Below are 72,089 nucleotides of genomic sequence, written 5' to 3'. Positions count from 1 at the left end.
TGTCACGTGGGTATTGATTTTTTTGCACTCATTTCTAGCGCGTCAAAAAATGGTTGCATATATCTGTTTGCAATCCACTTTAGTTAGTTTGTTGCCAGCTGCTTATCTCAGATCTGCCGGCGTGATATCTGCTTGTTTAGAAATAAGGAAAGGTCAGCGAGCTGTGGACTGCAAGGTACAAAATAAATGGGTAGAATCTCGGGCAGAGATCCAGGCCAAGGTCAGGAGCGGAGATACAGGCCGAGGTCAGGAGCGGAGATACAGGCCGAGGTCAGGAGCAGAGATACAGGCCGAGGTCAGGAGCGGAGATACATGCCGAGGTCAGGAGCGGAGGCCGAGGTCAGGAGCGGAGATACATGCCGAGGTCAGGAGCGGAGATACAGGCCGAGGTCAGGAGCGGAGATACATGCCAAGGTCAGGAGCGGAGGCCGAGGTCAGGAACGGAGATACATGCCGAGGTCAGGAGCGGAGATACATGCCGAGGTCAGGAGTGGAGATACAGGCCGAGGTCAGGAGTGGAGGCCGAGGTCAGGAGTGGAGATACATGCCGAGGTCAGGAGCGGAGATACATGCCGAGGTCAGGAGCGGAGATACATGCCGAGGTCAGGAGCGGAGGCCGAGGTCAGGAGTGGAGATACAGGCCGAGGTCAGGAGCGGAGGCCGAGGTCAGGAGCGGAGATACATGCCGAGGTCAGGAGCGGAGATACATGCCGAGGTCAGGAGTGGAGATACAGGCCGAGGTCAGGAGCGGAGGCCGAGGTCAGGAGTGGAGATACATGCCGAGGTCAGGAGCGGAGATACAGGCCAAGGTCAGGAGCGGAGGCCGAGGTCAGGAGCGGAGATACATGCCGAGGTCAGGAGCGGAGATACAGGCCGAGGTCAGGAGCGGAGGCCGAGGTCAGGAGCGGAGATACAGGTCGAGGTCAGGAGCGGAGATACAGGCCAAGGTCAGGGGCAGAGGCCGAAGTCAGGAGTGGAGATACAGGCCGAGGTCAGGAGCGGAGATACATGCCGAGGTCAGGAGCGGAGGCCGAGGTCAGGAGCGGAGATACATGCCGAGGTCAGGAGCGGAGATACATGCCGAGGTCAGGAGTGGAGATACAGGCCGAGGTCAGGAGCGGAGGCCGAGGTCAGGAGTGGAGATACATGCCGAGGTCAGGAGCGGAGATACAGGCCAAGGTCAGGAGCGGAGGCCGAGGTCAGGAGCGGAGATACATGCCGAGGTCAGGAGCGGAGATACAGGTCGAGGTCAGGAGCGGAGATACAGGCCAAGGTCAGGGGCAGAGGCCGAGGTCAGGAGTGGAGATACAGGCCGAGGTCAGGAGTGGAAATACATGCCGAGGTCAAGAGCGGAGATACAGGCCGAGGTCAGGAGCGGAGATACAGGTCGAGGTCAGGAGCGGAGATACAGGCCAAGGTCAGGGGCAGAGGCCGAGGTCAGGAGTGGAGATACAGGCCGAGGTCAGGAGTGGAGATACATGCCGAGGTCAGGAGCGGAGATACAGGCCGAGGTCAGGAGCGGAGATACATGCCGAGGTCAGGAGCGGAGATACAGGCTGAGGTCAGGAGCGGAGATACAGGCCAAGGTCAGGAGCGGAGATACAGGCCAAGGTCAGGAGCGGAGATACAGGCCGAGGTCAGGAGTGGAGATACATGCCGAGGTCAGGAGTGGAGATACAGGCCGAGGTCAGGAGCGGAGATACATGCCGAGGTCAGGAGCGGAGATACAGGCTGAGGTCAGGAGCGGAGATACAGGCCGAGGTCAGGAGTGGAGATACATGCCGAGGTCAGGAGCGGAGATACAGGCCGAGGTCAGGAGCGGAGATACAGGCCAAGGTCAGGGGCAGAGACCGAGGTCAGGAGTGGAGATACAGGCCGAGGTCAGGAGCGGAGATACATGCCGAGGTCAGGAGCGGAGATACAGGCTGAGGTCAGGAGCGGAGATACAGGCCAAGGTCAGGAGCGGAGGCCGAGGTCAGGAGCGGAGATACATGCCGAGGTCAGGAGCGGAGATACATGCCGAGGTCAGGAGCGGAGATACAGGCTGAGGTCAGGAGCGGAGATACAGGCCAAGGTCAGGAGCGGAGATACATGCCGAGGTCAGGAGCGGAGATACATGCCGAGGTCAGGAGTGGAGATACATGCCGAGGTCAGGAGCGGAGATACAGGCTGAGGTCAGGAGTGGAGATACAGGCCAAGGTCAGGAGCGGAGATACATGCCGAGGTCAGGAGCGGAGATACATGCCGAGGTCAGGAGCGGAGATACAGGCTGAGGTCAGGAGCGGAGATACAGGCCAAGGTCAGGAGCGGAGATACAGGCCAAGGTCAGGAGCGGAGATACAGGCCGAGGTCAGGAGTGGAGATACATGCCGAGGTCAGGAGCGGAGATACAGGCCGAGGTCAGGAGCGGAGATACATGCCGAGGTCAGGAGCGGAGATACAGGCTGAGGTCAGGAGCGGAGATACAGGCCGAGGTCAGGAGTGGAGATACATGCCGAGGTCAGGAGCGGAGATACAGGCCGAGGTCAGGAGCGGAGATACAGGCCAAGGTCAGGGGCAGAGGCCGAGGTCAGGAGTGGAGATACAGGCCGAGGTCAGGAGCGGAGATACATGCCGAGGTCAGGAGCGGAGATACAGGCTGAGGTCAGGAGCGGAGATACAGGCCAAGGTCAGGAGCGGAGGCCGAGGTCAGGAGCGGAGATACATGCCGAGGTCAGGAGCGGAGATACATGCCGAGGTCAGGAGTGGAGATACAGGCTGAGGTCAGGAGCGGAGATACAGGCCAAGGTCAGGAGCGGAGATACATGCCGAGGTCAGGAGCGGAGATACATGCCGAGGTCAGGAGCGGAGATACATGCCGAGGTCAGGAGCGGAGATACAGGCTGAGGTCAGGAGTGGAGATACAGGCCAAGGTCAGGAGCGGAGATACATGCCGAGGTCAGGAGCGGAGATACATGCCGAGGTCAGGAGCGGAGATACAGGCTGAGGTCAGGAGCGGAGATACAGGCCGTGGTCAGGAGCGGAGATACAGGCCGAGGTCAGGGGCAGAGGCCAAGGCCAGGAGCGGAGATAAGCAGCACACATAAGCTGACAAGGGTCACCCAAACCAGGTCGGGTGGAAGCGCGGTCAATAACAATGTCAGAATACGTAGGAACGCGGGAGCAAGACTGAAGCACATTCAGCAACGATCTTGTTCAGGGTTCAGCTTTGGACAGCCCCCTTAGCGGCATCGGACATGGCTGCACGTGCACGTATGTGTGCGCAAATCTTGCATTCAGGCTTCTGCACTGATCAGTCATAACTTTATGACCACTGACAGACTAAGCAAATAACATTGATCATCTCAGTACAGTGGCATCTGAAAGTCGGTGGGGTATATTGGGCAGCAAATAAACATTTTGTCCCTTAAAGCAAATCAGAAGACAGAATGTGGAAAGGCCAAACACCACGGCCCAGCCACTGCCCAGACAGCCTGAGCTCCTCCTGACTCCACCCCAATGCCGCGTACACACAAGTGTTTTTTCCGCCTGTATAAACTCTGAAGGTTTCTCCGATGGAATTCCGCTCAAGCTGTCTTGCATACACACGGTCACACCAAAGTCCGACCGCCAAGAACGCGGCGACGTACAACACGTACGACGGGAGTAGAAGAAGGAAGTGCAATAGCCAGTAGCCAATAGCTGCCGTCTCGTACTTGCTTCAGAGCGTGCGTCGTTTTTGGCCCGTCAGAACAGCGCACAGACGAGCGGTTTTTCCCAATAGGAATTGGTTCAGTCGGAAAAAATTTAGAACATGTTCTCTTTCTAGGTCCGTCAGAATTTTCGGCGTAAAAAGTCCGATAGGGCATACACGCGATGGGAATATACGATGAAAAGCTCCCGTTGGACTTTTTCTGTCGGAAATTTACGCTCGTGTGTACGCGGCGTAAGAGGGGTGCAGAGTTTCCACCTTCTGTCTTCTGTTGCTTCTGCTAGCCTGGATGAGCTTGTTTGAATGCCAGAACCCATTTTGTGCCGTGGACTGCAAGGTAGGTGGGTGGGGGGGGGGGGGGTTAGTTGTCTCTGAAGTTGATGCATTGAAAGTAGAAAAAGTTGACAGCGCAGTTTGTTGTGTATGGGGGTTGTGTAGATGCAGACCGGTCAGGATGTCCATGCTGACCAAAAGTGCCTACAATGGGCACGTGAGCCTCAGAACTGGAGCACGGAGCAATGGAAGAGGGTGGCCTTGTCTGAGGTTTCCGTGAATGGTCGGGGGTGTCACTTACCTGGGGAAGAGGTGGCACCAGGATGCAGTATGGGAGGAAAGCAGGGCAGGACTTAGGGTGGTGCGGGCCCCTGGGCTTGAGTCCCTTTTGGGCTCTACCTTCTATACATTACCGTATTTATTGGCGTATAACACGCACCCCAAGTTTAGGAGGGAATTTTAAGGAAAAAACTTTTAGGAGGGAAGTTTAAGGAAAAATTTACATTTAAATGCCCATCAATGCAGCCTTGTCAGTGTCCATCTGCAGCCTTGCCCGTCCATCTGCAGTCTTGTCCAGTGTCATTGCAGCCTTGTCATTTGTAGGCTTGTCATTGCAGTCTTGAAGTTTAAAAATGGCGCTGCCGAGATACAGAGTCCTGTGTATCTTGGAGGCTCTCGGGTCCTCTCGCAGTCCTGAACGGAGCCGAGAGTAGTCGAGTGTACTCGGCTCGGCTCACAGTCACGCCCAGTAACTGTGAGCTGAGCCGAGCCGGGTACACTCGGCTATGTATCTTGGTGGGGCCCCCTATTGGGTGGGGCCCATGGGCTTGAGCCCAGTCAAGCCCAATGGTAAGTCCTGCCCTGGAAGGAAGGCAAGCTGTGGAGGCAGTGAGATGCTTTGGGCAATGTTCTGCTGGGGAACCTTGGCTCCCGCCATTCATGTGGATGTTACTTTGACAAGTACTGCCCAACTGAACAACGTTGGTGACCAAGTTCACCCCTTCATGGAAACGGGATTCCCCCGATGGCAGTGGCCTCTTTCAGCAGGATAATGCGCCCTGCCACACTGCGAAAAAGGGTTTAAGAATGGTTTGGGTTACACAACAACGAGTTTGAGGTATAACATTGTCTTCCAGACTTAAATTCTCCAGATCTCAATCCATCAAGGATCTTTGGGATGTTCTAGAAAGTAAGATCCATGGAGCCCCCACCTCACAACTTACAGGACTTAAAGGATCTGCCACTGATGGCTTGGTGCCAGAAGATACCACAGCATACCTTCAGTGGTCTAGAGGAGTCCATGGCTTGATGGGTCCAGGGCCGTCTTTAAGGCAGGGCAAAAGGGGCAGCTGCCCTGGGCCCTGTCATTGTTGTGGGGCCCAAAGCAGCTGCCTCATACTTGCCAACTATCCCGGATTAAATTCCCTCGTCCCTTGAGGTTTTAGTCCTGTGCTGTGTCCCGATATCTCAGTGTGAAGTGCTGCTACTAATGCTGCCCAGCTCTGCCCTATTGTTGTGTGCAGATGACTCGCCTGCAGACCCTGTGTTTACATGTGAATAACCGGCATTCATATGTAAATAGCTGCGGCCGTCGGCATTGATATGTAAATAAAGGTGGCATTCATATGTGTATCATGCTCCCCTTGCAGCGAGGAGATGATGTGCTGTAACCTCTAGCAACCAATCAGTGAGCAGTGTTACTGTACAGTAATCTCTAGCAACCAATTAACAAGCAGAAATCATTTGATGTAACCTCTAGCAACTAATCAGTGAGCCGTAATGTGTGCTGTAACTTCTAGCAACCAGTCAGTGAGCAGTGTTACTGTACAGTAATCTCTAGCAACCAATTAACAAGCAGAAATCAATTAATGTAACCTCTAGCAACTAATCAGTGAGCCGTAATGTGTGCTGTAACCTCTAGCAACCAATCAGTGAGCAGTGTTACTGTACAGTAATCTCTAGCAACCAATTAACAAGCAGAAATCAATTGATGTAACCTCTAGCAACTAATCAGTGAGCCGTAATGTGTGCTGTAACCTCTAGCAACCAATCAGTGAGCAGTGTTACTGTACAGTAATCTCTAGCAACCAATTAACAAGCAGAAATCAATTGATGTAACCTCTAGCAACTAATCAGTGAGCCGTAATGTGTGCTGTAACCTCTAGCAACCAGTCAGTGAGCAGTGTTACTGTACAGTAATCTCTAGCAACCAATTAACAAGCAGAAATCATTTGATGTAACCTCTAGCAACTAATCAGTGAGCCGTAATGTGTGCTGTAACCTCTAGCAACCAATCAGTGAGCAGTGTTACTGTACAGTAATCTCTAGCAACCAATTAACAAGCAGAAATCAATTGATGTAACCTCTAGCAACTAATCAGTGAGCCGTAATGTGTGCTGTAACCTCTAGCAACCAATCAGTGAGCAGTGTTACTGTACAGTAATCTCTAGCAACCAATTAACAAGCAGAAATCATTTGATGTAACCTCTAGCAACTAATCAGTGAGCCGTAATGTGTGCTGTAACCTCTAGCAACCAATCAGTGAGCAGTGTTACTGTACAGTAATCTCTAGCAACCAATTAACAAGCAGAAATCAATTGATGTAACCTCTAGCAACTAATCAGTGAGCCGTAATGTGTGCTGTAACCTCTAGCAACCAATCAGTGAGCAGTGTTACTGTACAGTAATCTCTAGCAACCAATTAACAAGCAGAAATCAATTGATGTAACCTCTAGCAACTAATCAGTGAGCCGTAATGTGTGCTGTAACCTCTAGCAACCAATCAGTGAGCAGTGTTACTGTACAGTAATCTCTAGCAACCAATTAACAAGCAGAAATCAATTGATGTAACCTCTAGCAACTAATCAGTGAGCCGTAATGAGTGCTGTAACCTCTAGCAACCAGTCTGTAAGCAGTAATAATATACTGTAACCACTGGTAACCAATCGCAATTGCTGCCTGATCTGATATAGTAAACTGATTTTTAAGTCTAGCTGCTATTTATTGTATGTCTCAGAGCAGATATGGAGAGAGAACTTGTATTGGGGGGGGGGGGGGGCAAGAAAATTTTTGCCCAGGGTCCAATCAATATTAAAAAGACGGCCCTGGATGGGTCAGGGCTGTTTTGGTGGACCTACTCAATATTAGGTGGGTGGCCATAAAGTTATGGCTGATCTGTGTATACCCCTAAGTCTGTGTACATTTGCACTCAGTAGTGTGACCTCTAGCATGGCATTAGTGACACTTCTTCTGGTCCTAGGCTGCTAACTTCTGATGGCAACAAGGGATCACCCAACAGATGGTAGATTCATGAATATGTACCAAGGAGCGCCCCCTCTCTCTTATGTCTTGGTACAGAAAGTGATGGCAAATCCAAAAATGTTCAGTTCTTACCTGAACGGGAGGTGAGAGTAAATCTCCTAATAGGATTTGGGGACAATCGTCTAAGCAGGGAATACCCCCGTCTTTGGAGAGCGTCAATCTCACTTCCTGTTGTGTCTCCGTATGGTAAATTCCAGGATGTGCACAGAGCAGCGCCTGCTACCAAGTTAAAGGTCATTTAAAAGTATTTTTTTTTTTTTATGTAATGGGTAAGTGCATCATGTACATCCAACGTGTTTTGGGGGGCAATCCTCCCTCTTATTTAGGGCCAATGTGCAAAAAAAAAAGTAAAACATATTGTAGGTATCCCTTGTAAACAATATACCAGACAGGTGCTAATGATCATCAGTTTCATATGTAGGTTGAAACACAGTTATTAACTGAAACGGATGTGTAGCAGGCTTAAAACTGGGTGAGGAACAGCCAAACTCTCCTACTAGGGTGAGGTTGTGGAAGACAGTTTCGTGTCACAGGTCATACACCATGGACAGACTGAGCTTAACAACAAGACACAAGGGAATTATACTGCATCAGAAAGGTCTCTCCCAGGAAAAGATTTCACACCAGACTGTGGGGGGGGTTCAAGATGTGCTGTTCAAGTTATTTTGAAAAAGCACAAAGAAATGGGTAACATTGCACAGACGCAGTGGTCAGCAGGGGCGGACTGACAACTGATGGGGCCCCCGGGCAATAGAAGATCATGGGGCCCCCTGCGTCCCAAGCCACACCTGGACAGGGGGACATTTGGGGGGAGCACACAGGGGGACACTGGGGGGAGCACACAGGGAGACCCTGGGAGGGGGAGAGTGCACAGGGGAACACTGGCGGAGGGGGAGAGCACACGGTGGACCCTGTGGGGTTGGAGAGCACATGGGGGACACTGTGGGGGGGGAAAAGCACATAGAGGGACACTGGGGAGGGGGGGAACCACACAGGGGCACACTGGAGGGAGCACACAGGGAGACCCTGGGAAGGGGAGAGGGCACAGGGGGGCACTGGGGGAGGGGGAAAGCACACGGGGGACACTGTAGGGTTGGGGAGATAACGGGGTCACTGGGGGAGAGCACACAGAGGGACACTGTGGGGGGAGAGCATACAGGGAGACCCTGGGGAGGGGGGAAATCACATGGGGGACACTGGGGGAGCACACAGGAAGACACTGTGGGGTGTGGGGAGCACACAGGAAGACACTGTGGGGGGTGGGGAGCACACAGGAAGACACTGTGGGGGTGGGGAGTACACAGGAGGACACTGTGGGGGGAGGGGAGCACACAGGAGGACACTGTGGGGGGGAGAACACAGAAGGACACTGTGGGGGGAGGGGAGCACACAGGAGGACACTGTGAGGGGGGGGAGCACACAGGAGGACACTGTGAGGGGGGGAGCACACAGGAGGACACTGTGGGGGGGGGGAGCACACAGGAGGACACTGTGGGGGGGGAGCACACAGGAGGACACTGTGGGGGGGGGGAGCACACAGGAGGACACTGTGGGGGGAGCACACAGGAAGACACTGTGGAGGGGGAGCACACAGGAAGACACTGTGGGGGGAGCACACAGGGGAACACTGGGGGGAGCACACAGGGGAACACTGGGGGGAGCACACAGGGGAACACTGGGGGGGAGCACAGTGGGACACTTTGGGGGGGAGAGCACACAAGGGAACACTGGGGGGGGGAGCACATAGTGGGACACTGCGGGGGAGCACACAGGGAACACTGGGGGGAGCACACAGGGGAATACTGGGGGGAGCACACAGGGGACCCTGTGGGGGGAGCACACAGGGAACACTGGGGGGAGCACACAGGGGAATACTGGGGGGAGCACACAGGGGACACTGGGGGGAGCACACACAGGGGGACACTGGGGGGAGCACACACAGGTGGGGACACACAGGGGAACACACAGGGGAATACTGGGGAGGGGACACACAGGGGGACACTGGGGAGGGGACACTGGGGAGGGGACACACAGGGGGACACTGGGGAGGGGACACACACATGGGAATACTGGGGAGGGGACACACACAGGGGAATACTGGGGAGGGGACACACACAGGGGAATACTGGGGAGGGGACACACACCGGGGAATACTGGGGAGGGGACACACAGGGGGACACACACAGGGGAATACTGGGGGGGACACTGGGGAGGGGACACACACTGGGGGACATTGGGGGGGACACATTTGGACACTGGGGAGGGGGACACACAGGGCAACACTGTGGGGGGAGAGCATACAGGAGGTTAGTGTGGAGAGGGGAGAGAGCACACTGAAGACTGGCCCGGGCTCCATACATCTGTACTGGTCACCCCCTCCCTCCGATGGCGGCCCTGTAGTAAAAAAAGTTTCACTCACCCCGGCCATGCCTGTAATCAATACCGCTAACCGCGCGCTGCTCCTCGCCGGCCCCTCCTCCCTTCTCGTCCGTCCTAGGTGATGTAGTGTACAGTGCAAGCACCGGCGACGGACGGGAGGGAAGGAGGAGCCGGCGGGGAGCAGCGCGCTGTTAACAGTATTATTACAGCCGCTTCAAGGGGCCTCTCGTTGGGACGGCCACGGGCCCCTAATTGCTCCGGGCCCTCGGGCGGCGACCGAATGACCGATGGGTCAGTCCGCCCCTGGTGGTCAGACACTAAATGCAGCATATGGAAGATGTCCAGCAGTGCCATCAGCACAGAACTGGAGTAAACCAGTGGGATCCAGGTACCCCCCATCTACTGTCTGGGGAAGTCTGGTGGGACCCAGGTACAACCATCTATTGTCCAAAGAAGTCTGGTGGAAACCAGTGGGACCCAGGTACACCCATCTACTGTCCGGAGAAGTCTGGTGGAAACCAGTGGGACCCAGGTACACCCATCTACTGTCTGGAGAAGTCTGGTGGAAACCAGTAGGACCCAGGTACACCCATCTACTGTCCGGAGAAGTCTGGTGGAAACCAGTAGGACCCAGGTACACCCATCTACTGTCCGGAGAAGTCTGGTGGAAACCAGTAGGACCCAGGTACACCCATCTACTGTCCGGGGAAGTCTGGTGGAAACCAGTAGGACCCAGGAACACCCATCTACTGTCCGGAGAAGTCTGGTGGAAATCAGTGGGACCCAGGTACACCCATCTACTGTCTGGAGAAGTCTGGTGGAAACCAGTGGGACCCAGGTACACCCATCTACTGTCTGGAGAAGTCTGGTGGAAACCAGTGGGACCCAGGTACACCCATCTACTGTCCGGAGAAGTCTGGTGGAAACCAGTGGGACCCAGGTACCCCATCTACTGTCTGGAGAAGTCTGGTGGAAACCAGTGGGACCCAGGTACACCCATCTACTGTCCGGAGAAGTCTGGTGGAAACCAGTGGGACCCAGGTACATACATCTACTGTCTGGAGAAGTCTGGTGGAAACCAGTAGGACCCAGGTACCCCCATCTACTGTCTGGAGAAGTCTGGTGGAAACCAGTAGGACCCAGGTACACCCATCTACTGTCCGGAGAAGCCTAGTGGAAACCAGTAGGACCCAGGTACACCCATCTACTGTCTGGAGAAGTCTGGTGGAAACCACTGGGACCCAGGTACACCCATCTACTGTCCGGAGAAGTCTGGTGGAAACCAGTAGGAACCAGGTACACCCATCTACTGTCCGGAGAAGTCTCGTGGAAACCAGTAGGACCCAGATACACCCATCTACTGTCTGGAGAAGTCTGGTGAAAACCAGTAGGACCCAGGTACACCCATCTACTGTCCGGAGAAGCCTAGTGGAAACCAGTAGGACCCAGGTACACCCATCTACTGTCTGGAGAAGTCTGGTGGAAACCAGTAGGACCCAGGTACACCCATCTACTGTCCGAGGAAGTCTGGTGGAAACCAGTAGGACCCAGGTACCCCCATCTACTGTCCGGAGAAGTCTGGTGGAAACCAGTAGGACCCAGGTACACCCATCTACTGTCCGGAGAAGTCTGGTGGAAACCAGTAGGACCCAGGTACACCCATCTACTGTCTGGAGAAGTCTGGTGGAAACCAGTGGGACCCAGGTACACCCATCTACTGTCTGGAGAAGTCTGGTGGAAACCACTGGGACCCAGGTACACCCATCTACTGTCTGGAGAAGTCTGGTGGAAACCAGTAGGATCCAGGTACCCCCATCTACTGTCTGGAGAAGTCTGGTGGAAACCAGTAGGACCCAGGTACACCCATCTACTGTCTGGAGAAGTCTGGTGGAAACCAGTAGGATCCAGGTACCCCCATCTACTGTCTGGAGAAGTCTGGTGGAAACCAGTAGGACCCAGGTACACCCATCTACTGTCCGGGGAAATCTGGTGGAAACCAGTAGGACCCAGGTACACCCATCTACTGTCCGGAGAAGTCTGGTGGAAACAAGTGGGACCCAGGTACACCCATCTACTGTCCGGAGAAATCTGGTGGAAACCAGTAGGACCCAGGTACACCCATCTACTGTCTGGAGAAGTCCGGTGGAAACCAGTAGGAACCAGGTACACCCATCTACTGTCTGGAGAAGTCTGGTGGTGGGACCCAGGTACACCCATCTACTGTCCGGAGAAGTCTGGTGGAAACCAGTGGGACCCAGGTACACCCATCTACTGTCCGGAGAAGTCTGGTGGAAACCAGTGGGACCCAGGTACACCCATCTACTGTCTGGAGAAGTCTGGTGGTGGGACCCAGGTACACCCATCTACTGTCTGGAGAAGTCTGGTGGTGGGACCCAGGTACACCTATCTACTGTCCGGAGAAGTCTGGTGGAAACCAGTGGGACCCAGGTACACCCATCTACTGTCCGGAGAAGTCTAGTGGAAACCAGTGGGACCCAGGTACACCCATCTACTGTCTGGAGAAGTCTGGTGGAAACCAGTAGGACCCAGGTACACCCATCTACTGTCTGGAGAAGTCTGGTGGAAACCAGTAGGACCCAGGTACACCCATCTACTGTCTGGAGAAGTCCGGTGGAAACCAGTAGGAACCAGGTACACCCATCTACTGTCTGGAGAAGTCTGGTGGTGGGACCCAGGTACACCCATCTACTGTCCGGAGAAGTCTGGTGGAAACCAGTGGGACCCAGGTACACCCATCTACTGTCCGGAGAAGTCTGGTGGAAACCAGTGGGACCCAGGTACACCCATCTACTGTCTGGAGAAGTCTGGTGGTGGGACCCAGGTACACCCATCTACTGTCTGGAGAAGTCTGATGGTGGGACCCAGGTACACCCATCTACTGTCTGGAGAAGTCTGGTGGTGGGACCCAGGTACACCCATCTACTGTCTGGAGAAGTCTGGTGGTGGGACCCAGGTACACCCATCTACTGTCTGGAGAAGTCTGGTGGTGGGACCCAGGTACACCTATCTACTGTCCGGAGAAGTCTGGTGGAAACCAGTGGGACCCAGGTACCCCATCTACTGTCTGGAGAAGTCTGGTGGAAACCAGTGGGACCCAGGTACACCCATCTACTGTCCGGAGAAGTCTGGTGGAAACCAGTGGGACCCAGGTACACCCATCTACTGTCCGGAGAAGTCTGGTGGAAACCAGTAGGAACCAGGTACACCCATCTACTGTCCGGAGAAGTCTCGTGGAAACCAGTAGGACCCAGATACACCCATCTACTGTCTGGAGAAGTCTGGTGAAAACCAGTAGGACCCAGGTACACCCATCTACTGTCCGGAGAAGCCTAGTGGAAACCAGTAGGACCCAGGTACACCCATCTACTGTCTGGAGAAGTCTGGTGGAAACCAGTAGGACCCAGGTACACCCATCTACTGTCCGAGGAAGTCTGGTGGAAACCAGTAGGACCCAGGTACCCCCATCTACTGTCCGGAGAAGTCTGGTGGAAACCAGTAGGACCCAGGTACACCCATCTACTGTCCGGAGAAGTCTGGTGGAAACCAGTAGGACCCAGGTACACCCATCTACTGTCTGGAGAAGTCTGGTGGAAACCAGTGGGACCCAGGTACACCCATCTACTGTCTGGAGAAGTCTGGTGGAAACCACTGGGACCCAGGTACACCCATCTACTGTCTGGAGAAGTCTGGTGGAAACCAGTAGGATCCAGGTACCCCCATCTACTGTCTGGAGAAGTCTGGTGGAAACCAGTAGGACCCAGGTACACCCATCTACTGTCTGGAGAAGTCTGGTGGAAACCAGTAGGATCCAGGTACCCCCATCTACTGTCTGGAGAAGTCTGGTGGAAACCAGTAGGACCCAGGTACACCCATCTACTGTCCGGGGAAATCTGGTGGAAACCAGTAGGACCCAGGTACACCCATCTACTGTCCGGAGAAGTCTGGTGGAAACAAGTGGGACCCAGGTACACCCATCTACTGTCCGGAGAAATCTGGTGGAAACCAGTAGGACCCAGGTACACCCATCTACTGTCTGGAGAAGTCCGGTGGAAACCAGTAGGAACCAGGTACACCCATCTACTGTCTGGAGAAGTCTGGTGGTGGGACCCAGGTACACCCATCTACTGTCCGGAGAAGTCTGGTGGAAACCAGTGGGACCCAGGTACACCCATCTACTGTCCGGAGAAGTCTGGTGGAAACCAGTGGGACCCAGGTACACCCATCTACTGTCTGGAGAAGTCTGGTGGTGGGACCCAGGTACACCTATCTACTGTCCGGAGAAGTCTGGTGGAAACCAGTGGGACCCAGGTACACCCATCTACTGTCTGGAGAAGTCTGGTGGAAACCAGTAGGACCCAGGTACACCCATCTACTGTCTGGAGAAGTCTGGTGGAAACCAGTAGGACCCAGGTACACCCATCTACTGTCTGGAGAAGTCCGGTGGAAACCAGTAGGAACCAGGTACACCCATCTACTGTCTGGAGAAGTCTGGTGGTGGGACCCAGGTACACCCATCTACTGTCCGGAGAAGTCTGGTGGAAACCAGTGGGACCCAGGTACACCCATCTACTGTCCGGAGAAGTCTGGTGGAAACCAGTGGGACCCAGGTACACCCATCTACTGTCTGGAGAAGTCTGGTGGTGGGACCCAGGTACACCCATCTACTGTCTGGAGAAGTCTGATGGTGGGACCCAGGTACACCCATCTACTGTCTGGAGAAGTCTGGTGGTGGGACCCAGGTACACCCATCTACTGTCTGGAGAAGTCTGGTGGTGGGACCCAGGTACACCCATCTACTGTCCGGAGAAGTCTGGTGGAAACCAGTGGGACCCAGGTACACCCATCTACTGTCCGGAGAAGTCTAGTGGAAACCAGTGGGACCCAGGTGTAATGCCTTGTACACACGTTCGAACATTCCGACCACAAAATCCATCGGATTTTTTCCTGATGGATTTTGTGCCAAACCTATCTTGCATACACACGGTCGGACAAAGTCGTCGGAGAATCCGATCGATTCGAACGCGGCGCCGTTCGTTGCGTACAACGGGACTACGTAGAGTTCAGTAGCAAATAGCTCTGGTCTCATAATTTAATCTGAGCATGCGAGGCACTTTGTCCGTCGGAATTCTCTATAAACAAAAAAGTCCGATCAGATTTTGTTGTCGGAAAATTTTAGATCCAGAAAGTCAGAGAAAGAGCCCACACACGATCGGATTTTCCGACAACATAATCCGATGGGACCTTTTCCGTCAGAAAATCCGACCGTGTGTTTTATGTAGGACAAAACTATTAAACTATTGATCTGGGCAGGATTTTTTTATTTTTTATTAGTATCAGTGTGTTTTATGTAAGACAAAAAATATATATATATATATGAGAATTAGTTTTGGGTCGGTGGTGGGTTATGGTAGTAACAAGAAATACTCTGCTAAACTTAAAATAAAATGTATTTTTTTTTTAATTATTATTTTATTTCTTTACTATTTTGCCAGTTTTCCTTTGATAATAAAAAAGCAAAACAAAAATCAGGAGATCTCCAATATCAGGAATATTTACCACTAATTTGTCCTGATAAAAACGCAATATAATCCACCTTCATGCACAAAGTAGAAGTGATGATGACAGTTTTTTTTTTTTTTTTTTTTTTTTTTTATAAAGTATTTTTTATAAAATTTTATAATACACAACATCAGCCGCAGATTGCGGAAATCGGTCACTGGTTACAGTAGAATTACCGGTGTGCCGCAACAAAAATAAATAAAAATAAATAAAAACATTAAAACACTTGCCCAGACAGAACTGCACATTGTGGAACCTACCACCTGAGGTAGGTACACGGTGATTTGGCACATAGACACTGCAGGATGGTGAACCTACCACCTGAGGTAGGTATGTGGTGATTTGGCACATAGACACTGCAGGATGGTGAACCTACCCCTTGAGGTAGGTACGTGGTGATTTGGCTCATAGACACTGCAGGATGGTGAACCTACCACCCGAGGTAGGTACACAGTGATTTGGCACAGAGGCACTGCAGGATGGTGAACCTACCGCCTGAGGTAGGTACACGGTGATTTGGCACAGAGACACTGGAGGATGGTGAACCTACCGCCTGAGGTAGGTACACAGTGATTTGGCTCATAGACACTGCAGGATGGTGAACCTACCACCTGAGGTAGGTACGTGGTGATTTGGCACAGAGACACTGCAGGATGGTGAACCTACCACCTGAGGTAGGTACGTGGTAATTTGGCACATAGACACTGCAGGATGGTGAACCTACCACCTGAGGTAGGTACGTGGTGATTTGGCACATAGACACTGCAGGATGGTGAACCTACCACCCGAGGTAGGTACACAGTGATTTGGCTCATAGACACTGCAGGATGGTGAACCTACCACCTGAGGTAGGTACGTGGTGATTTGGCACATAGACACTGCAGGATGGTGAACCTACCACTTGAGGTAGGTACGTGGTGATTTGGCTCATAGACACTGCAGGATGGTGAACCTACCACCCGAGGTAGGTACACAGTGATTTGGCACAGAGGCACTGCAGGATGGTGAACCTACCACCTGAGGTAGGTACGTGGTGATTTGGCTCATAGACACTGCAGGATGGTGAACCTACCACCCGAGGTAGGTACACAGTGATTTGGCACAGAGGCACTGCAGGATGGTGAACCTACCGCCTGAGGTAGGTACGTGGTGATTTGGCACAGAGACACTGGAGGATGGTGAACCTACCGCCTGAGGTAGGTACACAGTGATTTGGCTCATAGACACTGCAGGATGGTGAACCTACCACCTGAGGTAGGTACGTGGTGATTTGGCTCATAGACACTGCAGGATGGTGAACCTACCACCCGAGGTAGGTACACAGTGATTTGGCTCATAGACACTGCAGGATGGTGAACCTACCACCTGAGGTAGGTACGTGGTGATTTGGCACAGAGACACTGCAGGATGGTGAACCTACCACCTGAGGTAGGTACGTGGTGATTTGGCTCATAGACACTGCAGGATGGTGAACCTACCACTTGAGGTAGGTACGTGGTGATTTGGCACATAGACACTGCAGGATGGTGAACCTACCACCTGAGGTAGGTACACAGTGATTTGGCACAGAGGCACTGCAGGATGGTGAACCTACCACCTGAGGTAGGTACGTGGTGATTTGGCTCATAGACACTGCAGGATGGTGAACCTACCGCCTGAGGTAGGTACACAGTGATTTGGCACATAGACACTGCAGGATGGTGAACCTACCACCTGAGGTAGGTACACAGTGATTTGGCACAGAGGCACTGCAGGATGGTGAACCTACCACCTGAGGTAGGTACGTGGTGATTTGGCTCATAGACACTGCAGGATGGTGAACCTACCACCCGAGGTAGGTACACAGTGATTTGGCTCATAGACACTGCAGGATGATGAACCTACCGCCTGAGGTAGGTACGCGGTGATTTGGCACAGAGACACTGGAGGATGGTGAACCTACCGCCTGAGGTAGGTACACAGTGATTTGGCTCATAGACACTGCAGGATGGTGAACCTACCACCTGAGGTAGGTACGTGGTGATTTGGCTCATAGACACTGCAGGATGGTGAACCTACCACCTGAGGTAGGTACGTGGTGATTTGGCTCATAGACACTGCAGGATGGTGAACCTACCACCCGAGGTAGGTACACAGTGATTTGGCACAGAGGCACTGCAGGATGGTGAACCTACCACCTGAGGTAGGTACGCGGTGATTTGGCACAGAGACACTGGAGGATGGTGAACCTACCGCCTGAGGTAGGTACACAGTGATTTGGCTCATAGACACTGCAGGATGGTGAACCTACCGCCTGAGGTAGGTACACAGTGATTTGGCTCATAGACACTGCAGGATGGTGAACCTACCACCCGAGGTAGGTACGTGGTGATTTGGCACATAGACACTGCAGGATGGTGAACCTACCACCCGAGGTAGGTACGTGGTGATTTGGCACATAGACACTGCAGGATGGTGAACCTACCGCCTGAGGTAGGTACGTGGTGATTTGGCACATAGACACTGCAGGATGGTGAACCTACCACCTGAGGTAGGTACGTGGTGATTTGGCACATAGACACTGCAGGATGGTGAACCTACCACCTGAGGTAGGTACACAGTGATTTGGCACAGAGACACTGCAGAATGGTGAACCTACCGCCTGAGGTAGGTACGTGGTGATTTGGCACAGAGACACTGCAGGATGGTGAACCTACCACCTGAGGTAGGTACGTGGTGATTTGGCTCATAGACACCGCAGGATGGTGAACCTACCACCTGAGGTAGGTACGTGGTGATTTGGCTCATAGACACTGCAGGATGGTGAACCTACCACCCGAGGTAGGTACACGGTGATTTGGCTCATAGACACTGCAGGATGGTGAACCTACCGCCTGAGGTAGGTACACAGTGATTTGGCACAGAGGCACTGCAGGATGGTGAACCTACCACCTGAGGTAGGTACGCGGTGATTTGGCACAGAGACACTGCAGGATGGTGAACCTACCGCCTGAGGTAGGTACACAGTGATTTGGCTCATAGACACTGCAGGATGGTGAACCTACCACCTGAGGTAGGTACGTGGTGATTTGGCACAGAGACACTGGAGGATGGTGAACCTACCGCCTGAGGTAGGTACACAGTGATTTGGCTCATAGACACTGCAGGATGGTGAACCTACCACCTGAGGTAGGTACGTGGTGATTTGGCACATAGACACTGCAGGATGGTGAACCTACCACCTGAGGTAGGTACACAGTGATTTGGCACAGAGACACTGCAGGATGGTGAACCTACCACCTGAGGTAGGTACGTGGTGATTTGGCTCATAGACACTGCAGGATGGTGAACCTACCACCTGAGGTAGGTACGTGGTGATTTGGCACAGAGACACTGCAGGATGGTGAACCTACCGCCTGAGGTAGGTATGTGGTGATTTGGCTCATAGACACTGCAGGATGGTGAACCTACCACCTGAGGTAGGTACGTGGTGATTTGGCTCATAGACACCGCAGGATGGTGAACCTACCACCTGAGGTAGGTACGTGGTGATTTGGCACAGAGACACTGCAGGATGGTGAACCTACCGCCTGAGGTAGGTACACAGTGATTTGGCACAGAGACACTGCAGGATGGTGAACCTACCACCTGAGGTAGGTACGCGGTGATTTGGCTCATAGACACCGCAGGATGGTGAACCTACCACCTGAGGTAGGTACGTGGTGATTTGGCACAGAGACACTGCAGGATGGTGAACCTACCACCTGAGGTAGGTACGTGGTGATTTGGCACAGAGACACTGCAGGATGGTGAACCTACCGCCTGAGGTAGGTATGTGGTGATTTGGCTCATAGACACTGCAGGATGGTGAACCTACCACCTGAGGTAGGTACGTGGTGATTTGGCTCATAGACACCGCAGGATGGTGAACCTACCGCCTGAGGTAGGTATGTGGTGATTTGGCTCATAGACACTGCAGGATGGTGAACCTACCACCTGAGGTAGGTACGTGGTGATTTGGCACAGAGACACTGCAGGATGGTGAACCTACCGCCTGAGGTAGGTATGTGGTGATTTGGCTCATAGACACTGCAGGATGGTGAACCTACCACCTGAGGTAGGTACACAGTGATTTGGCACAGAGACACTGCAGGATGGTGAACCTACCGCCTGAGGTAGGTATGTGGTGATTTGGCTCATAGACACCGCAGGATGGTGAACCTACCACCTGAGGTAGGTACGTGGTGATTTGGCACAGAGACACTGCAGGATGGTGAACCTACCGCCTGAGGTAGGTATGTGGTGATTTGGCTCATAGACACTGCAGGATGGTGAACCTACCACCTGAGGTAGGTACACAGTGATTTGGCACAGAGACACTGCAGGATGGTGAACCTACCGCCTGAGGTAGGTATGTGGTGATTTGGCTCATAGACACTGCAGGATGGTGAACCTACCACCTGAGGTAGGTACGTGGTGATTTGGCACAGAGACACTGCAGGATGGTGAACCTACCGCCTGAGGTAGGTATGTGGTGATTTGGCTCATAGACACTGCAGGATGGTGAACCTACCACCTGAGGTAGGTACGTGGTGATTTGGCTCATAGACACCGCAGGATGGTGAACCTACCACCTGAGGTAGGTACGTGGTGATTTGGCACAGAGACACTGCAGGATGGTGAACCTACCGCCTGAGGTAGGTACACAGTGATTTGGCACAGAGACACTGCAGGATGGTGAACCTACCACCTGAGGTAGGTACGCGGTGATTTGGCTCATAGACACCGCAGGATGGTGAACCTACCACCTGAGGTAGGTACGTGGTGATTTGGCACAGAGACACTGCAGGATGGTGAACCTACCACCTGAGGTAGGTACGTGGTGATTTGGCACAGAGACACTGCAGGATGGTGAACCTACCGCCTGAGGTAGGTATGTGGTGATTTGGCTCATAGACACTGCAGGATGGTGAACCTACCACCTGAGGTAGGTACGTGGTGATTTGGCTCATAGACACCGCAGGATGGTGAACCTACCGCCTGAGGTAGGTATGTGGTGATTTGGCTCATAGACACTGCAGGATGGTGAACCTACCACCTGAGGTAGGTACGTGGTGATTTGGCACAGAGACACTGCAGGATGGTGAACCTACCGCCTGAGGTAGGTATGTGGTGATTTGGCTCATAGACACTGCAGGATGGTGAACCTACCACCTGAGGTAGGTACACAGTGATTTGGCACAGAGACACTGCAGGATGGTGAACCTACCGCCTGAGGTAGGTATGTGGTGATTTGGCTCATAGACACTGCAGGATGGTGAACCTACCACCTGAGGTAGGTACGTGGTGATTTGGCACAGAGACACTGCAGGATGGTGAACCTACCGCCTGAGGTAGGTATGTGGTGATTTGGCTCATAGACACTGCAGGATGGTGAACCTACCACCTGAGGTAGGTACACAGTGATTTGGCACAGAGACACTGCAGGATGGTGAACCTACCGCCTGAGGTAGGTATGTGGTGATTTGGCTCATAGACACTGCAGGATGGTGAACCTACCACCTGAGGTAGGTACGTGGTGATTTGGCACAGAGACACTGCAGGATGGTGAACCTACCACCTGAGGTAGGTACACAGTGATTTGGCACAGAGACACTGCAGGATGGTGAACCTACCGCCTGAGGTAGGTATGTGGTGATTTGGCTCATAGACACTGCAGGATGGTGAACCTACCACCTGGGGTAGGTACGTGGTGATTTGGCACAGAGACACTGCAGGATGGTGAACCTACCGCCTGAGGTAGGTACACAGTGATTTGGCACAGAGACACTGCAGGATGGTGAACCTACCGCCTGAGGTAGGTATGTGGTGATTTGGCTCATAGACACTGCAGGATGGTGAACCTACCACCTGGGGTAGGTACGTGGTGATTTGGCACAGAGACACTGCAGGATGGTGAACCTACCGCCTGAGGTAGGTACACAGTGATTTGGCACAGAGACACTGCAGGATGGTGAACCTACCACCTGAGGTAGGTACGCGGTGATTTGGCTCATAGACACCGCAGGAGGGCGATGTTTCAGAATGATGCTCAGGCATTTGGACTTGTTTTGCCCTTAGGAGGGGAAGGGGTTAAACACTTGTAGAGGGGACGTCCCTCCCGCTTAGACGGTTGTCGGTCGATCCCTCCGGCGGATCGATTCTCTCACCTCCCAGGTTCAGGTGAAGCAGAGGAAGTGAAACGTTTTGGATTCCCATCGAGAAGGCGAATCCCGCGAAGTTATAACAGAAGATCCGGTTGTGTTGATGATGGCGGCGCTCCTCCGCAGTCTGACTCCCGCCGCCGCCGCCCCCCAACCAATCCCTTCATTTCCCTGAAGGATAATTAAGAGAAAATGATACCCGTCTCCTAAGTAAAGTTCTGTGCTCCTTTCCATCGCACTTCGAGCGTTCCCTCCGACTCGTTTCGAGAGAGAGGAAAAAAAAAAAAAGCAAAAGAAGGTTACAAGTAGCGGCTAATTTTAGTTTATGTGAGCCGCTCGCCAGCGCTGAATGGGCCCTTTTTATATCGGCGCCGCCGGTGAATGAATAGAAGGCAGGTACGTGAGCGCGGCGGCGTAGACCGCCCTCCCCCTCACTGGCCGGGTGGTCTTTCTTCCTCCCTTGATGCACATCAAGCGAGAACTTTTCAGCTTGTGGCTTTTTTTATTTTTTTTTTCAGCTTGTTTTCAGTTATTTCTATTCAGCCGTTTTCCGCGCGGCTACCTACCCGCCGCTCGGAGAATAACGAGACTTCCCTTCCACCGGGGCTGGCTGTTTGCAGCCGTGCTGTAAAGAGAAAAAAAATAAAATAAAATAAAACAGGCCGCAGGCAAAACACAAAGCGAGCGTTTAATGTGTATTTATAGCCAAAAACGGTTTCCATTAGCTGAGAAGCCGCTGTTTGTTTTCTGTCCCATCGGGGAGATGCTCCGTCTAGACGTGGGGGGGAGGGGTTTGGGGAAAATTTATTTTCGCAGTGAAAATAACCGCAATGCTTTTTTGGACTGCTTAGAAAAAATGTGAATTTTTTTTATTTTTGTTGATCTTTAATTTAGTGTTATTTGTATTTTTTGTGTATTTATGTTTGTTTATTTCATTTGGTGTCCTTTGTATTTTTTACTGTTTTTTGAGAATTTGTGGTTGTTACATAGTTACATAGTTAGTCGGGTTGAAAAAAGACACAAGTCCATCCAGTTCAACCTCAAAAAATAAATAAAAATAAAATACAAAAAATAAAATAAAAATAATAATAATATCATACAATCCCATATAACCAATTCTATACCCACAGTTGATCCAGAGGAAGGCAAAAAAAAAAAAAACCAGCAGAGCCATGATCCAGTTTGCTAAAGCAGTTGTTATTTGTTTCTGGGGTTTTTTTTGTGTGTGTTTTTGCTTGTTGATTTAATTTAGTGTTTTGTATTTTTTTCCTGTTTTTTTTTTTCAGCTTTTATGTTTATGTACTTATTTATTTTTAAATTTTTATTTTTTTTTGTATTTAAGATTATTTATTTTAATGGTTGTAAGGCTAAAAGTTTTACACCTTAATGTGTTCTATGCAATAAGGGTAAAAAATAATAATAATAATAATAATTTAGATGCAATCTTTTATGTTTATTTATGTATTTATTTTTTTACAATTTTCTTTTTTCTTTTTTTTGTTTTGTGTATTTAAGATTATTTATTTTAATGGTTGTAAGGCTAAAGGTTTTTCACCTTAATGTGTTCTATGCAATAAGGGTAAAAAAAATAATAATAATAATTTAGATGCAATATTTTATGTTTATTTATGTATTTATTTTTTTACAATTTTCTTTTTTGTTTTTTTTTGTCTTGTGTATTTAAGATTATTTATTTTAATGGTTGTAAGGCTAAAGGTTTTTCACCTTAATGTGTTCTATGCAATAAGGGTAAAAAAAATAATAATAATAATTTAGATGCAATATTTTATGTTTATTTATGTATTTATTTTTTTACAATTTTCTTTTTTGTTTTTTTTGTCTTGTGTATTTAAGATTATTTATTTTAATGGTTGTAAGGCTAAAGGTTTTTCACCTTAATGTGTTCTATGCAATAAGGGTAAAAAATAATAATAATAATAATAATAATTTAGATGCAATATTTTATGTTTATTTATGTATTTATTTTTTTACAATTTTCTTTTTTGTTTTTTTTGTCTTGTGTATTTAAGATTATTTATTTTAATGGTTGTAAGGCTAAAGGTTTTTCACCTTAATGTGTTCTATGCAATAAGGGTAAAAAATAATAATAATAATAATAATTTAGATGCAATCTTTTATGTTTATTTATGTATTTATTTTTTTACAATTTTCTTTTTTCTTTTTTTTGTTTTGTGTATTTAAGATCATTTATTTTAATGGTTGTAAGGCTAAAGGTTTTTCACCTTAATGTGTTCTATGCAATAAGGGTAAAAAAAATAATAATAATAATTTAGATGCAATCTTTTATGTTTATTTATGTATTTATTTTTTTTACAATTTTCTTTTTTGTTTTTTTTGTTTTGTGTATTTAAAATTATTTATTTTAATGGTTGTAAGGCTAAAGGTTTTTCACCTCAATGTGTTCTATGCAATAAGGGTAAAAATAATAATAATAATAATTTAGATGCAATCTTTTATGTTTATTTATGTATTTATTTTTTTACAATTTTCTTTTTTCTTTTTTTTGCTTTGTGTATTTAAGATTATTTATTTTAATGGTTGTAAGGCTAAAGGTTTTTAACCTTAATGTGTTCTATGCAATAAGGGTAAAAAAATAATAATAATTTAGATGAAATCTTTTATGTTTATTTATGTATTTATTTTTTTACAATTTTCTTTTGTTTGTTTTTTTGTGTATTTAAGATTATTTATTTTGTAAGGCTAAAGGTTTTCACCTTAATGCATTCTTTGCAATAAGGGTAAAAAAACAAAACAAAACAAAAACTTTTAGATGCAATCCACCCCCATCCCCCACCCCCCCATACTTACCTGAGCCTGATGAAGGCACTGCTCTCTTTCTTACCTCAATGGGCTCCGTGAGAGCAGTGGCAGACATTGGCTCCTGCTGCCATCAATCAAATCCAGTGATAAGAGAGCAGGACCAAGCTGCACTGTGTGTGTCAATAGATGTACATAGTGCAGCTTGGTCATGAACCCACATGAGTAACCCCCCCCCCCCCCAGCCACACTTTGTTGTTTATTTTAGTGTATTTATGGTTGTTTATTTCAATTACTGTTCTTTGTATTTTTTATTTTTAAACTATTCGCAATTTTTTTTTTTTTATTTACTGTACATAGTATTTTTTCTGTATTTTGTGTATTTATGGTTGTTTTAATGTAGTGTTTTTTGTATCTTTTTATATATATATATATATATATATATATATATATATATATATATATATTTATATATTTTTTGTGTATTTAACATTTTTTTGTTTAGTTTACTGTAGTTAATATTTTTTCTGTCATTCGTGTATTTATGGTTGTTTATTTTTAATATTGTTTGAATTTTTTTTTTATATATATATTTATGGTTGTTTATCTAGTTTACTGTTCTCTGTTGTTTTTACCCCTTGCCTACCGGGCACTTAGACCCCCTTCCTGCCCAGGCCATTTTTCAGCTTTCAGCGCTGTCGCAATTTGAAAGACAATTGCGCGGTCATGCTACACTGTACACAAACACATTTTTTTTTTCATTTTCTTCACAAAAATAGAGATTTCTTTTGGTGGTATTTAATCACATCTATATTTTTTTAATTTTTTACTAAAATAATTTTTTTTTAAAAAAGACAGAAAATTTTGAAAAAACATTTTTTTTACTTTGTTTCTGTCAGTAAATTTTGTAACTAAGTAATTTTTCTGCTTCACTGAAGTGCGCTGATGAGGCGGCACTGATGGGAACTGATAGGCTGAACTGGTGGGCACTGATGAGGCGGCACTTATGGGCACTGATTAGGTGGAACTGATGAGGAGGCACTAATATGCTGCACTTATGGGTACTGATAGGTGGCACTGATGAGCACTGATGGACACTGTTAGGTGGCACTGATGAGCACTGATGGACACTGTTGGTAGGCACTGATGGGAACTAATAGGAGGTACTGATGGGCACTGATAGACAGCACTGATGGGCACTAATAGGCAATACTGGTGGGCACTGATTGGCATTGATGGGCACTGTTAGGTGGCACTGATGGGTACTAATAGGTGGTACTGGTGGGCACTGATAGGCATTGATGTGCAATGTTAGGTGGCACTGATGGGTACTAATAGGTGGTACTGGTGGGCACTGATAGGCGGCACTGATGGACACTGATAGGCAGCACAGATAGGCGGTACTGATGGGTACAGATGGGCATTGATGGGTGGCACTGATGGACAACACTGATGGGCATTGATAGACAGCAGTGATGGGCATTGATGGGCAGCACTAATATGCTGCACTTATGGGCACTGATAGGTGGCACTGATGAGCACTGATGGGCACTGCTAGGTGGCACTGATAGGCACTGTTAGGTGGCACTGATGGGCACTAATAGGAGGTACTGATGGGCACTGATAGACAGCACTGATGGGCACTGTTAGGTGGCACTGATGGGCACTAATAGGAGGTACTGATGGGCACTGATAGACAGCACTGATGGGCACTGTTAGGTGGCACTGATGGGCACTAATAGGAGGTACTGATGGGCACTGATAGACAGCACTGATGGGCACTAATAGGCAGTACTGGTGGGCACTGATAGGCGGCATTGATGGGCACTGTTAGGTGGCACTGATTGGTACTAATAGGTGGTACTGGTGGGCACTGATAGGTGGCACTGGTGGGCACTGATAGGCAGCACGGATAGGCGGTACTGATGGGCATTGATGGGTGGCACTGATGGACAACACTGATGGGCATTGATAGACAGCAGTGATGGGCACTGATAGCCACCACTGATAGCCATCACTGACTGTCATCGTTAATGGGCACTGATTGCTGGCACTGGTGGGCAATGGTGGGCACTTATTGGCGACACTGTTGGTGCTATATTGTAATCAGTGCCCCGATTATATTCCTAGAGGTCCCCCTGTGTGGAGATGCTGCTGATCGGCTCTCCTTGCCACACACACTATGTCAGTGTGAGGCGATGAGCGCTGATTACAGGCATCTCCGTGTTTACATGTGACCAGCTGTGATTGGACACTCACATGGTTAAAAAGCCGCGGACGCGGCACTTTACAGAGATCGGGGGGTCGCGTCGCGTTGCTGGGACATGGCGCGGCTGAGATCGCAGAGAACGGCCATCCGTCACAGAACAACTGGTTTATTACCATGTATGGTTGTTTAGTGTTCTTTGAATTATTTTCTGTACTCATGGTTGTTTATTTCATTTGGTGTACTTTGTAATTTTTTTGTGTATTTAAGAATTTTTTTAATGTACTTTTCTTTGTATTTTTCATGCGCATTTATAATTGTTTATTTGATTTAGTGTTCTTTGTATCTTTTTCTGTATTCATGGTTGTTTTATTTTTATTTAGTGTACTTTGTATTTTTTTATTTCTTTTTGTGTATTTAAAATTTGTTTTAATTGAATGTTCTTAGTATTTTTCTTTGTACTTTTTTTTTTTTTTTTCTGTATTTATGTTTGCTGCAGAAGTTCCGCTTTAAGATTTGATATATTAAAAAAAAATAAAAATAAAAATCCCTCTTAAACAATTTTTCAAAAGCTTATTTCTCTCTTAAGGGATTAAAAGGCATCCAAACATAATACAAACATCAATTAAATATATATCACGATTATAACAAGTGTTACATTGTATTTGACATCCTCATTAAAGCCTTTGCCTGGCCCTGCCTGCTCTACATATCCATCATCTTCTAATGCTTATTAACACCATACATCAAACCCCCGGCTCCTCATCCTCACACACCGAGCACAGAAGTCATTTTGTATATATTATATACAGTCGTAGTCCACGGACCTTATGGGGAAAATAAGCATTTGATGAATCGCATTCTCAGACGTCAGCAAAGGCAACCTTCCTTTTTTTATTTTTTAATCACGGGATTTACCGTAAGGTAGATGTAAAACCACAACTGGACTGGGCTTTGTTTGCCAAAGGATTGCGTATGATTAACAATATCCATCCCATATACATTTAACCAGTTGAGATCCGCGCTATAGCCAAATGACGGCTACAGCGCGGACCTGCTTTGTCTATTGACGTCGTCCCGCGCACGAGCGGCCTGCGCGCCCCCCTGAGGGGTGCGCGCGGCACGCTCTGTGATCGGCGAGTCTATGAGACTCGCCTGATCACCGATCCGAGCAAGGGGTCAATCCCGACCCTTACCACGTGATCAGCTGTCAGCCAATGACAGCTGATCATGTGATATAACGGAGCCGGTAATCGGCTATTATTCCTCCTCGCACTGACAGTGCGAGGAGAAAAAAAAAAGAGCTGATCACCGGCGGCCGTGATCGGGACAACAGTCCCGATCACGGCCAGCCCTGCCAGTGCCCACCTGCCCCCTGCCAGTGCCACCCATCAATAAATAAGTGCCCCCTGTCAGTGCCACCCAGCAGTGCCCATAGTGCCACCCAGCAGTGCCCACAGTGCCACCCATCAGTGCCCGCAATCTGCCTCATCAACGCTGCTGCACCCCAGTGCCACATATCCGTGCCCATCAGTGTCATCTACCAGTGCCCATCAGTGCCGCCCATCAGTGCCCAGCAGTGCCACCTATCAGAGCCACCTATCAGTGCCACCTATCAGTGCCCATCAGTCCCATCTATCAGTGGTACCTATCAGTGCCCCTTAGTGCCACCCATCTGTGCCACCCATTCGTGCCACCCATCCGTGCCATCTTATCTTTGCCCATCAGTGCAGCCTTATCTGTGCCCATCAGTACTATCTTATCTGTGCCTATCGGTGCCACCTTATCTGTGCCCATCAGTGCCGCCTTATCTGTGCCCATCAGTACTATCTTATCTGTGCCTATTGGTGCCACCTTAACTATGCCTATCAGTGCCCACCAGTGCAGCCTATCAGTGCCGCCTCATCAGCGCTCTTCAATGAAGGAGAAAAATGACCTGTTTGCAAAATTTTATATCAAACTATTAAACATGATTTTTTTTATTTTGCATCTTTTTTTGTTTTAGCAAAAAATAAAACTCCGAGCTGTAATTAAATACCACCAAAAGAAATCTCTATTTGTGGGGAAAAAAAATGATAAAAATGTCATTTGGGTACAGTGTTGTATGACCGCGCAATTGTCATTCAAAGTGCATCAGCGCTGAAAGCTGAAAATTGGTCTGGGCAGGAGGGGGGTTTAAGTGCCCAGTAAGCAAGTGGTTAAGCAAAGAGGGTGTATTAAAAAAAAAGGGGGGAAGGTGGGACTTTATATGAAGCACCGGACAGCAAAAGGGTACTAGGATGAATGTACGGAATTTTATTAGAAAGCTCAGTTAGAATTGTATAAATACACGGTGGTATCATTAATGAGCAGTACATATAATACATATAATAATTGGGCCATTAGACACAATCCATATAAGCTGATGGTGATAACAATAATAAGCAGTAAAAATGATAACAATGCAGTTAATAGTAGTATTACATAGGTATAAACACATTAAATTCCTTAATTCACCTCAAGGGAATGGATACAAATTGTGTTCAAATGCTATTGCCTACGGGACCTATGGCCTCACTGGACCTAAGGGGGATAAATTATATAATCATTTGAAAAAAATCTTGATATAGTGGGTAAAGTACACGGCAAAACCAGTAGCTCTACGCGTTTCGTGGCTTTCATGCCACTCGTCAGGAGCAAGCGCGTGTGGTATCTGTAAAAAAAATTAATGTAGAGATAAGAAAAAAAAAAAAAGCTACACAAGTGCAGAAGACAAGGTTGGGGGTAAAATATAGAACCCCAATAACCAAGGCTTACTTGCTGAGGTTGAATGTGTTGCTAATATGGTGGCGGGGCCCCACAGACAGTCCGATAATAGCTCCTACCGGGAGCTGTGGTGGAAAACCGGCAGGCTGGAAAAGGGGCAATACCCAGGGCAGGCGCGGCAAGCGAGGACACTCTTTATGAGGGGAAAACACAATGTGAGCAAAATGGGGGAAGGAGTAAAGAAAAAGGGGGATAGCAGGGGGAAACCACACACAACCTTGCCTACTCTTTTTCTTATTCCCTCACATCCCCCCCCTTCCTTCTTTCCTCCTTTTTTCCTCTTTTCTTCCCTTCCCTCTTTTCCTTTCCCCCTCTCCCCCCCCCTTTTTCCCCCTGCTACCCCCCTTTTTCATTTACCCCTTCCCCCATTTTGCTCACATTGTGTTTTTCCCTCATAAAGAGTGTCCTCGCTTGCTGCGCCTGCCCTGGGTATTGCCCCTTTTCCAGCCTGCCGGGTTTCCAACACCGCTCCCGGTAGGAGCTATTATCGGACTGTCTGTGGGGCCCCGCCACCATATTAGCAACACATTCAACCTCAGCAAGTAAGCCTTGCTTATTGGGGTTCTATATTTTACCCCCAACCTTGTCTTCTGCACTTGTGTTAGCTTTTTTTCTTATCTCTACATTAATTTTTTACAGATACCACACGCGCTTGCTCCTGAAGAGTGGCATGAAAGCCACAAAACGCGTAGAGCTACTGGTTGTCGTGTACTTACCCACTATATCAAGATTTTTCAAATGATTATATAATTTATCTCCTTAGGTCCCGTAGGCAATACCATTTGAATACAATTTTTATCCATTCCCTTGAGGTGAATTAAGGAATTTAATGTGTTTATACCTATGTAATACTACTATTAACTGCATTGTTATCATTTTTACTGCTTATTATTGTTATCACCATCAACTTATATGGATTGTGTCTAATGGCCCAATTATTATATGTATGTAACTGCTCATTAATGATACCACCGTGTATTTATACAATTCTAACTGAGCTTTCTAATAAAATTCCGTACATTCATCCTAGTACCCTTTTGCTGTCCGGTGCTTCATATAAAGTCCCACCCTCCCCCCCTTTTTTTTAATACACCCTCTTCGCTTAAATGTATATGGGATGGATATTCATGACTCTACCAAATCATGATATCATTTAAAGTCCCTAGGGATGGAAATACATGACCTTACCTGGCCTTGGCTTCCTAAAAGTCCCTAAATTCTCCCCGGAAAAAATTCTGTTTTTTCCAACTTTTTTCGGAAAGGATTGCGTATGATTAACAATATCCATGTTTTTTTCATCCTTCTTACATCTCAGTGTTGCTGATCCTGTAGCCAACTTCCTGCCTACGTGGACTCACCTGATACCTCCATGGCCTTTTCGAGGTGAGGGGGTCAGGCTTGGAGACCAGGAGCTATAGCAGTTGTGCTTATCCCACCATCCAGCTGGATAAGTACACAAGCCTATCACCCTGGAGGATGACGCAGACTCATCTGAGGTGAGCACTTACCGGTGTGTTCCCCAGAGCTCCTGATGGTGGAGATGGGTGTTAGTACCAGGTCACGGTCCACAGGATCGCCCCACCAGTAGGGGAGCAATCTGGGGTCCAGTAGCGGATATAGAAGGTAAGGATTAAGCAAAACTGTAGTCTGTAAACAAGCCAAAGGTCGGTAACAAGTGGTTGCAGGTTGGGATCAAGTGGAAATGTAGTCGAGGACCAAGCCAAAGGTTGATAACGAGTGGTGGTGAAAATAAGGACAGCTGCAGGTATGCAGGAGCACAATATCAGCTGGAAAGAGCACAATAATCTGGCAAACAGGAAACGCATAGGCATGGCTTAAATAGGAAGTTCATTGGAGGAGCAAGGAGTTCAAGGTTCTCGAGAAATGACATGGCTTAAATAGGACAATTCATGGGAGGAGCAAGGAGTTCAAGGTTCACCAGAAACCACAGGGCTCAAATAGGAAGTTCATTGGAGGAGCAAGGAGTTCAAGGTTCGACAGAAATTACATGGCTCAAATAGGACAATTCATGGGAGGAGCAAGTAGTTCAAGGTTCACGAGAAACAGCATGGCTTAAATAGGAAGCTCATGGGAGGAGCAAGCCATTCAAGGTTCACCAGAAACTACATGGTTCAAATAGGTAGTTCATGGGAGGAGCAAGGAGTTCAAGGTTCACGAGAAACGGCACGGCTTAAATAGCACATTATTGGGAGGAACAAGGAGTTGAAGGTTCCCCAGAAACGACATGGTTCAAATAGGTAGTTCATGGGAGGAGCAATGAGTTCAAGGTTCACCAGAAATGACATGGCTTAAATAGGAAGCTCATGGGAGGAGCAAAGAGTTCAAGGTTCGACAGAAATTACATGGCTGAAATAGGACAATTCATGGGAGGAGCAAGTAGTTCATGGTTCATGAGAAAAGGGCATGGCTTAAATAGGAAGCTCATGGGAGGAGCAAGGAGTTCAAGGTTCACCAGAAACAATGTACAAGGTAAGATGATCCAAGGTATCAGGCAGGATGCTGTCCAGCATCTCAGGAGGCTCAGCAAGTACAGCTACTGCTGGGTGCAGCCGAGGTCATGGGTTCACATCCTGGTCCTGACAGTGGGATTCCTAATGATGACAACTGTGGACTGTGCTTATGAAATGGGTGTTGAAATGCCAACCTGTAACCTTCACCAGAATCTCATATCACAGGGGGACAACGAGAATATAAAAAGACAATTGTAGCAATGAGGTCCATATATAAAGAGTTTACTGCAAATGTCTCAAACATTCACACAACCATCACAGAACTTTGCCGAATGTATTTATTTTCTATGGTCGTCAGCTCCACCTGGTGGCCATAATGCCAATCATATTCTCGATTGAGCTATGTAAACTGCAATTTGCCCCATATGTTCATTTCCTATGATCATCAGCTCCGCCTAGTGCAGTGATGGCGGAACCTCGGCACCCCAGATGTTTTGGAACTACATTTCCCATGATGCTCCTCATGCACTCTGCAGTGTAGTTGAGCATCATGGGAAATGTAGTTCCACAACACCTTGGGGTGCCGAGGTTCCCCATCACTGCGCTAGGCGGAGCTGATGATCATAGGAAATGAACATATGGGGCAAATTGCAGGGTGTTTTCAATAAATATTTTATAAATAGACCCCAAATGTGTCTCTCGATCAATAAAAACGTAGAAGATGTACAATCTGAAGCAAAAGTTTGTTTATTAACAGCAAAACCGTCTCCTGTCCACATCGAAAAAACAACGTTCAGTTCTCTTCCTCGGTGATATTTCAACCAATTGGTATGCCGCACCACTTGTGATCCCCTCACCCGTTCGGAAAGAAATAAACTCTCCAAAAGCAAACGACCTTAAAATGGTAAAAGGTCACCTGCGCTCCTTCCTCCGAACATCTCGGGAACCGTCTTGTGTTTGTGGATAATCCGTCCAATAGGATGCAGGATGTGGCCGGTGTGCCAATGCGGTGCAGCCCAATATTTCACCTTGGCGGAGGATAACACCGCCGGTATATTGCACCAGATGTGACCCGTATAATGCAACAAAATAACAGCGCTCTGTACGGTGCGATACCCTTTTATTGAAAACCATTAAAAACATAAAAAGGTTCCATTCACACGTCCCGGAGCTGATCTGGTGCCGGCGAAGAGCCGTTCCCATCAACTCCACCGCTTTATGGCTTCAATAAAACGTTATTATAATATTCCTTCTGGTTCCGTTACATTATATCGAGTCCTGAGCAGTGCTGTGTGGTGATTACTCTTCTCCCCATTATCTCCTTTCCCATCTACAAACCCCAGATCTCCTCTATATCTATACTGCCTCTTTTATTACCATAGAGGTGAGGGGCACTAAGGCCCGGCCATTGCCCCAACGCCGCTACTCGTTTTTATTTTGTCTTATATTTTCTCTCCACGTGAGTCTCCTGCACTTATGTATGGTACTATTCCTCCCACTGACACCAATGATGGGGTACTATTCCTCCCACTGACACCAATGATGGGGCACTATTCCTCCCACTGACACCAATGATGGGGCACTATTCCTCCCACTGACACCAATGATGGGGCACTATTCCTCCCACTGACACCAATGATTGGACACTATTCCTCCCACTGACACCAATGATGGGGCACTATTCCTCCCACTGACACCAATGATGGGGCACTATTCCTCCCACTGACACCAATGATGGGGCACTATTCCTCCCACTGACACCAATGATGGGGCACTATTCCTCCCACTGACACCAATGATTGGACACTATTCCTCCCACTGACACCAATGATGGGGCACTATTCCTCCCACTGACACCAATGATGGGGCATTATTCCTCCCACTGACACCAATGATGGGGCACTATTCCTCCCACTGACACCAATGATGGGACACTATTCCTCCCACTGACCCCAATGATGGGGCGCTATTCCTCCCATCGATACCAATGATGGGACACTATTCCTCTCACTGATACCAATAATGGGGCACTAGTCTTCCCACTAATACCAATGATGGGGCACTAGTCTTCCCACAGATACCAATGATGGGGCACTATTCCTCCCACTGACACCAATGATGGGGCACTGGTCTTCCCACTGACACCAATGATGGGGCACTATTCCTCCCACTGACACCAATGATGGGGCACTGGTCTTCCCACTGACACCAATGATGGGGCACTATTCCTCTCACTGACACCAATGATGGGGCACTATTCCTCTCACTGACACCAATGAGGGGACACTATTCCTCCCACTGACAGCAACAACAGGGCATAGTTTACTCCCACTGGCCCCCTAAAGTCTGAAGAAAAGTAACCAGTCTTCCTCTTCTTCGAAGCCTATGAAAGTGCCAGAATCCTCATCCTCCTCCCCTCTCTCCTCCTGTGTGTTCTATGACATAGGAATGATGGTGTCTGGATAAAGGGGGCCTTGAGAGGAAAGGAAGTCCTCCTCTTCCTCCTGCTGTTCTGCCTCCAGTGCCCTGTCCAAAATGCCACGCAGAGTCTGCTCCAGCAGGAACACACCAGGGATTGTGTCACTGACGCATGCACTGTCACGGCTCACCATCCTTGTGACCCCCTCAAATGGTGACAATACAGTGCATGCATCCTTAGCGATCAGCCATTGGCGTGGGAAAAAAATAGCAGAGGCGGCCTGAGCCCGTCGTCGTGCCGTATTCGCACAGGTACTCATTGACGGCCCTCTGCTGTATGTACAGCTGCTGCAGCATTGACAAAGTTGAGTTCCACCTGGTGGGCACGTCACAAATCAGGCGGTTTATGGGCAGGTGGATTTCCCGCTGAATTTCAGCCAACCGAGCACTAGCTGCGTATGACCACCTGAAATGGCTACAGACTCTTCTGGCCAGCTTCAGCACATCTTGCAACCCCCCTGGGTACGTATTTAGGAAATGCTGCACCACCAAATCGAGGACATGTGCCAGGCATGGCACATGTGTCAACTTTCCCTTCTTTCCCTTCTGCAGAGGAGGGCATGGTGGTGGTGGAGGAGGGGAAAAAGGAGGAGGAGGGGGTAGCGCTCACAGGTCTGGCATCATCACCACCAGCTGTATGGAGATAGGGCACAACAAGCGGTAGCACCGAGCCCTGTCCTGCATCCTTTCGAGTTGCAAGCAGTGTTACCTGGTGTGCTGTGAGCAAAATATATCGTCCCTGCCCATGTTTGTTGGACCACGTGTGAGCAGTAAGGTGGATTTTATGGCTGACTGCCTTGCCCAACGGTGACAGAACATTCCCTTCCACGTGATGGTAGAGAGATGAAACAGCCTTACGTGAAAAGTAGTAGCGACTGGGAACCTGCCATTGTGGTACAGCACGTTGTGCGAATTCATGGAAAGGGGCAGAATCCACCAGGCTGAAAGGCAGAGTTGGAGAGCCAACAGCTTTGACAAGCTTGCATTTAGACACTGAGCATGTGGGTGGCAGGGACTGCATTTTTTTCACACTGCAGCTATAGCTGGTGGTGTGCGGCTGGCAGATGTGCTGCTAGGATCTGGGACACCCTGTGCTATACCATCATCCCTGTCAGTGGAGGTTGCTGAGAGGTAATGACTTGGTATAGCAGGGGCAGAACGAAGTGAGTAAGGAGGAGGAGGGACAGATTTGTGCCCCTTTTGTGTGGCTTATAGGTGTTCTTGCCAACGGGCTGAGTGGTTGGACGTTAAATGCCTTGTTAAGCATGTGGCACCCAAGTGGCTGGTGTTTTTGCCATGTTTGATGTGCCTGAGACACAGTTTGCCGATAGCAACAGGGTGGCTGTTCTCTACTCTTTCTTGATGTTGGAGAAGTAAATGGCATTAAACTTGCAGTAACGCACAAAACTATATGGCATTAAACTGGCAGTAACGCACAAAACTATATGGCGTTAAACTGTCAGTAACACACACAGAACTATAAGGCATTAAACTGGCAGTAACGCACACAGAACTATATGGCGTTAAACTGGCTGTAACGCACACAAAACTATATGACGTTAAACTGGCAGTAACGCACACAGAACTATATGACGTTAAACTGGCAGTAACGCACACAGAACTATATGGCGTTAAACTGGCTGTAATGCACACAAAACTATATGGTGTTAAACCGGCAGTAACGCACACAGAACTATATGGCGTTAAACTTACAGTAATGCACAAAACTATATGGCGTTAAACTGTCAGTAACACACACAGAACTATAAGGCATTAAACTGGCAGTAACGCACACAGAACTATATGGCGTTAAACTTACAGTAATGCACAAAACTATATGGCGTTAAACTGTCAGTAACACACACAGAACTATAAGGCATTAAACTGGCTGTAACGCACACAAAACTATATGACGTTAAACTGGCAGTAACGCACACAGAACTATATGGCGTTAGACTGGCAGTAACGCACACAGAACTATATGGCGTTAAACCGGCAGTAAGGCACACAAAATTATATGGTGTTAAACTGGCAGTAACGCACACAGAAGTAAATGGCGCTAAACATGCAGTAACGCACAAAACTATATAGCGTTAAACTGGCAGTAACACACACAGAAGTAAATGGCGTTTAAACTTGCAGTAACGCACAAAAACGATATGGCGTTAAACTGGCAGTAACGCACACAGAACTACATGGCAATAAACTGGCAGTAACGCAAATAAAACTAAATTAAATTAAATAAATAAAAGTAAATGGCGTTAAACTGGCAGTAACGTAATCAAATAGATGGTGTTCAACCATCACTACACTGACGCTATCTGAACTGTCCCTACTCTAGCTATATACTAATGTCAAGATTACTGACACGGTCTCACTACACTACACTGAATCTATTTGAGCTGTCCCTACTCTAGCTGCACACTATACAAAGCTGAATGATGGTCCTCACTACACTCATACTATCCCTAGACTGACACTAAACTAATATTCTACACTGACAGTTGAAGGAAAATAGCCCAGTATAGCACACTGACTGATAGCACTGAACAGAGCCCTGATCTATCTCTCTCCACACCGAAATCACACTGAAAATGGCGGCTATTGAAAGAATACTTTTATAACGTTGGGGCGGGAATGAGCCATGATTGGATAAAGTCATGATGACAGTGTCCAATCATGACTCTGACAGTGCTCTGTGCCCTGATTGGCTAAATTTTTCACTGCTTCAGCCAATCAGGGCTTGCAATGCACTGTCCAGCGCCGCAATGCATTGTGGTCTATTGAGGGGGGGGGGGTGAAAAAAACGGTTGAATGACCCGTTTGTTTGGCTGTTCACCGAACTTCCGAACAGCGAATGTTCGGCCTGAACTTATGCCCGGGCTGAACCGTTCGCCCATCAGTAATAATGACCAACCTCAGTGGGTTTTACCCTTTGCATCATTGAATATTGGTAACCTTAGAAAAGCCCAGAACTCCAGAAACACATACAATATCTTCTTCTCTGTAATACAGTGTGCTGGAGGCATTCTCCATAGACGGGGCATCATATTGGGGTTATCCGCGCAGAACCCAGGGGTACATCCTCTATGACATTGGAAGCATTACCCAGGAGCACAATGCAGTTTCAAGATATTTGGAGCCAAGAACCCAGGTGACCTCTTATCATTTTAAGGTCGTTCGCTTTTGGAAAATGTCTTTTCATACAGGTGAAGAAATCATAAGTGGTGATGAGCAGGGCCGTACAATATCACCGTGGAAGGCAACTGAAAGTTGTGTTGATGTGACGAGAGTTGGTGCTGCTTTTATTGTTTTGTTTTTTTCTTACACTGTTTCAATTTTTATTGTTGACATTTGTTTGCGCAGCGTTCTGGACATCATATTTATATTGTTTTTTGATGTTTGCTCAGAGATTTAATATGTACATAGCACAGGAAATGTTTTTATTCAATATTGACCGGGTGACCGCCATAGATGTGCGATCTTCTGACAACATTGATTATTTGAGGTTCGAACTGAATATTTTACAAATTGGAAGTTCCTTTTGAAGTCATTGGACTCCGGACCAAGATCCCCCGGAGGGCGTCTCACAGAGCCACAAATGGTGCAAAATTGTGCAGAATGGTTTAGGAAGTTACTGAGATGATGGGGGCCAAACAACTGCCTGAGCTCTTCAAACATTGTACCAAGTGGTCCTTATACAATATCTTCTGCACGGATCCTATCTCATGGGACTGAACCGAGCTCATAATATTTCCTCCCCCATGTGCCCCTTACCCTGACTTCTCTGTCAAGATCAATGGCTCAACCATCAACCCTGTCCCTGCATGCCAGAGTGCTGGGTGTGGTCTTGGACTCTGAACTCTCTTTTTGGCCCAACATCCAATCACTATCCAAATCTTATCACCTCAACCTCTGCAACATCTCCAAGAGACGCCCCCCTAACCAATGGCACCACAAAGCTTCTAATCCACTCCCTGGTTATCTCTTGCCTCGACTGCGGCAACTCCCTCCTCATTGGCTTACCTTTACATAGGCTCCTCCCCCCTCAGTCCATCATGAATGCTGCTGTCAGACTCATCCACCTTACAAACCGCTCAGCGTCTGATACTTCTCTCTGTCCATCCCTACACTGGCCTCCATTCAGTGTCTTCCATCCCTCTCTACCAATCCCTCCACTGGTCTCCATTCAGTGTCCTCCACCCCTCTCTACCAATCCCTCCACTGACCTCCATTCAGTGTCTTCCACCCCTCTCTACCAATCCCTCCACTGGTCTCCATTCAGTGTCCTCCACCCCTCTCTACCAATCCCTCCACTGGTCTCCATTCAGTGTCCTCCACCCCTCTCTACCAATCCCTCCACTGGTCTCCATTCAGTGTCCTCCACCCCTCTCTACCAATCCCTCCACTGGTCTCCATTCAGTGTCCTCCACCCCTCTCTACCAATCCCTCCACTGGCCTCCATTCAGTGTCCTCCACCCCTCTCTACCAATCCCTCCACTGACCTCCATTCAGTGTCTTCCACCCCTCTCTACCAATCCCTCCACTGGTCTCCATTCAGTGTCCTCCACCCCTCTCTACCAATCCCTCCACTGGTCTCCATTCAGTGTCCTCCACCCCTCTCTACCAATCCCTCCACTGGTCTCCATTCAGTGTCCTCCACCCCTCTCTACCAATCCCTCCACTGGTCTCCATTCAGTGTCCTCCACCCCTCTCTACCAATCCCTCCACTGACCTCCATTCAGTGTCCTCCACCCCTCTCTACCAATCCCTCCACTGACCTCCATTCAGTGTCCTCCACCCCTCTCTACCAATCCCTCCACTGACCTCCATTCAGTGTCCTCCACCCCTCTCTACCAATCCCTCCACTGACCTCCATTCAGTGTCCTCCACCCCTCTCTGCCAATCCCTCCACTGACCTCCATTCAGTGTCCTCCACCCCTCTCTACCAATCCCTCCACTGACCTCCATTCAGTGTCCTCCACCCCTCTCTACCAATCCCTCCACTGACCTCCATTCAGTGTCCTCCACTCCTCTCTACCAATCCCTCCACTGACCTCCATTCAGTGTCCTCCACCCCTCTCTACCAATCCCTCCACTGGTCTCCATTCAGTGTCCTCCACTCCTCTCTACCAATCCCTCCACTGGTCTCCATTCAGTGTCCTCCACCCCTCTCTACCAATCCCTCCACTGACCTCCATTCAGTGTCCTCCACCCCTCTCTACCAATCCCTCCACTGGTCTCCATTCAGTGTCCTCCACCCCTCTCTACCAATCCCTCCACTGGTCTCCATTCAGTGTCCTCCATCCCTCTCTACCAATCCCTCCACTGACCACCATTCAGTGTCCTCCACCCCTCTCTGCCAATCCTTCCACTGGTCTCCATTCAGTGTCCTCCACTCCTCTCTACCAATCCCTCCACTGACCTCCATTCAGTGTCCTCCACTCCTCTCTACCAATCCCTCCACTGGTCTCCATTCAGTGTCCTCCACTCCTCTCTACCAATCCCTCCACTGGTCTCCATTCAGTGTCCTCCATCCCTCTCTACCAATCCCTCCACTGACCACCATTCAGTGTCCTCCACCCCTCTCTGCCAATCCTTCCACTGGTCTCCATTCAGTGTCCTCCACTCCTCTCTACCAATCCCTCCACTGACCTCCATTCAGTGTCCTCCACTCCTCTCTACCAATCCCTCCACTGACCTCCATTCAGTGTCCTCCACCCCTCTCTACCAATCCCTCCACTGACCTCCATTCAGTGTCCTCCACCCCTCTCTGCCAATTCCTCCACTGACCTCCATTCAGTGTCCTCCACCCCTCTCTACCAATCCCTCCACTGACCTCCATTCAGTATCCTCCACCCCTCTCTGCCAATTCCTCCACTGGCCTCCATTCAGTGTCCTCCACCCCTCTCTACCAATCCCTCCACTGATCTCCATTCAGTGTCCTCCACTCCTCTCTACCAATCCCTCCACTGACCTCCATTCAGTGTCCTCCACTCCTCTCTACCAATCCCTCCACTGACCTCCATTCAGTGTCCTCCACCCCTCTCTACCAATCCCTCCACTGACCTCCATTCAGTGTCCTCCACTCCTCTCTACCAATCCCTCCACTGACCTCCATTCAGTGTCCTCCACTCCTCTCTACCAATCCCTCCACTGACCTCCATTCAGTGTCCTCCACCCCTCTCTACCAATCCCTCCACTGACCTCCATTCAGTGTCCTCCACCCCTCTCTGCCAATTCCTCCACTGACCTCCATTCAGTGTCCTCCACCCCTCTCTACCAATCCCTCCACTGACCTCCATTCAGTATCCTCCACCCCTCTCTGCCAATTCCTCCACTGACCTCCATTCAGTATCCTCCACCCCTCTCTGCCAATTCCTCCACTGGCCTCCATTCAGTGTCCTCCACCCCTCTCTACCAATCCCTCCACTGACCTCCATTCAGTGTCCTCCACCCCTCTCTACCAATCCCTCCACTGACCTCCATTCAGTGTCCTCCACCCCTCTCTACCAATCCCTCCACTGATCTCCATTCAGTGTCCTCCACCCCTCTCTACCAATCCCTCCACTGATCTCCATTCAGTGTCCTCCACCCCTCTCTACCAATCCCTCCACTGACCTCCATTCAGTGTCCTCCACTCCTCTCTACCAATCCCTCCACTGACCTCCATTCAGTGTCCTCCACTCCTCTCTACCAATCCCTCCACTGACCTCCATTCAGTGTCCTCCACCCCTCTCTACCAATCCCTCCACTGACCTCCATTCAGTGTCCTCCACCCCTCTCTGCCAATTCCTCCACTGACCTCCATTCAGTGTCCTCCACCCCTCTCTACCAATCCCTCCACTGACCTCCATTCAGTATCCTCCACCCCTCTCTGCCAATTCCTCCACTGGCCTCCATTCAGTATCCTCCACCCCTCTCTGCCAATTCCTCCACTGGCCTCCATTCAGTATCCTCCACCCCTCTCTGCCAATTCCTCCACTGGCCTCCATTCAGTGTCCTCCACCCCTCTCTACCAACCCCTCCACTGACCTCCATTCAGTATCCTCCACCCCTCTCTGCCAATTCCTCCACTGACCTCCATTCAGTATCCTCCACCCCTCTCTGCCAATTCCTCCACTGGCCTCCATTCAGTGTCCTCCACCCCTCTCTACCAATCCCTCCACTGGTCTCCATTCAGTGTCCTCCACCCCTCTCTACCAATCCCTCCACTGATCTCCATTCAGTGTCCTCCACCCCTCTCTACCAATCCCTCCACTGACCTCCATTCAGTGTCCTCCACCCCTCTCTACCAATCCCTCCACTGGTCTCCATTCAGTGTCCTCCACCCCTCTCTGCCAATTCCTCCACTGACCTCCATTCAGTGTCCTCCACCCCTCTCTGCCAATTCCTCCACTGACCTCCATTCAGTATCCTCCACCCCTCTCTGCCAATTCCTCCACTGACCTCCATTCAGTATCCTCCACCCCTCTCTGCCAATTCCTCCACTGGCCTCCATTCAGTGTCCTCCACCCCTCTCTACCAATCCCTCCACTGACCTCCATTCAGTGTCCTCCACCCCTCTCTACCAATCCCTCCACTGATCTCCATTCAGTGTCCTCCACCCCTCTCTACCAATCCCTCCACTGACCTCCATTCAGTGTCCTCCACCCCTCTCTACCAATCCCTCCACTGGTCTCCATTCAGTGTCCTCCACCCCTCTCTGCCAATTCCTCCACTGACCTCCATTCAGTGTCCTCCACCCCTCTCTGCCAATTCCTCCACTGACCTCCATTCAGTATCCTCCACCCCTCTCTGCCAATTCCTCCACTGACCTCCATTCAGTATCCTCCACCCCTCTCTGCCAATTCCTCCACTGGCCTCCATTCAGTGTCCTCCACCCCTCTCTACCAATCCCTCCACTGACCTCCATTCAGTGTCCTCCACCCCTCTCTACCAATCCCTCCACTGATCTCCATTCAGTGTCCTCCACCCCTCTCTACCAATCCCTCCACTGGCCTCCACTCAGTGTCCTCCACCCCTCTCCACCAATCCCTCCACTGGCCTCCATTCAGTGTCCTCCACCCCTCTCTACCAATCCCTCCACTGGTCTCCATTCAGTGTCCTCCACTCCTCTCTGCCAATCCCTCCACTGACCTCCATTCAGTGTCCTCCACCCCTCTCTACCAATCCCTCCACTGACCTCCATTCAGTGTCCTCCACCCCTCTCTACCAATCCCTCCACTGGCCTCCATTCAGTGTCCTCCACCCCTCTCTACCAATCCCTCCACTGGTCTCCATTCAGTGTCCTCCACCCCTCTCCACCAATCCCTCCACTGGCCTCCATTCAGTGTCCTCCACCCCTCTCTACCAATCCCTCCACTGCCCTCCATTCAGTGTCCCCCACCCCTCTCTACCAATCCCTTCACTGACCTCCATTCAGTGTCCCCCATCCCTCTCCACCAATCCCTCCACTGGTCTCCATTCAGTGTCCTCCACCCCTCTCTACCAATCCCTCCACTGGTCTCCATTCAGTGTCCTCCACCCCTCTCTACCAATCCCTCCACTGATCTCCATTCAGTGTCCTCCACCCCTCTCTACCAATCCCTCCACTGACCTCCATTCAGTGTCCTCCACCCCTCTCTACCAATCCCTCCACTGATCTCCATTCAGTGTCCTCCACCCCTCTCTACCAATCCCTCCACTGACCTCCATTCAGTGTCCTCCCCCCCTCTCTACCAATCCCTCCACTGGCCTCCATTCAGTGTCTTCCACCCCTCTCTACCAATCCCTCCACTGACCTCCATTCAGTGTCCTCCACCCCTCTCTACCAATCCCTCCACTGACCTCCATTCAGTGTCCTCCACACCTCTCTACCAATCCCTCCACTGACCTCCATTCAGTGTCCTCCACCCCTCTCTACCAATCCCTCCACTGGTCTCCATTCAGTGTCCTCCACCCCTCTCTACCAATCCCTCCACTGACCTCCATTCAGTGTCCTCCACACCTCTCTACCAATCCCTCCACTGGCCTCCATTCAGTGTCCTCCACCCCTCTCTATCAATCCCTCCACTGACCTCCATTCAGTGTCCTCCACCCCTCTCTACCAATCCCTCCACTGACCTCCATTCAGTGTCCTCCACCCCTCTCTACCAATCCCTCCACTGACCTCCATTCAGTGTCCTCCACCCCTCTCTACCAATCCCTCCACTGGTCTCCATTCAGTGTCCTCCACCCCTCTCTACCAATCCCCCCACTGACCTCCATTCAGTGTCCTCCACCCCTCTCTACCAATCCCTCCACTGACCTCCATTCAGTGTCCTCCACCCCTCTCTACCAATCCCTCCACTGACCTCCATTCAGTGTCCTCCACCCCTCTCTACCAATCCCTCCACTGTCCTCCATTCAGTGTCCTCCACCCCTCTCTACCAATCCTTCCACTGGTCTCCATTCAGTGTCCTCCACCCCTCTCTACCAATCCCTCCACTGACCTCCATTCAGTGTCCTCCACCCCTCTCTACCAATCCCTCCACTGATCTCCATTCAGTGTCCTCCACCCCTCTCTACCAATCCCTCCACTGGTCTCCATTCAGTGTCCTCCACCCCTCTCTGCCAATCCCTCCACTGGCCTCCATTCAGTGTCCTCCACCCCTCTCTACCAATCCCTCCACTGATCTCCATTCAGTGTCCTCCACCCCTCTCTACCAATCCCTCCACTGGCCTCCATTCAGTGTCCTCCACCCCTCTCCACCAATCCCTCCACTGACCTCCATTCAGTGTCCTCCACCCCTCTCTACCAATCCCTCCACTGACCTCCATTCAGTGTCCTCCACCCCTCTCCTCCAATCCCTCCACTGACCTCCATTCAGTGTCCTCCACCCCTCTCTACCAATCCCTCCACTGACCTCCATTCAGTGTCCTCCACCCCTCTCTGCCAATCCCTCCACTGGCCTCCATTCAGTGTCCTCCACCCCTCTCTACCAATCTCTCCACTGGTCTCCATTCAGTGTCCTCCACCCCTCTCTACCAATCCCTCCACTGGTCTCTATTCAGTATCCTCCACCCTCTCTGCCAATCCCTCCACTGACCTCCATTCAGTGTCCTCCACCCCTCTCTGCAAATCCCTCCACTGACCTCCATTCAGTGTCCTCCACCCCTCTCTACCAATCCCTCCACTGGCCTTCATTCAGTGTCCTCCACCCCTCTCCTCCAATCCCTCCACTGACCTCCATTCAGTGTCCTCCACCCCTCTTTACCAATCCCTCCACTGGCCTCCATTCAGTGTCCTCCACCCCTCTCTGCCAATCCCTCCACTGGCCTCCATTCAGTGTCCTCCACCCCTCTCTGCCAATCCCTACACTGGCCTCCATTCAGTGTCCTCCACTCCTGTCTCCCAAACCCTCCACTGGCCTCCATTCAGTGTTATCCACCCCTCTCTGCCAATCGCTACACTGGCTTCCACTTAATCTCCTCCAACCCTCTCTCCAATCCCTCCACTGTTCTTCATTCAGTGTCCTCCACCCCTCTCTGACAATCTCTCCACTGCCCTCCATTCAGTGTCCTCCACCCCTCTCTACCAATCCCTCCACTGCCCTCCATTCAGTGTCCTCCACCCCTCTCTACCAATCCCTCCACTGACCTCCATTCAGTGTCCTCCACCCCTCTCTACCAATCCCTCCACTGGCCTTCATTCAGTGTCCTCCACCCCTCTCCTCCAATCCCTCCACTGACCTCCATTCAGTGTCCTCCACCCCTCTTTACCAATCCCTCCACTGGCCTCCATTCAGTGTCCTCCACCCCTCTCTGCCAATCCCTCCACTGGCCTCCATTCAGTGTCCTCCACCCCTCTCTGCCAACCCCTACACTGGCCTCCATTCAGTGTCCTCCACTCCTGTCTCCCAAACCCTCCACTGGCCTCCATTCAGTGTTATCCACCCCTCTCTGCCAATCGCTACACTGGCTTCCACTTAATCTCCTCCAACCCTCTCTCCAATCCCTCCACTGTTCTTCATTCAGTGTCCTCCACCCCTCTCTGACAATCTCTCCACTGCCCTCCATTCAGTGTTCTCCACCCCTCTCTACCAATCCCTCCACTGACCTCCATTCAGTGTCCTCCACCCCTCTCTACCAATCCCTCCACTGACCTCCATTCAGTGTCCTCCACCCCTCTCTACCAATCCCTCCACCGACCTCCATTCAGTGTCCCCCGCCCCTCTCTACCAATCCCCCCACTGACCTCCATTCAGTGTCCTCCACCCCTCTCTGCCAATCCCTACACTGGCTTCCAATTAGTGTCCTCCACCCCTCTCTGCCAATCCCTTCACTGGTCTCCATTCAGTGTCCTCCACCCCTCTCTGCCAATCCCTCCACTGGTCTCCATTCAGTGTCCTCCACCCCTCTCTACCAATCCCTCCACTGGCCTCCATTCAGTGTCCTCCACCCCTCTCTGCCAATCCCTCCACTGACCTCCATTCAGTGTCCTCCACCCCTCTCTACCAATCCCTCCACTGGTCTCCATTCAGTGTCCTCCACCCCTCTCTGCCAATCCCTCCACTGACTTCCATTCAGTGTCCTCCACCCCTCTCTACCAATCCCTCCACTGGTCTCCATTCAGTGTCCTCCACCCCTCTCTACCAATCCCTCCACTGACCTCCATTCAGTGTCCTCCACACCTCTCTACCAATCCCTCCACTGGCCTCCATTCAGTGTCCTCCACCCCTCTCTATCAATCCCTCCACTGACCTCCATTCAGTGTCCTCCACCCCTCTCTACCAATCCCTCCACTGACCTCCATTCAGTGTCCTCCACCCCTCTCTACCAATCCCTCCACTGACCTCCATTCAGTGTCCTCCACCCCTCTCTACCAATCCCTCCACTGACCTCCATTCAGTGTCCTCCACCCCTCTCTACCAATCCCTCCACTGACCTCCATTCAGTGTCCTCCACCCCTCTCTACCAATCCCTCCATTGACCTCCATTCAGTGTGCTCCACCCCTCTCTACCAATCCCTCCATTGACCTCCATTCAGTGTCCTCCACCCCTATCTACCAATCCCTCCACTGACCTCCATTCAGTGTCCTCCACCCCTCTCTACCAATCCCTCCACTGACCTCCATTCAGTGTCCTCCACCCCTCTCTACCAATCCCTCCACTGTCCTCCATTCAGTGTCCTCCACCCCTCTCTACCAATCCTTCCACTGGTCTCCATTCAGTGTCCTCCACCCCTCTCTACCAATCCCTCCACTGACCTCCATTCAGTGTCCTCCACCCCTCTCTACCAATCCCTCCACTGACCTCCATTCAGTGTCCTCCACCCCTCTCTACCAATCCCTCCACTGATCTCCATTCAGTGTCCTCCACCCCTCTCTACCAATCCCTCCACTGGTCTCCATTCAGTGTCCTCCACCCCTCTCTGCCAATCCCTCCACTGGCCTCCATTCAGTGTCCTCCACCCCTCTCTACCAATCCCTCCACTGATCTCCATTCAGTGTCCTCCACCCCTCTCTACCAATCCCTCCACTGGCCTCCATTCAGTGTCCTCCACCCCTCTCCACCAATCCCTCCACTGACCTCCATTCAGTGTCCTCCACCCCTCTCTACCAATCCCTCCACTGACCTCCATTCAGTGTCCTCCACCCCTCTCCTCCAATCCCTCCACTGACCTCCATTCAGTGTCCTCCACCCCTCTCTACCAATCCCTCCACTGACCTCCATTCAGTGTCCTCCACCCCTCTCTGCCAATCCCTCCACTGGCCTCCATTCAGTGTCCTCCACCCCTCTCTACCAATCTCTCCACTGGTCTCCATTCAGTGTCCTCCACCCCTCTCTACCAATCCCTCCACTGACCTCCATTCAGTGTCCTCCACCCCTCTCTGCCAATCCCTCCACTGACCTCCATTCAGTGTCCTCCACCCCTCTCTGCAAATCCCTCCACTGACCTCCATTCAGTGTCCTCCACCCCTCTCTACCAATCCCTCCACTGGCCTTCATTCAGTGTCCTCCACCCCTCTCCTCCAATCCCTCCACTGACCTCCATTCAGTGTCCTCCACCCCTCTTTACCAATCCCTCCACTGGCCTCCATTCAGTGTCCTCCACCCCTCTCTGCCAATCCCTCCACTGGCCTCCATTCAGTGTCCTCCACCCCTCTCTGCCAATCCCTACACTGGCCTCCATTCAGTGTCCTCCACTCCCGTCTCCCAAACCCTCCACTGGCCTCCATTCAGTGTTATCCACCCCTCTCTGCCAATCGCTACACTGGCTTCCACTTAATCTCCTCCAACCCTCTCTCCAATCCCTCCACTGTTCTTCATTCAGTGTCCTCCACCCCTCTCTGACAATCTCTCCACTGGTCTCCATTCAGTGTCCTCCACCCCTCTCTACCAATCCCTCCACTGATCTCCATTCAGTGTCCTCCACCCCTCTCTGACAATCTCTCCACTGGTCTCCATTCAGTGTCCTCCACCCCTCTCTACCAATCCCTCCACTGCTCTCTATTCAGTGTCCTCCACTCCCGTCTGCCAATCCCTCCACTGGCCTCCATTCAGTGTAATCCACCCCTCTCTGCCAATCCCTACACTGGCTTCCACTTAATCTTCTCCAACCCTCTCTGCCAATCCCTCCACTGGTCTTCATTCAGTGTCCTCCACCCCTCTCTGACAATCTCTCCACTGGTCTCCATTCAGTGTCCTCCACCCCTCTCTGACAATCCCTCCACTGGCCTCCATTCAGTGTCCTCCACCCCTCTCTGCCAATCCGTACACTGATTTCCAATTAGTGTCCTCCACCCCTCTCTGCCAATCCCTTCACTGGTCTCCATTCAGTGTCCTCCACCCCTCTCTGCCAATCCCTCCACTGGCCTCCATTCAGTGTCCTCCACCCCTCTCTGTCAATCCCTACACTGGCTTCCAATTAGTGTCCTCCACCCCTCTCTGCCAATCCCTTCACTGGTCTCCATTCAGTGTCCTCCACCCCTCTCTGCCAATCCCTCCACTGGCCTCCATTCAGTGTCCTCCACCCCTCTCTGCCAATCCCTACACTGGCTTCCAATTAGTGTCCTCCACCCCTCTCTGCCAATCCCTCCACTGGCCTCCATTCAGTGTCCTCCACCCCTCTCTGCCAATCCCTCCACTGGTCTCCATTCAGTGTCCTCCACCCCTCTCTACCAATCCCTCCACTGACCTCCATTCAGTGTCCTCCACCCCTCTCTGCCAATCCCTCCACTGCTCTCTATTCAGTGTCCTCCACTCCCGTCTGCCAATCCCTCCACTGGCCTCCATTCAGTGTTATCCACCCCTCTCTGCCAATCCCTACACTGGCTTCCACTTAATCTTCTCCAACCCTCTCTGCCAATCCCTCCACTGGTCTTCATTCAGTGTCCTCCACCCCTCTCTGACAATCTCTCCACTGGTCTCCATTCAGTGTCCTCCACCCCTCTCTGATAATCCCTCCACTGGCCTCCATTCAGTGTCCTCCACCCCTCTCTGCCAATCCGTACACTGGCTTCCAATTAGTGTCCTCCACCCCTCTCTGCCAATCCCTTCACTGGTCTCCATTCAGTGTCCTCCACCCCTCTCTGCCAATCCCTCCACTGGCCTCCATTCAATGTCCTCCACCCCTCTCTGCCAATCCCTACACTGGCTTCCAATTAGTGTCCTCCACCCCTCTCTGCCAATCCCTTCACTGGTCTCCATTCAGTGTCCTCCACCCCTCTCTGCCAATCCCTCCACTGGCCTCCATTCAGTGTCCTCCACCCCTCTCTGCCAATCCCTACACTGGCTTCCAATTAGTGTCCTCCACCCCTCTCTGCCAATCCCTCCACTGGCCTCCATTCAGTGTCCTCCACCCCTCTCTGCCAATCCCTCCACTGGTCTCCATTCAGTGTCCTCCACCCCTCTCTACCAATCCCTCCACTGACCTCCATTCAGTGTCCTCCACACCTCTCTACCAATCCCTCCACTGACCTCCATTCAGTGTCCTCCACCCCTCTCTACCAATCCCTCCACTGATCTCCATTCAGTGTCCTCCACCCCTCTCTACCAATCCCTCCACTGGTCTCCATTCAGTGTCCTCCACCCCTCTCTACCAATCCCTCCACTGACCTCCATTCAGTGTTCTCCACCCCTCTCTACCAATCCCTCCACTGACCTCCATTCAGTGTCCTCCACCCCTCTCTGCCAATCCCTCCACTGACTTCCATTCAGTGTCCTCCACCCCTCTCTAGCAATCCCTCCACTGATCTCCATTCAGTGTCCTCCACCTCTCCCTACCAATCCCTCCACTGGTCTCCATTCAGTGCCCTCCACCCCTCTCTACCAATCCCTCCACTGGTCTCCATTCAGTGTCCTCCACCCCTCTCTACCAATCCCTCCACTCACCTCCATTCAGTGCCCTCCACCCCTCTCTACCAATCCCTCCACTGGTCTCCATTCAGTGTCCTCCACCCCTCTCTGCCAATCCCTCCACTGACTTCCATTCAGTGTCCTCCACCCCTCTCTACCAATCCCTCCACTGACCTCCATTCAGTGCCCTCCACCCCTCTCTACCAATCCCTCCACTGATATCCATTCAGTGTCCTCCACCCCTCTCTGCCAATCCCTCCACTGACTTCCATTCAGTGTCCTCCACCCCTCTCTACCAATCCCTCCACTGGCCTCCATTCAGTGTCCTCCACCCCTCTCTACCAATCCCTGCACTGACCTCCATTCAGTGTCCTCCACCCCTCTCTGCCAATCCCTCCACTGGCCTCCATTCAGTGTCCTCCACCCCTCTCTGCCAATCCCTCCACTGCTCTCTATTCAGTGTCCTCCACTCCCGTCTGCCAATCCCTCCACTGGCCTCCATTCAGTGTTATCCACCCCTCTCTGCCAATCCCTACACTGGCTTCCACTTAATCTTCTCCAACCCTCTCTGCCAATCCCTCCACTGGTCTTCATTCAGTGTCCTCCACCCCTCTCTGACAATCTCTCCACTGGTCTCCATTCAGTGTCCTCCACCCCTCTCTGACAATCCCTCCACTGGCCTCCATTCAGTGTCCTCCACCCCTCTCTGCCAATCCGTACACTGGCTTCCAATTAGTGTCCTCCACCCCTCTCTGCCAATCCCTTCACTGGTCTCCATTCAGTGTCCTCCACCCCTCTCTGCCAATCCCTCCACTGGCCTCCATTCAGTGTCCTCCACCCCTCTCTGCCAATCCCTCCACTGGCCTCCATTCAGTGTCCTCCACCCCTCTCTGCCAATCCCTCCACTGGTCTCCATTCAGTGTCCTCCACCCCTCTCTACCAATCCCTCCACTGACCTCCATTCAGTGTCCTCCACCCCTCTCTGCCAATCCCTCCACTGCTCTCTATTCAGTGTCCTCCACTCCCGTCTGCCAATCCCTCCACTGGCCTCCATTCAGTGTTATCCACCCCTCTCTGCCAATCCCTACACTGGCTTCCACTTAATCTTCTCCAACCCTCTCTGCCAATCCCTCCACTGGTCTTCATTCAGTGTCCTCCACCCCTCTCTGACAATCTCTCCACTGGTCTCCATTCAGTGTCCTCCACCCCTCTCTGATAATCCCTCCACTGGCCTCCATTCAGTGTCCTCCACCCCTCTCTGCCAATCCGTACACTGGCTTCCAATTAGTGTCCTCCACCCCTCTCTGCCAATCCCTTCACTGGTCTCCATTCAGTGTCCTCCACCCCTCTCTGCCAATCCCTCCACTGGCCTCCATTCAGTGTCCTCCACCCCTCTCTGCCAATCCCTACACTGGCTTCCAATTAGTGTCCTCCACCCCTCTCTGCCAATCCCTTCACTGGTCTCCATTCAGTGTCCTCCACCCCTCTCTGCCAATCCCTCCACTGGCCTCCATTCAGTGTCCTCCACCCCTCTCTGCCAATCCCTACACTGGCTTCCAATTAGTGTCCTCCACCCCTCTCTGCCAATCCCTCCACTGGCCTCCATTCAGTGTCCTCCACCCCTCTCTGCCAATCCCTCCACTGGTCTCCATTCAGTGTCCTCCACCCCTCTCTACCAATCCCTCCACTGACCTCCATTCAGTGTCCTCCACACCTCTCTACCAATCCCTCCACTGACCTCCATTCAGTGTCCTCCACCCCTCTCTACCAATCCCTCCACTGATCTCCATTCAGTGTCCTCCACCCCTCTCTACCAATCCCTCCACTGGTCTCCATTCAGTGTCCTCCACCCCTCTCTACCAATCCCTCCACTGACCTCCATTCAGTGTTCTCCACCCCTCTCTACCAATCCCTCCACTGACCTCCATTCAGTGTCCTCCACCCCTCTCTGCCAATCCCTCCACTGACTTCCATTCAGTGTCCTCCACCCCTCTCTACCAATCCCTCCACTGATCTCCATTCAGTGTCCTCCACCTCTCTCTACCAATCCCTCCACTGGTCTCCATTCAGTGTCCTCCACCCCTCTCTACCAATCCCTCCACTCACCTCCATTCAGTGCCCTCCACCCCTCTCTACCAATCCCTCCACTGGTCTCCATTCAGTGTCCTCCACCCCTCTCTACCAATCCCTCCACTCACCTCCATTCAGTGCCCTCCACCCCTCTCTACCAATCCCTCCACTGGTCTCCATTCAGTGTCCTCCATCCCTCTCTACCAATCCCTCCACTGGTCTCCATTCAGTGTCCTCCACCCCTCTCTACCAATCCCGCCACTGACCTCCATTCAGTGTCCTCCCCCCCTCTCTACCAATCCCTCCACTGGTCTCCATTCAGTGTTCTCCACCCCTCTCTACCAATCCCTCCACTGGTCTCCATTCAGTGTCCTCCACCCCTCTCTACCAATCCCTCCACTGGTCTCCATTCAGTGTTCTCCACCCCTCTCTACCAATCCCTCCACTGGTCTCCATTCAGTGTCCTCCACCCCTCTCTACCAATCCCTCCACTGATCTCCATTCAGTGTCCTCCACCCCTCTCTACAAATCTCTCCACTGGTCTCCATTCAGTGTCCTCCACCCCTCTCTACCAATCCCTCCACTGACCTCCATTCAGTGTCCTCCACCCCTCTCTACCAATCCCTCCACTGACCTCCATTCAGTGTCCTCCACCCCTCTCTACCAATCCCTCCACTGACCTCCATTCAGTGTCCTCCACCCCTCTCTACCAATCCCTCCACTGATCTCCATTCAGTGTCCTCCACCCCTCTCTACCAATCCCTCCACTGGTCTCCATTCAGTGTTCTCCACCCCTCTCTACCAATCCCTCCACTGGTCTCCATTCAGTGTCCTCCACCCCTCTCTACCAATCCCTCCACTGGCCTCCATTGAGTGTCCTCCATCCCTCTCTACCAATCCCTCCACTGACCTCCATTCAGTGTCCTCCACCCCCCTCTACCAATCCCTCCACTGATCTCCATTCAGTGTCCTCCACCCCTCTCTACCAATCCCTCCACTGATCTCCATTCAGTGTCCTCCACCCCTCTCCACCAATCCCTCCACTGACTTCCATTCAGTGTCCTCCACCCCTCTCTACCAATCCCTCCACTGGTCTCCATTCAGTGTCCTCCACCCCTCTCTACCAATCCCTCCACTGGTCTCCATTCAGTGTTCTCCACCCCTCTCTACCAATCCCTCCACTGGTCTCCATTCAGTGTCCTCCACCCCTCTCTACCAATCCCTCCACTGATCTCCATTCAGTGTCCTCCACCCCTCTCTACCAATCCCTCCACTGATCTCCATTCAGTGTCCTCCACCCCTCTCCACCAATCCCTCCACTGACTTCCATTCAGTGTCCTCCACCCCTCTCTACCAATCCCTCCACTGACCTCCATTCAGTGTCCTCCACCCCTCTCTACCAATCCCTCCACTGACCTCCATTCAGTGTCCTCCACCCCTCTCTACCAATCCCTCCACTGATCTCCATTCAGTGTCCTCCACCCCTCTCTACCAATCCCTCCACTGGTCTCCATTCAGTGTCCTCCACCCCTCTCTACCAATCCCTCCACTGGTCTCCATTCAGTGTCCTCCACCCCTCTCCTCCAATCCCTCCACTGACCTCCATTCAGTGTCCTCCACCCCTCTCTACCAATCCCTCCACTGACCTCCATTCACTGTCCTCCACCCCTCTCTACAAATCTCTCCACTGGTCTCCATTCAGTGTCCTCCACCCCTCTCTACCAATCCCTCCACTTACTTCCATTCAGTGTCCTCCACCCCTCTCTACCAATCCCTCCACTGACCTCCATTCAGTGTCCTCCACCCCTCTCTACCAATCCCTCCACTGATCTCCATTCAGTGTTCTCCACCCCTCTCTACCAATCCCTCCACTGGTCTCCATTCAGTGTCCTCCACCCCTCTCTACCAATCCCTCCACTGACCTCCATTCAGTGTCCTCCACCCCTCTCTACCAATCCCTCCACTGACTTCCATTCAGTGTCCTCCACCCCTCTCTACCAATCCCTCCACTGACCTCCATTCAGTGTCCTCCACCCCTCTCTGCCAATCCCTCCACTGCTCTCTATTCAGTGTCCTCCACTCCCGTCTGCCAATCCCTCCACTGGCCTCCATTCAGTGTTATCCACCCCTCTCTGCCAATCCCTACACTGGCTTCCACTTAATCTTCTCCAACCCTCTCTGCCAATCCCTCCACTGGTCTTCATTCAGTGTCCTCCACCCCTCTCTGACAATCTCTCCACTGGTCTCCATTCAGTGTCCTCCACCCCTCTCTGATAATCCCTCCACTGGCCTCCATTCAGTGTCCTCCACCCCTCTCTGCCAATCCCTTCACTGGTCTCCATTCAGTGTCCTCCACCCCTCTCTGCCAATCCCTCCACTGGCCTCCATTCAGTGTCCTCCACCCCTCTCTGCCAATCCCTACACTGGCTTCCAATTAGTGTCCTCCACCCCTCTCTGCCAATCCCTTCACTGGTCTCCATTCAGTGTCCTCCACCCCTCTCTGCCAATCCCTCCACTGGCCTCCATTCAGTGTCCTCCACCCCTCTCTGCCAATCCCTACACTGGCTTCCAATTAGTGTCCTCCACCCCTCTCTACCAATCCCTCCACTGACCTCCATTCAGTGTCCTCCACACCTCTCTACCAATCCCTCCACTGACCTCCATTCAGTGTCCTCCACCCCTCTCTACCAATCCCTCCACTGATCTCCATTCAGTGTCCTCCACCCCTCTCTACCAATCCCTCCACTGGTCTCCATTCAGTGTCCTCCACCCCTCTCTACCAATCCCTCCACTGACCTCCATTCAGTGTTCTCCACCCCTCTCTACCAATCCCTCCACTGACCTCCATTCAGTGTCCTCCACCCCTCTCTGCCAATCCCTCCACTGACTTCCATTCAGTGTCCTCCACCCCTCTCTACCAATCCCTCCACTGATCTCCATTCAGTGTCCTCCACCTCTCTCTACCAATCCCTCCACTGGTCTCCATTCAGTGTCCTCCACCCCTCTCTACCAATCCCTCCACTCACCTCCATTCAGTGCCCTCCACCCCTCTCTACCAATCCCTCCACTGGTCTCCATTCAGTGTCCTCCACCCCTCTCTACCAATCCCTCCACTCACCTCCATTCAGTGCCCTCCACCCCTCTCTACCAATCCCTCCACTGGTCTCCATTCAGTGTCCTCCATCCCTCTCTACCAATCCCTCCACTGGTCTCCATTCAGTGTCCTCCACCCCTCTCTACCAATCCCTCCACTGACCTCCATTCAGTGTCCTCCACCCCTCTCTACCAATCCCTCCACTGGTCTCCATTCAGTGTCCTCCATCCCTCTCTACCAATCCCTCCACTGACCTCCATTCAGTGTCCTCCACCCCTCTCTACCAATCCCTCCACTGACCTCCATTCAGTGTCCTCCACCCCTCTCTACCAATCCCTCCACTGACCACCATTCAGTGTCCTCCACCCCTCTCTGCCAATCCTTCCACTGGTCTCCATTCAGTGTCCTCCACTCCTCTCTACCAATCCCTCCACTGACCTCCATTCAGTGTCCTCCACTCCTCTCTACCAATCCCTCCACTGGCCTCCATTCAGTGTCTTCCATCCCTCTCTACCAATCCCTCCACTGACCTCCATTCAGTGTCCTCCATCCCTCTCTACCAATCCCTCCACTGGTCTCCATTCAGTGTCCTCCACCCCTCTCTACCAATCCCTCCACTGACCTCCATTCAGTGTCCTCCACTCCTCTCTACCAATCCCTCCACTGACCTCCATTCAGTGTCCTCCACCCCTCTCTACCAATCCCTCCACTGGTCTCCATTCAGTGTCCTCCACTCCTCTCTACCAATCCCTCCACTGGTCTCCATTCAGTGTCCTCCACCCCTCTCTACCAATCCCTCCACTGGTCTCCATTCAGTGTCCTCCACCCCTCTCTACCAATCCCTCCACTGGTCTCCATTCAGTGTCCTCCATCCCTCTCTACCAATCCCTCCACTGACCTCCATTCAGTGTCCTCCACCCCTCTCTACCAATCCCTCCACTGACCTCCATTCAGTGTCCTCCACCCCTCTCTGCCAATTCCTCCACTGACCTCCATTCAGTGTCCTCCACCCCTCTCTACCAATCCCTCCACTGACCTCCATTCAGTATCCTCCACCCCTCTCTGCCAATTCCTCCACTGACCTCCATTCAGTGTCCTCCACCCCTCTCTGCCAATTCCTCCACTGACCTCCATTCAGTGTCCTCCACCCCTCTCTACCAATCCCTCCACTGACCTCCATTCAGTATCCTCCACCCCTCTCTGCCAATTCCTCCACTGGCCTCCATTCAGTGTCCTCCACCCCTCTCTACCAATCCCTCCACTGATCTCCATTCAGTGTCCTCCACCCCTCTCCACCAATCCCTCCACTGACTTCCATTCAGTGTCCTCCACCCCTCTCTACCAATCCCTCCACTGACCTCCATTCAGTGTCCTCCACCCCTCTCTACCAATCCCTCCACTGACCTCCATTCAGTGTCCTCCACCCCTCTCTACCAATCCCTCCACTGATCTCCATTCAGTGTCCTCCACCCCTCTCTACCAATCCCTCCACTGGTCTCCATTCAGTGTTCTCCACCCCTCTCTACCAATCCCTCCACTGGTCTCCATTCAGTGTCCTCCACCCCTCTCTACCAATCCCTCCACTGGTCTCCATTCAGTGTCCTCCACCCCTCTCCTCCAATCCCTCCACTGACCTCCATTCAGTGTCCTCCACCCCTCTCTACCAATCCCTCCACTGACCTCCATTCACTGTCCTCCACCCCTCTCTACAAATCTCTCCACTGGTCTCCATTCAGTGTCCTCCACCCCTCTCTACCAATCCCTCCACTTACTTCCATTCAGTGTCCTCCACCCCTCTCTACCAATCCCTCCACTGACCTCCATTCAGTGTCCTCCACCCCTCTCTACCAATCCCTCCACTGATCTCCATTCAGTGTTCTCCACCCCTCTCTACCAATCCCTCCACTGGTCTCCATTCAGTGTCCTCCACCCCTCTCTACCAATCCCTCCACTGACCTCCATTCAGTGTCCTCCACCCCTCTCTACCAATCCCTCCACTGACTTCCATTCAGTGTCCTCCACCCCTCTCTACCAATCCCTCCACTGACCTCCATTCAGTGTCCTCCACCCCTCTCTGCCAATCCCTCCACTGCTCTCTATTCAGTGTCCTCCACTCCCGTCTGCCAATCCCTCCACTGGCCTCCATTCAGTGTTATCCACCCCTCTCTGCCAATCCCTACACTGGCTTCCACTTAATCTTCTCCAACCCTCTCTGCCAATCCCTCCACTGGTCTTCATTCAGTGTCCTCCACCCCTCTCTGACAATCTCTCCACTGGTCTCCATTCAGTGTCCTCCACCCCTCTCTGATAATCCCTCCACTGGCCTCCATTCAGTGTCCTCCACCCCTCTCTGCCAATCCGTACACTGGCTTCCAATTAGTGTCCTCCACCCCTCTCTGCCAATCCCTTCACTGGTCTCCATTCAGTGTCCTCCACCCCTCTCTGCCAATCCCTCCACTGGCCTCCATTCAGTGTCCTCCACCCCTCTCTGCCAATCCCTACACTGGCTTCCAATTAGTGTCCTCCACCCCTCTCTGCCAATCCCTTCACTGGTCTCCATTCAGTGTCCTCCACCCCTCTCTGCCAATCCCTCCACTGGCCTCCATTCAGTGTCCTCCACCCCTCTCTGCCAATCCCTACACTGGCTTCCAATTAGTGTCCTCCACCCCTCTCTACCAATCCCTCCACTGACCTCCATTCAGTGTCCTCCACACCTCTCTACCAATCCCTCCACTGACCTCCATTCAGTGTCCTCCACCCCTCTCTACCAATCCCTCCACTGATCTCCATTCAGTGTCCTCCACCCCTCTCTACCAATCCCTCCACTGGTCTCCATTCAGTGTCCTCCACCCCTCTCTACCAATCCCTCCACTGACCTCCATTCAGTGTTCTCCACCCCTCTCTACCAATCCCTCCACTGACCTCCATTCAGTGTCCTCCACCCCTCTCTGCCAATCCCTCCACTGACTTCCATTCAGTGTCCTCCACCCCTCTCTACCAATCCCTCCACTGATCTCCATTCAGTGTCCTCCACCTCTCTCTACCAATCCCTCCACTGGTCTCCATTCAGTGTCCTCCACCCCTCTCTACCAATCCCTCCACTCACCTCCATTCAGTGCCCTCCACCCCTCTCTACCAATCCCTCCACTGGTCTCCATTCAGTGTCCTCCACCCCTCTCTACCAATCCCTCCACTCACCTCCATTCAGTGCCCTCCACCCCTCTCTACCAATCCCTCCACTGGTCTCCATTCAGTGTCCTCCATCCCTCTCTACCAATCCCTCCACTGGTCTCCATTCAGTGTCCTCCACCCCTCTCTACCAATCCCTCCACTGACCTCCATTCAGTGTCCTCCACCCCTCTCTACCAATCCCTCCACTGGTCTCCATTCAGTGTCCTCCATCCCTCTCTACCAATCCCTCCACTGACCTCCATTCAGTGTCCTCCACCCCTCTCTACCAATCCCTCCACTGACCTCCATTCAGTGTCCTCCACCCCTCTCTACCAATCCCTCCACTGACCACCATTCAGTGTCCTCCACCCCTCTCTGCCAATCCTTCCACTGGTCTCCATTCAGTGTCCTCCACTCCTCTCTACCAATCCCTCCACTGACCTCCATTCAGTGTCCTCCACTCCTCTCTACCAATCCCTCCACTGGCCTCCATTCAGTGTCTTCCATCCCTCTCTACCAATCCCTCCACTGACCTCCATTCAGTGTCCTCCATCCCTCTCTACCAATCCCTCCACTGGTCTCCATTCAGTGTCCTCCACCCCTCTCTACCAATCCCTCCACTGACCTCCATTCAGTGTCCTCCACTCCTCTCTACCAATCCCTCCACTGACCTCCATTCAGTGTCCTCCACCCCTCTCTACCAATCCCTCCACTGGTCTCCATTCAGTGTCCTCCACTCCTCTCTACCAATCCCTCCACTGGTCTCCATTCAGTGTCCTCCACCCCTCTCTACCAATCCCTCCACTGGTCTCCATTCAGTGTCCTCCACCCCTCTCTACCAATCCCTCCACTGGTCTCCATTCAGTGTCCTCCATCCCTCTCTACCAATCCCTCCACTGACCTCCATTCAGTGTCCTCCACCCCTCTCTACCAATCCCTCCACTGACCTCCATTCAGTGTCCTCCACCCCTCTCTGCCAATTCCTCCACTGACCTCCATTCAGTGTCCTCCACCCCTCTCTACCAATCCCTCCACTGACCTCCATTCAGTATCCTCCACCCCTCTCTGCCAATTCCTCCACTGGCCTCCATTCAGTGTCCTCCACCCCTCTCTACCAATCCCTCCACTGATCTCCATTCAGTGTCCTCCACTCCTCTCTACCAATCCCTCCACTGACCTCCATTCAGTGTCCTCCACTCCTCTCTACCAATCCCTCCACTGACCTCCATTCAGTGTCCTCCACCCCTCTCTACCAATCCCTCCACTGACCTCCATTCAGTGTCCTCCACTCCTCTCTACCAATCCCTCCACTGACCTCCATTCAGTGTCCTCCACTCCTCTCTACCAATCCCTCCACTGACCTCCATTCAGTGTCCTCCACCCCTCTCTACCAATCCCTCCACTGACCTCCATTCAGTGTCCTCCACCCCTCTCTGCCAATTCCTCCACTGACCTCCATTCAGTGTCCTCCACCCCTCTCTACCAATCCCTCCACTGACCTCCATTCAGTATCCTCCACCCCTCTCTGCCAATTCCTCCACTGACCTCCATTCAGTATCCTCCACCCCTCTCTGCCAATTCCTCCACTGGCCTCCATTCAGTGTCCTCCACCCCTCTCTACCAATCCCTCCACTGACCTCCATTCAGTGTCCTCCACCCCTCTCTACCAATCCCTCCACTGACCTCCATTCAGTGTCCTCCACCCCTCTCTACCAATCCCTCCACTGATCTCCATTCAGTGTCCTCCACCCCTCTCTACCAATCCCTCCACTGATCTCCATTCAGTGTCCTCCACCCCTCTCTACCAATCCCTCCACTGACCTCCATTCAGTGTCCTCCACTCCTCTCTACCAATCCCTCCACTGACCTCCATTCAGTGTCCTCCACTCCTCTCTACCAATCCCTCCACTGACCTCCATTCAGTGTCCTCCACCCCTCTCTACCAATCCCTCCACTGACCTCCATTCAGTGTCCTCCACCCCTCTCTGCCATTTCCTCCACTGACCTCCATTCAGTGTCCTCCACCCCTCTCTACCAATCCCTCCACTGACCTCCATTCAGTATCCTCCACCCCTCTCTGCCAATTCCTCCACTGGCCTCCATTCAGTATCCTCCACCCCTCTCTGCCAATTCCTCCACTGGCCTCCATTCAGTATCCTCCACCCCTCTCTGCCAATTCCTCCACTGGCCTCCATTCAGTGTCCTCCACCCCTCTCTACCAACCCCTCCACTGACCTCCATTCAGTATCCTCCACCCCTCTCTGCCAATTCCTCCACTGACCTCCATTCAGTATCCTCCACCCCTCTCTGCCAATTCCTCCACTGGCCTCCATTCAGTGTCCTCCACCCCTCTCTACCAATCCCTCCACTGGTCTCCATTCAGTGTCCTCCACCCCTCTCTACCAATCCCTCCACTGATCTCCATTCAGTGTCCTCCACCCCTCTCTACCAATCCCTCCACTGACCTCCATTCAGTGTCCTCCACCCCTCTCTACCAATCCCTCCACTGGTCTCCATTCAGTGTCCTCCACCCCTCTCTGCCAATTCCTCCACTGACCTCTATTCAGTATCCTCCACCCCTCTCTGCCAATTCCTCCACTGGCCTCCATTCAGTATCCTCCACCCCTCTCTGCCAATTCCTCCACTGGCCTCCATTCAGTGTCCTCCACCCCTCTCTACCAACCCCTCCACTGACCTCCATTCAGTATCCTCCACCCCTCTCTGCCAATTCCTCCACTGACCTCCATTCAGTATCCTCCACCCCTCTCTGCCAATTCCTCCACTGGCCTCCATTCAGTGTCCTCCACCCCTCTCTACCAATCCCTCCACTGGTCTCCATTCAGTGTCCTCCACCCCTCTCTACCAATCCCTCCACTGATCTCCATTCAGTGTCCTCCACCCCTCTCTACCAATCCCTCCACTGACCTCCATTCAGTGTCCTCCACCCCTCTCTACCAATCCCTCCACTGGTCTCCATTCAGTGTCCTCCACCCCTCTCTGCCAATTCCTCCACTGACCTCCATTCAGTGTCCTCCACCCCTCTCTGCCAATTCCTCCACTGACCTCCATTCAGTATCCTCCACCCCTCTCTGCCAATTCCTCCACTGACCTCCATTCAGTATCCTCCACCCCTCTCTGCCAATTCCTCCACTGGCCTCCATTCAGTGTCCTCCACCCCTCTCTACCAATCCCTCCACTGACCTCCATTCAGTGTCCTCCACCCCTCTCTACCAATCCCTCCACTGATCTCCATTCAGTGTCCTCCACCCCTCTCTACCAATCCCTCCACTGACCTCCATTCAGTGTCCTCCACCCCTCTCTACCAATCCCTCCACTGGTCTCCATTCAGTGTCCTCCACCCCTCTCTGCCAATTCCTCCACTGACCTCCATTCAGTGTCCTCCACCCCTCTCTGCCAATTCCTCCACTGACCTCCATTCAGTATCCTCCACCCCTCTCTGCCAATTCCTCCACTGACCTCCATTCAGTATCCTCCACCCCTCTCTGCCAATTCCTCCACTGGCCTCCATTCAGTGTCCTCCACCCCTCTCTACCAATCCCTCCACTGACCTCCATTCAGTGTCCTCCACCCCTCTCTACCAATCCCTCCACTGATCTCCATTCAGTGTCCTCCACCCCTCTCTACCAATCCCTCCACTGGCCTCCACTCAGTGTCCTCCACCCCTCTCCACCAATCCCTCCACTGGCCTCCATTCAGTGTCCTCCACCCCTCTCTACCAATCCCTCCACTGGTCTCCATTCAGTGTCCTCCACTCCTCTCTGCCAATCCCTCCACTGACCTCCATTCAGTGTCCTCCACCCCTCTCTACCAATCCCTCCACTGACCTCCATTCAGTGTCCTCCACCCCTCTCTACCAATCCCTCCACTGGCCTCCATTCAGTGTCCTCCACCCCTCTCTACCAATCCCTCCACTGGTCTCCATTCAGTGTCCTCCACCCCTCTCCACCAATCCCTCCACTGGCCTCCATTCAGTGTCCTCCACCCCTCTCTACCAATCCCTCCACTGCCCTCCATTCAGTGTCCCCCACCCCTCTCTACCAATCCCTTCACTGACCTCCATTCAGTGTCCCCCATCCCTCTCCACCAATCCCTCCACTGGTCTCCATTCAGTGTCCTCCACCCCTCTCTACCAATCCCTCCACTGGTCTCCATTCAGTGTCCTCCACCCCTCTCTACCAATCCCTCCACTGATCTCCATTCAGTGTCCTCCACCCCTCTCTACCAATCCCTCCACTGACCTCCATTCAGTGTCCTCCACCCCTCTCTACCAATCCCTCCACTGATCTCCATTCAGTGTCCTCCACCCCTCTCTACCAATCCCTCCACTGACCTCCATTCAGTGTCCTCCCCCCCTCTCTACCAATCCCTCCACTGGCCTCCATTCAGTGTCTTCCACCCCTCTCTACCAATCCCTCCACTGACCTCCATTCAGTGTCCTCCACCCCTCTCTACCAATCCCTCCACTGACCTCCATTCAGTGTCCTCCACACCTCTCTACCAATCCCTCCACTGACCTCCATTCAGTGTCCTCCACCCCTCTCTACCAATCCCTCCACTGGTCTCCATTCAGTGTCCTCCACCCCTCTCTACCAATCCCTCCACTGACCTCCATTCAGTGTCCTCCACACCTCTCTACCAATCCCTCCACTGGCCTCCATTCAGTGTCCTCCACCCCTCTCTATCAATCCCTCCACTGACCTCCATTCAGTGTCCTCCACCCCTCTCTACCAATCCCTCCACTGACCTCCATTCAGTGTCCTCCACCCCTCTCTACCAATCCCTCCACTGACCTCCATTCAGTGTCCTCCACCCCTCTCTACCAATCCCTCCACTGGTCTCCATTCAGTGTCCTCCACCCCTCTCTACCAATCCCCCCACTGACCTCCATTCAGTGTCCTCCACCCCTCTCTACCAATCCCTCCACTGACCTCCATTCAGTGTCCTCCACCCCTCTCTACCAATCCCTCCACTGACCTCCATTCAGTGTCCTCCACCCCTCTCTACCAATCCCTCCACTGTCCTCCATTCAGTGTCCTCCACCCCTCTCTACCAATCCTTCCACTGGTCTCCATTCAGTGTCCTCCACCCCTCTCTACCAATCCCTCCACTGACCTCCATTCAGTGTCCTCCACCCCTCTCTACCAATCCCTCCACTGATCTCCATTCAGTGTCCTCCACCCCTCTCTACCAATCCCTCCACTGGTCTCCATTCAGTGTCCTCCACCCCTCTCTGCCAATCCCTCCACTGGCCTCCATTCAGTGTCCTCCACCCCTCTCTACCAATCCCTCCACTGATCTCCATTCAGTGTCCTCCACCCCTCTCTACCAATCCCTCCACTGGCCTCCATTCAGTGTCCTCCACCCCTCTCCACCAATCCCTCCACTGACCTCCATTCAGTGTCCTCCACCCCTCTCTACCAATCCCTCCACTGACCTCCATTCAGTGTCCTCCACCCCTCTCCTCCAATCCCTCCACTGACCTCCATTCAGTGTCCTCCACCCCTCTCTACCAATCCCTCCACTGACCTCCATTCAGTGTCCTCCACCCCTCTCTGCCAATCCCTCCACTGGCCTCCATTCAGTGTCCTCCACCCCTCTCTACCAATCTCTCCACTGGTCTCCATTCAGTGTCCTCCACCCCTCTCTACCAATCCCTCCACTGGTCTCTATTCAGTATCCTCCACCCTCTCTGCCAATCCCTCCACTGACCTCCATTCAGTGTCCTCCACCCCTCTCTGCAAATCCCTCCACTGACCTCCATTCAGTGTCCTCCACCCCTCTCTACCAATCCCTCCACTGGCCTTCATTCAGTGTCCTCCACCCCTCTCTGACAATCTCTCCACTGCCCTCCATTCAGTGTTCTCCACCTCTCTCTACCAATCCCTCCACTGCCCTCCATTCAGTGTCCTCCACCCCTCTCTACCAATCCCTCCACTGACCTCCATTCAGTGTCCTCCACCCCTCTCTACCAATCCCTCCACTGGCCTTCATTCAGTGTCCTCCACCCCTCTCCTCCAATCCCTCCACTGACCTCCATTCAGTGTCCTCCACCCCTCTTTACCAATCCCTCCACTGGCCTCCATTCAGTGTCCTCCACCCCTCTCTGCCAATCCCTCCACTGGCCTCCATTCAGTGTCCTCCACCCCTCTCTGCCAACCCCTACACTGGCCTCCATTCAGTGTCCTCCACTCCTGTCTCCCAAACCCTCCACTGGCCTCCATTCAGTGTTATCCACCCCTCTCTGCCAATCGCTACACTGGCTTCCACTTAATCTCCTCCAACCCTCTCTCCAATCCCTCCACTGTTCTTCATTCAGTGTCCTCCACCCCTCTCTGACAATCTCTCCACTGCCCTCCATTCAGTGTTCTCCACCCCTCTCTACCAATCCCTCCACTGACCTCCATTCAGTGTCCTCCACCCCTCTCTACCAATCCCTCCACTGACCTCCATTCAGTGTCCTCCACCCCTCTCTACCAATCCCTCCACCGACCTCCATTCAGTGTCCCCCGCCCCTCTCTACCAATCCCCCCACTGACCTCCATTCAGTGTCCTCCACCCCTCTCTGCCAATCCCTACACTGGCTTCCAATTAGTGTCCTCCACCCCTCTCTGCCAATCCCTTCACTGGTCTCCATTCAGTGTCCTCCACCCCTCTCTGCCAATCCCTCCACTGGTCTCCATTCAGTGTCCTCCACCCCTCTCTACCAATCCCTCCACTGGCCTCCATTCAGTGTCCTCCACCCCTCTCTGCCAATCCCTCCACTGACCTCCATTCAGTGTCCTCCACCCCTCTCTACCAATCCCTCCACTGGTCTCCATTCAGTGTCCTCCACCCCTCTCTGCCAATCCCTCCACTGACTTCCATTCAGTGTCCTCCACCCCTCTCTACCAATCCCTCCACTGGTCTCCATTCAGTGTCCTCCACCCCTCTCTACCAATCCCTCCACTGACCTCCATTCAGTGTCCTCCACACCTCTCTACCAATCCCTCCACTGGCCTCCATTCAGTGTCCTCCACCCCTCTCTATCAATCCCTCCACTGACCTCCATTCAGTGTCCTCCACCCCTCTCTACCAATCCCTCCACTGACCTCCATTCAGTGTCCTCCACCCCTCTCTACCAATCCCTCCACTGACCTCCATTCAGTGTCCTCCACCCCTCTCTACCAATCCCTCCACTGACCTCCATTCAGTGTCCTCCACCCCTCTCTACCAATCCCTCCACTGACCTCCATTCAGTGTCCTCCACCCCTCTCTACCAATCCCTCCATTGACCTCCATTCAGTGTGCTCCACCCCTCTCTACCAATCCCTCCATTGACCTCCATTCAGTGTCCTCCACCCCTATCTACCAATCCCTCCACTGACCTCCATTCAGTGTCCTCCACCCCTCTCTACCAATCCCTCCACTGACCTCCATTCAGTGTCCTCCACCCCTCTCTACCAATCCCTCCACTGTCCTCCATTCAGTGTCCTCCACCCCTCTCTACCAATCCTTCCACTGGTCTCCATTCAGTGTCCTCCACCCCTCTCTACCAATCCCTCCACTGACCTCCATTCAGTGTCCTCCACCCCTCTCTACCAATCCCTCCACTGACCTCCATTCAGTGTCCTCCACCCCTCTCTACCAATCCCTCCACTGATCTCCATTCAGTGTCCTCCACCCCTCTCTACCAATCCCTCCACTGGTCTCCATTCAGTGTCCTCCACCCCTCTCTGCCAATCCCTCCACTGGCCTCCATTCAGTGTCCTCCACCCCTCTCTACCAATCCCTCCACTGATCTCCATTCAGTGTCCTCCACCCCTCTCTACCAATCCCTCCACTGGCCTCCATTCAGTGTCCTCCACCCCTCTCCACCAATCCCTCCACTGACCTCCATTCAGTGTCCTCCACCCCTCTCTACCAATCCCTCCACTGACCTCCATTCAGTGTCCTCCACCCCTCTCCTCCAATCCCTCCACTGACCTCCATTCAGTGTCCTCCACCCCTCTCTACCAATCCCTCCACTGACCTCCATTCAGTGTCCTCCACCCCTCTCTGCCAATCCCTCCACTGGCCTCCATTCAGTGTCCTCCACCCCTCTCTACCAATCTCTCCACTGGTCTCCATTCAGTGTCCTCCACCCCTCTCTACCAATCCCTCCACTGACCTCCATTCAGTGTCCTCCACCCCTCTCTGCCAATCCCTCCACTGACCTCCATTCAGTGTCCTCCACCCCTCTCTGCAAATCCCTCCACTGACCTCCATTCAGTGTCCTCCACCCCTCTCTACCAATCCCTCCACTGGCCTTCATTCAGTGTCCTCCACCCCTCTCCTCCAATCCCTCCACTGACCTCCATTCAGTGTCCTCCACCCCTCTTTACCAATCCCTCCACTGGCCTCCATTCAGTGTCCTCCACCCCTCTCTGCCAATCCCTCCACTGGCCTCCATTCAGTGTCCTCCACCCCTCTCTGCCAATCCCTACACTGGCCTCCATTCAGTGTCCTCCACTCCCGTCTCCCAAACCCTCCACTGGCCTCCATTCAGTGTTATCCACCCCTCTCTGCCAATCGCTACACTGGCTTCCACTTAATCTCCTCCAACCCTCTCTCCAATCCCTCCACTGTTCTTCATTCAGTGTCCTCCACCCCTCTCTGACAATCTCTCCACTGGTCTCCATTCAGTGTCCTCCACCCCTCTCTACCAATCCCTCCACTGATCTCCATTCAGTGTCCTCCACCCCTCTCTGACAATCTCTCCACTGGTCTCCATTCAGTGTCCTCCACCCCTCTCTACCAATCCCTCCACTGCTCTCTATTCAGTGTCCTCCACTCCCGTCTGCCAATCCCTCCACTGGCCTCCATTCAGTGTAATCCACCCCTCTCTGCCAATCCCTACACTGGCTTCCACTTAATCTTCTCCAACCCTCTCTGCCAATCCCTCCACTGGTCTTCATTCAGTGTCCTCCACCCCTCTCTGACAATCTCTCCACTGGTCTCCATTCAGTGTCCTCCACCCCTCTCTGACAATCCCTCCACTGGCCTCCATTCAGTGTCCTCCACCCCTCTCTGCCAATCCGTACACTGATTTCCAATTAGTGTCCTCCACCCCTCTCTGCCAATCCCTTCACTGGTCTCCATTCAGTGTCCTCCACCCCTCTCTGCCAATCCCTCCACTGGCCTCCATTCAGTGTCCTCCACCCCTCTCTGTCAATCCCTACACTGGCTTCCAATTAGTGTCCTCCACCCCTCTCTGCCAATCCCTTCACTGGTCTCCATTCAGTGTCCTCCACCCCTCTCTGCCAATCCCTCCACTGGCCTCCATTCAGTGTCCTCCACCCCTCTCTGCCAATCCCTACACTGGCTTCCAATTAGTGTCCTCCACCCCTCTCTGCCAATCCCTCCACTGGCCTCCATTCAGTGTCCTCCACCCCTCTCTGCCAATCCCTCCACTGGTCTCCATTCAGTGTCCTCCACCCCTCTCTACCAATCCCTCCACTGACCTCCATTCAGTGTCCTCCACCCCTCTCTGCCAATCCCTCCACTGCTCTCTATTCAGTGTCCTCCACTCCCGTCTGCCAATCCCTCCACTGGCCTCCATTCAGTGTTATCCACCCCTCTCTGCCAATCCCTACACTGGCTTCCACTTAATCTTCTCCAACCCTCTCTGCCAATCCCTCCACTGGTCTTCATTCAGTGTCCTCCACCCCTCTCTGACAATCTCTCCACTGGTCTCCATTCAGTGTCCTCCACCCCTCTCTGATAATCCCTCCACTGGCCTCCATTCAGTGTCCTCCACCCCTCTCTGCCAATCCGTACACTGGCTTCCAATTAGTGTCCTCCACCCCTCTCTGCCAATCCCTTCACTGGTCTCCATTCAGTGTCCTCCACCCCTCTCTGCCAATCCCTCCACTGGCCTCCATTCAATGTCCTCCACCCCTCTCTGCCAATCCCTACACTGGCTTCCAATTAGTGTCCTCCACCCCTCTCTGCCAATCCCTTCACTGGTCTCCATTCAGTGTCCTCCACCCCTCTCTGCCAATCCCTCCACTGGCCTCCATTCAGTGTCCTCCACCCCTCTCTGCCAATCCCTACACTGGCTTCCAATTAGTGTCCTCCACCCCTCTCTGCCAATCCCTCCACTGGCCTCCATTCAGTGTCCTCCACCCCTCTCTGCCAATCCCTCCACTGGTCTCCATTCAGTGTCCTCCACCCCTCTCTACCAATCCCTCCACTGACCTCCATTCAGTGTCCTCCACACCTCTCTACCAATCCCTCCACTGACCTCCATTCAGTGTCCTCCACCCCTCTCTACCAATCCCTCCACTGATCTCCATTCAGTGTCCTCCACCCCTCTCTACCAATCCCTCCACTGGTCTCCATTCAGTGTCCTCCACCCCTCTCTACCAATCCCTCCACTGACCTCCATTCAGTGTTCTCCACCCCTCTCTACCAATCCCTCCACTGACCTCCATTCAGTGTCCTCCACCCCTCTCTGCCAATCCCTCCACTGACTTCCATTCAGTGTCCTCCACCCCTCTCTAGCAATCCCTCCACTGATCTCCATTCAGTGTCCTCCACCTCTCCCTACCAATCCCTCCACTGGTCTCCATTCAGTGCCCTCCACCCCTCTCTACCAATCCCTCCACTGGTCTCCATTCAGTGTCCTCCACCCCTCTCTACCAATCCCTCCACTCACCTCCATTCAGTGCCCTCCACCCCTCTCTACCAATCCCTCCACTGGTCTCCATTCAGTGTCCTCCACCCCTCTCTGCCAATCCCTCCACTGACTTCCATTCAGTGTCCTCCACCCCTCTCTACCAATCCCTCCACTGACCTCCATTCAGTGCCCTCCACCCCTCTCTACCAATCCCTCCACTGATATCCATTCAGTGTCCTCCACCCCTCTCTGCCAATCCCTCCACTGACTTCCATTCAGTGTCCTCCACCCCTCTCTACCAATCCCTCCACTGGCCTCCATTCAGTGTCCTCCACCCCTCTCTACCAATCCCTGCACTGACCTCCATTCAGTGTCCTCCACCCCTCTCTGCCAATCCCTCCACTGGCCTCCATTCAGTGTCCTCCACCCCTCTCTGCCAATCCCTCCACTGCTCTCTATTCAGTGTCCTCCACTCCCGTCTGCCAATCCCTCCACTGGCCTCCATTCAGTGTTATCCACCCCTCTCTGCCAATCCCTACACTGGCTTCCACTTAATCTTCTCCAACCCTCTCTGCCAATCCCTCCACTGGTCTTCATTCAGTGTCCTCCACCCCTCTCTGACAATCTCTCCACTGGTCTCCATTCAGTGTCCTCCACCCCTCTCTGACAATCCCTCCACTGGCCTCCATTCAGTGTCCTCCACCCCTCTCTGCCAATCCGTACACTGGCTTCCAATTAGTGTCCTCCACCCCTCTCTGCCAATCCCTTCACTGGTCTCCATTCAGTGTCCTCCACCCCTCTCTGCCAATCCCTCCACTGGCCTCCATTCAGTGTCCTCCACCCCTCTCTGCCAATCCCTCCACTGGCCTCCATTCAGTGTCCTCCACCCCTCTCTGCCAATCCCTCCACTGGTCTCCATTCAGTGTCCTCCACCCCTCTCTACCAATCCCTCCACTGACCTCCATTCAGTGTCCTCCACCCCTCTCTGCCAATCCCTCCACTGCTCTCTATTCAGTGTCCTCCACTCCCGTCTGCCAATCCCTCCACTGGCCTCCATTCAGTGTTATCCACCCCTCTCTGCCAATCCCTACACTGGCTTCCACTTAATCTTCTCCAACCCTCTCTGCCAATCCCTCCACTGGTCTTCATTCAGTGTCCTCCACCCCTCTCTGACAATCTCTCCACTGGTCTCCATTCAGTGTCCTCCACCCCTCTCTGATAATCCCTCCACTGGCCTCCATTCAGTGTCCTCCACCCCTCTCTGCCAATCCGTACACTGGCTTCCAATTAGTGTCCTCCACCCCTCTCTGCCAATCCCTTCACTGGTCTCCATTCAGTGTCCTCCACCCCTCTCTGCCAATCCCTCCACTGGCCTCCATTCAGTGTCCTCCACCCCTCTCTGCCAATCCCTACACTGGCTTCCAATTAGTGTCCTCCACCCCTCTCTGCCAATCCCTTCACTGGTCTCCATTCAGTGTCCTCCACCCCTCTCTGCCAATCCCTCCACTGGCCTCCATTCAGTGTCCTCCACCCCTCTCTGCCAATCCCTACACTGGCTTCCAATTAGTGTCCTCCACCCCTCTCTGCCAATCCCTCCACTGGCCTCCATTCAGTGTCCTCCACCCCTCTCTGCCAATCCCTCCACTGGTCTCCATTCAGTGTCCTCCACCCCTCTCTACCAATCCCTCCACTGACCTCCATTCAGTGTCCTCCACACCTCTCTACCAATCCCTCCACTGACCTCCATTCAGTGTCCTCCACCCCTCTCTACCAATCCCTCCACTGATCTCCATTCAGTGTCCTCCACCCCTCTCTACCAATCCCTCCACTGGTCTCCATTCAGTGTCCTCCACCCCTCTCTACCAATCCCTCCACTGACCTCCATTCAGTGTTCTCCACCCCTCTCTACCAATCCCTCCACTGACCTCCATTCAGTGTCCTCCACCCCTCTCTGCCAATCCCTCCACTGACTTCCATTCAGTGTCCTCCACCCCTCTCTACCAATCCCTCCACTGATCTCCATTCAGTGTCCTCCACCTCTCTCTACCAATCCCTCCACTGGTCTCCATTCAGTGTCCTCCACCCCTCTCTACCAATCCCTCCACTCACCTCCATTCAGTGCCCTCCACCCCTCTCTACCAATCCCTCCACTGGTCTCCATTCAGTGTCCTCCACCCCTCTCTACCAATCCCTCCACTCACCTCCATTCAGTGCCCTCCACCCCTCTCTACCAATCCCTCCACTGGTCTCCATTCAGTGTCCTCCATCCCTCTCTACCAATCCCTCCACTGGTCTCCATTCAGTGTCCTCCACCCCTCTCTACCAATCCCGCCACTGACCTCCATTCAGTGTCCTCCCCCCCTCTCTACCAATCCCTCCACTGGTCTCCATTCAGTGTTCTCCACCCCTCTCTACCAATCCCTCCACTGGTCTCCATTCAGTGTCCTCCACCCCTCTCTACCAATCCCTCCACTGGTCTCCATTCAGTGTCCTCCACCCCTCTCTACCAATCCCTCCACTGGTCTCCATTCAGTGTCCTCCATCCCTCTCTACCAATCCCTCCACTGACCACCATTCAGTGTCCTCCACCCCTCTCTGCCAATCCTTCCACTGGTCTCCATTCAGTGTCCTCCACCCCTCTCTACCAATCCCTCCACTGACCTCCATTCAGTGTCTTCCACCCCTCTCTGCCAATCCCTCCACTGGCCTCCATCCAGTGTCCTCCACCCCTCTCTACCAATCCCTCCACTGATCTCCATTCAGTGTCCTCCACCCCTCTCTACCAATCCCTCCACTGGTCTCCATTCAGTGTCCTCCACCCCTCTCTACCAATCCCTCCACTGATCTCCATTCAGTGTCCTCCACCCCTCTCTACAAATCTCTCCACTGGTCTCCATTCAGTGTCCTCCACCCCTCTCTACCAATCCCTCCACTGACCTCCATTCAGTGTCCTCCACCCCTCTCTACCAATCCCTCCACTGACCTCCATTCAGTGTCCTCCACCCCTCTCTACCAATCCCTCCACTGACCTCCATTCAGTGTCCTCCACCCCTCTCTACCAATCCCTCCACTGATCTCCATTCAGTGTCCTCCACCCCTCTCTACCAATCCCTCCACTGGTCTCCATTCAGTGTTCTCCACCCCTCTCTACCAATCCCTCCACTGGTCTCCATTCAGTGTCCTCCACCCCTCTCTACCAATCCCTCCACTGGTCTCCATTCAGTGTTCTCCACCCCTCTCTACCAATCCCTCCACTGGTCTCCATTCAGTGTCCTCCACCCCTCTCTACCAATCCCTCCACTGATCTCCATTCAGTGTCCTCCACCCCTCTCTACCAATCCCTCCACTGATCTCCATTCAGTGTCCTCCACCCCTCTCCACCAATCCCTCCACTGACTTCCATTCAGTGTCCTCCACCCCTCTCTACCAATCCCTCCACTGACCTCCATTCAGTGTCCTCCACCCCTCTCTACCAATCCCTCCACTGACCTCCATTCAGTGTCCTCCACCCCTCTCTACCAATCCCTCCACTGATCTCCATTCAGTGTCCTCCACCCCTCTCTACCAATCCCTCCACTGGTCTCCATTCAGTGTTCTCCACCCCTCTCTACC

Source organism: Lithobates pipiens, unplaced genomic scaffold, assembly GCF_037356315.1.
Source record: "Lithobates pipiens isolate NorthernLeopardFrog02 unplaced genomic scaffold, aLitPip1_a1.2 Scaffold_47, whole genome shotgun sequence".
Lineage (NCBI taxonomy): Eukaryota > Metazoa > Chordata > Amphibia > Anura > Ranidae > Lithobates > Lithobates pipiens.
This window is presented reverse-complemented; position numbering follows the sequence as displayed.